Raw genomic sequence first — 72,089 nt, 5'->3', positions numbered from 1 at the left:
AATAAAGCTGCTGTGAACATGGGTGTGCAAATATCTGTTCTGATTCTCCTTTTACACCCTTGAACTTTTCTAAATTTTGCCCATGTAGATTTCAGTCTCATATTCATTTTGGTATTGGATGCCTGTCGCTTTAGTACCTCAGTCAGGAAGAAATTCATCTTAACATTCTGCTAGAGTAAGCCTCTAAGGTAATCGTAAGCTCTGTGCAAAGTCCTGTAACTTTAGACATTATTCCAGACAGGTCTTGTCACTCAGGGAAAAGGAGCCTGAGTGAACAGGGCCTCCAAAGCTCAGAACTCCTTTTTCTAGTGGAGGTTTTCAATCCAGATTGGCCCCCAGTCAGCTCCTCAAGAAATAGAATCCAAATGCTAACGTAGAGTTTACACACGATCCAGCAATTTCACTCTTAGGTGTACACCAAGGAGAAATGAAAACACGTCCACACGAAAACTTGTGGACAAATGTTCGTAGCAGCATAATTTAGAATAGCTGAAAAGCAGAAAAACTCAAATGTCCTTCAACTGACAAATGGACAAAATGTGTTATATCCAGTCAATGAACTACTTACCATTCGGCAATAAAGTCAATGAAGTATTGTTATAACTTATGATATAGATGAGCCTCAAAAACATTATACTAAGTGAAAGAAGCCAAACACAAAAGCCCACATATTGCATGATTCCCTGTATATGAAATGTCCATAAAAAGCAAATCCATGGAGACAGGAAGTTGATTAACAGTTGCATAAGTTTGGTTGGTGAGAGTCGGAAGTGGCTGCAAATGGAAATAGAAAGAAAAGGCACAACTTCCCTGGTGGCGCAGTGGTTAAGAATCTGCCTGCCAATGCAGGGGACATGGGTTCCATCCCTGGTCTGGGAAGATCCCACGTGCCACGGAGCAACTAAGCCCATAACTACTGAAGCCCACAGGAAGCTGCAACAAAGACCAAAAGCAGCTAAAAAATAATAAATAAAGTTCTCTTTAAAAAAAAAAGAAAAAAGAAAGAAAGGGCTTCTTTCTGCGTTAAGAAAATGTTCTAAAATTGGATTGTGGTGATGATTGCACAGCTCTGTGATTTTACTAAAAATCATTTACTTTAAATGAGTGATCTTTATGGTATAACAAATATACCTCAATAAAGCTGCTTTAAAATATAATTCTAATATCCAACAATTACAGCTCATGACATACTCAAAACACAATCTTTAATTATTGCATAGAATTAAAGACTGGAACTTTCTATGGCAAAATGTTCATAGTGACTCTTTGGCAATTAGACTATAAGACTCTTTTCTTTTGGCTTGTATGTATTTTACAAACTTTCTTCATTGAACACATGACTTTCTTAACAATAAAAGGGGTGTGTGTGTGTGTGTGTGTTTTTTAAATAAAAGGCATGGGTGAATTGACTGATCGTAAATAGTAGTAACTAGTTCATTGACTGGATATAATTGATTGATTGATTGATTGATTGATTGATTGACTATGTGGGGAAGGTCTTTCAAAATAAGACAGACAACCCACGAGCATAAAGGCACTCTGCCAACTTTGCCATATAAAATGTTAAAATTTCTCTGTTGCAAAAACCAAAACAAAACAAAACTAATAACTAAACACAAAGTTAAAACACAGAAGGCAAATTGGGGAAAACATTTGCAGAATATGATTATAGACAAAAAGATAAAGCCCAGCTGAATCAGTAAGAAAAATGCAAAGAATATGAACAACCAATTCACAGAAAAAGAAATATTGACTGTTATTTCACATATACAAAGGTGTTCAACCTCATTCACATTTTGGTGAGGGTATAAATTTGTGCAACTTTTTAAGAGGGCAATTGAACAAAATCTATCAATACCCTTTTTCAAGTGTAGTTCTATACTTTATGACTTAGCATTTCCACTCCCAGGAAGATTTCAGTTTTGTTTCCACGGTTTAAGAGGTGCATGTTTGGTAGCATTAAATTAAATTAAATGATTTCATGATGATGTTTTGGTGGCACTTTTGTAAATGAACTGTTTCCAGATCACCAAGAACCACGCCTAAAACTCATCTAGCTGTGAATAACTAGATTTGTAGATTGGCTGCATTCTAGATTTGTGAATTGAATGACAAAGCACTTGAACAAAAATGCGGCATTTAAGAATTTCTTTATATTAGCTAAAATATGGTACTTTACAAACAGAATTCTATGCATCCTTAAAAATTATTAGATTTAGATGTTCAAATGTGGAAATATCGCTAAGAAGTATGAAGGGGGGAGTGGGAGAAGAGCAAAGAATGAACAGTAAAAATCCATAGTGTATAAATATTAAAAGGGTAAGTAAACATATATAAATATGTACATATTTGGGGGGATATAAATATGGTTACCTTTGGAAAGCGGGATTGCTGGGAAGGAGGGCTATTGACTTTTCATTTTGAACCTTTCCATGCTGTTTTGCATGTTTTAAGCCCGTGTCTATCATTCCCTTAAAGTCCAGAAACGTGTTCGCTAGGATTATGAGCCATTTTTGTTCTCTTATTTTTAACTTTCTACATTTAAATATAACTGGATAGGGACTTCCTAGGTGGCTCAGTGGTTAAGAATCCGCCTACCAATGCAGGAGACACGGGTTTGATCCCTGCTCCAGGAAGATCCCACATGCTGCAGAGCAACTATGCCCACGAGCCACAACTATTGAGCCCATGTGCTGCAACTACTGAAGTCCACACACCTAGAGCCCATGCTCGGCAACAAGAGAAGCCACAGCAATCAGAAGCCCGCGCACCACCATGAAGAGTAGCCCCTGTGCACCACAATGAAGAGTAGCCCCTACTCACCACAACTAAAGAAAGCCTGTGCACAGCAAAAAAGACCCAACACAGCCAATTAAATAAACAAATAAATAAATAAATTTATTAAAAAAATAACTGAATGGATTTGTTATTTAAACAGGTTAGTTTCTGCTTAACCTCCGGTCACAGAGCTGCCAGATATGGTGAGGGAGGATTCCCGCTGCAGCCAAGTTGCTGGGGCAAGGCGCACATCCGACCAGCCCCGCGGGGGTGCCCCAGCATCCCGCCTCGGCTGGGGTCGTGGACCACACCCCCGCGCATCTCTGTCCGCGGAGAGCTGGCAGTGCGCATGCGCGGAGGGACCGCCTGCGCGCGCAGAACAGCGACGACCCACCCATCCCCCCACCCCCCACCTCAACCCCCCTCACCTCCACCCCCCCACCCCCTGCAGCTGGGCGCGGTCCGCACTCGTAGGAATTCCCTTTCTCCTAATTTGCCTTCTCGTGCTGGAATTTCTTACGTAAGCTCACTCCCCAATGGCAACCCCTAAGATAAGTAATAATCCGGGTGCGGAGAAGTGATGTCTTTCCGCTTCTCTATACGGTCCAAAATTTCCACAGTGAGCACGCATTATTTTTATTATTGCAGAAAACTGTTTAAAAAGATGAATCATGGATATGTATCTCTATATTAAGGCATCACGTCTGCTGGGTTCTACGGAGACTTTCTATGACCGACCTCCTCTGCGTGGACAGAACCGCAGAGGAAGGGGCGGCCGAGGATGGCTTGGCCTTTCCCGGGAGGAAGGACTGGGCAGCGAGGGGTGGAGACGCGGAGGGAGGCGAAGGCCTGGCCGGGGAAGGAGAAGAGCTGGTGTGTACATGCTTTGGGGTCCGCTTCACTAGATTCTCCCAGTTTCTCTCTCCTCGATCTTTACAGTATTTGCCATGAATCTGCTGTACTCGGCTGCATCCGGCTGATTTTATAATGTTCTCCCACTGAGCCCATGAGCCTGTGTTTACCAAGGAAGCCAGGACACACAGGCGTGCTGACCCCTCCTGCGAGGCGCTGGGTGGCAGGAACGCCCAGGAAATCCCTGCGGTCACAGCCTCAAGTCCCAAAACGTCCACGGAGGGGACCGCTCCCACCCGAGTGTGGCCGCTACCATGTCCCCGAGTCACTCTTCTCTCAAAGTTCTGCCTCATGATGAAAGAAACGGAGAGACGAAAGAAAGAAAGAAAGAAAGAAAGAAAGAAAGAAAGAAAGAAAGAAAGAAAGAGAGAGAGAAAGAAGAAAGAAAGAAAGAAAAAAAGAAAGAGAAAGAAAGAAGAAAGAAAAAAACAGAAATAAGGGAAGAGAGAGGAGGAGGGAGGGAGGGAGGGAAGGAAGGTGGACAAAGAGAAGGAGAGAACCCACGCCTTTGTTTAATTCCGTGTTGGCTTCATGGGGCTACTAGGTTCGTTTCTAGAGCCTCGATTCCCCCAGTGGAGGGATTGGGGGATTCTCACCTCTTGACGCTGGGTATCCTTTCGCTCTGCTCTCCTGGGCGGTATGTGTTACTCCACAGGATGAATGCTGTGCATTTTAGCTCTGAGCACCAGGGTTTATTCAGGATGGAGGGTGTATACAAAGGAGGGGGAACTGGGGCACAAAGAGAGGACACTGGTCCCCATTCTTTAGCTTGCTCCCCGTTCCAGCCTCCGTTTAACACAAAGGCAGGCGTTGCTGGCAGATGTCGGAGGGGATGTGGTGAGGGTCTTCCACTTCCTGGCTTCAGGTTGACTCCGCATCGCTTTGTCAGCACGCCTCCAGCAGCCCTCCAGGCCGTTTGGCCAGACCCTTGTTCTTTTGTGTCAGCCCCCACCTGCAGCGTCCCTAGCCCTGGATGTGCCACCTCCTCCGCCATCTCCAGGAGTCTCTCCTGTGGGCCACTGTGTGCCCACAGTCTCTGTCCTCACAGTATCTTTCAACCTTTCAACTGTCACCTTCTCAGCTAATCCCCTTTAAAATGAGGTGTTGCTTCACTCATACCTTTGGAATGTGATGAACAATCCGGCTTCTTTTGAGTGCCACCACCAGATCTCCACCTCGGGCTGCAGGAAATCAGTCCTATGCTTTCCCACCATCTGTTGTTACTCAGTACACCCCTGAGTTCTTGTGGAGGAGTTCAAAGTGGGACTAGCAAGATTCTTGCTTTCAAAAAGACTAGCACGTACAACAACTAGCAAATAATTCAGAATAACAGTTTAGGACAATAATTTTTAAAGTTGTTTAAAAAATAAAAGTGTAGGGACTTCCCTGGTGGTCCAGTAATTAAGACTTTGCCTTCCAATGCAGGGGGTGTGGGTTCGATCCCTGGTCTGGGAGCTAAGATCCCACATGCCTCGGGGCCAAAAAACCAAAACATAAAACAGAAGCAATATGGTAACAAATTCAATAAAGACTTTAACAAATTCAATAAAGACATAAAAAAAATTAGTAAAATAAAATTAAAAACATTCATCTCAAAAAAATAAAGTTTTTTTTAAAGTATAATGAAACAACCATGTTTTAAAAGAAGGCTACTGTGGTAGAGCTTATCTAAAAACTGCACAGAAATATAGACTATTAAATGACAAGAGATCCAAAGATGCCGTCAACATTTGGATGAAGCTCTAGAATCTGATCGTCAGTACCAACAATGGCTAGGCTTGTGGGTCAACGAAAGGTATTTGAGTTTCATGAGACAAGCAGTTCATGGATCAGTGGTTTACAGGTCCTCACTGTGGCTCTGCCCAGAAGAGTGTCTGTGGAGCTCCAAGCCTGAACCAGATCTCCTGCAGTGGAGGAGAATGACAGGAAACTCTCAGCAGGAGTGCACATGAAGAGGAGACAGGGAAAGATTCCTTCAGGGGGTTCTGAGAGCGCCCTTTGTGTAGGACAAGGCTGCTCTCATCCTGGTGCTTTCCTGCTCAAAATCATTGGTTTCTCATGGCCTAAAGCAGCATTTCCAAAGTGAATTCCACAGAACGACCATGTTCTATTCGGGGAAAAGAGGTTCCATGGGTTAAACCAGTGCTTCTCAAACTTTAATGTGTATATCAGTCACCTTGGGATCTTATTAAATGAAGACTCTGATTCTGGAGTGGAGCCTGAGATTCTGTCAAGCTTCCCGGTGGCACTGATGCTTCTGGTCGGCAGATCACATGCTGAGTGAGCAAAGGATCAAAACTTGTTAAATAGATATCTTTTTTTTTTTAAAGAACTTTAATGCCTTAATGTTCTCATGTGCACTGTACATCTCCAAGAGGCATGAACAGAATCCAGTGTTTCCCAAACGTATCTGCTCTTGGAATCGTCTTTTCTTGGAGCATCTCTGAGATGTAGGTATTGGGGAAATGCTAGTCAAAATGATAGAGCCAAGTTCTGGCGTTCCAGGGATGCATGCTGCTCTCACACTCACCCTGTTCTCCACTCCTACAGACTCCTAGTTCCTAACCGAAGGCTTTGAAAGTTGTAAGTTCACCATCAGTCCCCAAAGTCTCTCCTACATCACTTACTCTTTATCTGCATCTCCCCCCTTCCCTTCCTGCGTCCTGGTTCGATCCCATCCTCCAACTGTTCTTAAGTGCAGTGTCTCCTAAACTTCAGTGTGCATAAGAATCCACCATCCTGGGACTTCCCTGGTGGCACGGTGGTTAAGAATCCTCCTGCCAGTTCAAGGGACACGCGTTTGATCCCTGGTCTGGGAAGATCCCACATGCCTTGGAGCAGCTAAGCCCTTGAGCCACAACTACTGAGCCCACATGCCGCAACTACTGAAGGCTGCATGCTCTAAGGCCCATGCTCTGCAACAAGAGAAGCCACCACAATGAGAAGCCTGCGCACCACAACGAAGAGTAGCCCTGCGTGCCACAACTAGAGAAAGCCCGAGTGTAGCAACGAAGACCCAACACAGCTAAAAATAAATATTTTTTAAAAAAGAAAAAAGAATCCACCACCCCTACCCCACCCCTGCTGATTAAATGCAGATTCCTTGGCCCTACCTCCAGAGATGCTGATTTAGTAACTCCAGAGTGCAGCCTGGGAATCTGCATTTCTAGTAAGCTCCCAGTGACACGGATGCCACCATCCAAGGACCACATTTGGAGAGACTCTCCCTCACCAGAGAGGCCTCCTTTCCCTCTCTGGATCTTTCCCATACTTAGCAGGCACTGTATGGTTGTTTACTTTTTCTTGACTGTGTTTTATTCCCCGTAAATCTGTAAGCCCCTTGAGTGAAGGGACCATGACGTATTCTTTTCTCCACGTTGTCTAGTTCAGTACTTTGAATGAACAGCAAATGAAGGCCGGCCTTCTGTGATTCAGGCACTGGTTGCTGAGGCTGTGGGGGCGGGGCGAGCCCCCCTTCCTTGCACATGCTCCCTCTCCTCCTTCCAAGGGGCCCAGATTGGCGGGACTTCCTTCACAATGATGCAAGCTTTCCGGAAAGAGACAGCGGCCTGGTTCATCATCAGATTCGCTTCTTGCTTCTGACACATGTGCTCACTTGTGTCGCCCAGATCTTTGGGCTGGCAGAGACCCTGGTGCAGATATGTGGCCCCTTTACCGTGCATCCTGGTTACTGGTAATTGCTTTTGTTTCCGTGCTCACTCCATCCCTTCAAACCCTGCAGGATCTCTGTCCCCGGAACACTAGCATTAGGTTTGGGGATGCTCTTGTAAACCTAATTCTTGTATCCACTTCTCCTGTGGCATCTACCCATTCAGTCACTAATGCAGAGTCTTCCCTGGCTTTTTGAAAGTCATATCTGTCTTCTCTTTCTCTCTCTCTCTCTCACTCTCTCTCCTCCCTTCCTCACTCCTGGGCTGATGCCATGACATGGACTATCATAGGCTTGGTTGTCCACCTGACTTTCAAATCCCAGTCACTCTGTCCTGGCTTCAACAAGGGTACACAAATTTAACTGCATGCAGACAGGTACACAGGAAAATCTGTATTGCCTCCATTTTAATAAAACCCTGCCTCTTGCCATTTGGAGGTATAGCCCAACCTGGGGACTAGAGGTGGCCATCGTGAAAAATATGTAAAGCCCCTGACAAACATTTATCCATCCTCTGTGCTTGGCACTTAGGTTACATGAAGATGAACTGGACTTCAAAGATCTTGCAGTTTAGGGCTTCTCTGGTGGCCCAGTGGTTAAGAACCTACCTGCCAATGCAGGGGACACAGGCTCGATCCCTGGTCCAGGAAGATCCCACATGCTGTGGAGCAACTAAGCCCATGTGCCACAACTACTGAACCTGCGCTCTAAAGCCCACAAGCCACAGCAACTGAAGCCCGCACGCCTAGAGCGTGTGCTCCTCAACAAGAGAAGCCACTGCAGCGAGAATCCAGTGCATCACAAAGAAGAGTAACCTCCGTTCTCTGCAACTATAGAAAGCCTGCACACAGCAACAAAGACCCAATGCAGCCAATAAATTTTAAAAATAATTAATTAATTAATTTTTATAAAAAGATCCTGAAGTTTAGAAGGAGAGGCAAGACAGATAACCCCATAGCATGTGATACGTTCCATGAACAAAATATAAGTGACGTAGGGAAAGAATTCAAAAGAAGGAATTTTATGGGTTGAATCATGGTCTCCAGCAAAACCCATATGTTGGAGTTCTCACCCCTCTTACCTCGGAATGTGACCTTATTTAGAAATAGGGCTGTTGCAGGTGTCATTAGTTGAGATGGGGTTGTACTGGAGCAGGGTGGCCTAATCCAGTGTGCCTGGTGTCCTTAATAAAGGGGGGATCTGGAGACAGACGTGCACACAGGGAGAGCGCCATGTGAAGATGCAGGCAGAGACTGGGGGTGATACCTCCACATGCCCAGGAACCACAAAGATGGCCAGCAAACCATCAGACACGAGGGGAGAGGCCTGGAGCAGAACCCCCTCACAGCCTCAGGAAGAACCCATCCTGCTCTCAGAACCGCGAGACCAATTTCAGTCCTTTAAGCCTCTCGGTTTGTGTTACTTTGTTAGAGCTGCCCTAGGAGACGGGGAGAGTTCTTGTTCTCGTCTGTTAAGAAGGATTTCATTGAGAATGGAGGAGGTGGAATCCAAGCCAGCCTTAAAGAGAAGACACTCAAAGAAAAGGAAAGAGCATTAGGAAAAACAGAAGACAGAAAAACACTAAAAGCACTTGGGAAATTGACATCAGCTTTAGCACCTAGAGGGGGTCAGGGGAGCAGGCAGAGGTGATGTCAGAGATGAGTATCATAGGTTTGGAAAATGTAGTTTGAATTATGACATTATTTCTGTAATTCTGTATATAAGGCACCCAGCTATGCATGTCTTATAAATAAAATCTCATTTTTTATCCAGAGCATAACATAACTGCCAAACCCAGCTTTAAACATTTCACTACTGACTTTATATACATATATATTTATTTGGCTACAGCAGGTCTTAGTTGCAGCATGCAGGATCTTTAAGTTGGGACATGCAGCATCTATCTAGTTCCCTGCCCAGGGATCGAACCCAGGCCCCCTGCATTGGGACTGTGGAGTCTCAATCACTGGACCACCAGGGAAGTCCCTCAATACTGACTTCTGAGCTTGAGCATTCATAATTTTACAGCCACTGAGTGGAATTTATGATATCAGAATAAAAATCTAGGCCTTAAATTTAAAAAAATGAGATGGCATTAGAACAGTTTCCCTACTCGCATATCAGCGATGCTAATACCTTTAAATTCTGTTTTAAGGACTTGTTAGTTCCAAGTATTCTAGGAAACACAACAGGAGCAGCTCTGGGATGGATGTCAAAAGGCCTAGGTTCAAGGAAATAGGTCATCTAGACTTTTTTAAGTGGCCAAACCACTTATTCCAGCACCCCCTCACCCCCACCTCCAACATACACACACACAAGACCTCACTTTCATGTGTGAAAATAGAGGAACATCTCCATTTTCTACCTTTCAAAACCGTGGTGAGGGTAAATGAGATGAGATTTTAAAAGATGCTCATGCAGGGAAATATATGTATTTTACCCGACGTCTTCGTTTACTCCAGGAAAAGGCTAGACTACAGGGTCGCTAATATTCCTTGCACTATTAAATCCTAACCAAATAAACTAAATTAACTGAATTCTTACAGCACAGGCTTATAGCAATGGGAATCATGTATGGCTGGTGTTTGGGGCGGTGATGGGGTGGGGGGGTGCTATGTATCTACACAGACACAGTGGTACCTGCATTTGTGCCCTTACACGGAAGCAGGGAGCTAATTCACAACAAAGCTGGCTTCCGCCAGGTTTCTCCCTTTGTCAGACAGTTTTCCCTTGACTTTTTTTTTTAATAAAGTTATTTATTTATTGGCTGCGTTGGGTCTTCATTGCTGCGCGTGGGCTTTCCTTAGTTGCGGTGAGTGGGGGCTACTCTTCATTGTGGTGCGCGGGCTCCTCATTGCTGTGGCTTCTCTTGTTGCAGAGCATGAGCTCTAGGGTGCTGGCTTCAGTAGTTGCAGCACATGGGCTCCATAGTTGTGGCTCACGGGCTCTACAGCACAGGCTTAATAGTTGTGGCGCTAGTTGCTCCGTGGCATGTGGGATCTTCCTGGAGCAGGGATCAAACCCATGTCCCCTGTATTGGCAGGCGGATTCTTAACCACTGCGCCACCAGGGAAGTCCCTCCCTTGACTTTTTCAACTCAGAGATTCAACAGGATTCTCAGTCAGTCTCTCTCAATATCTCTCCTCTCCTCTGTCTTGCCCTAGGTTAAAGAAACCACCTTTTTACTGCATTATGAAAAATGTCAAACACTGACAAAGTAAGAGGAGTGTACTGTAATGGGTCCCTGTAAAGTTTTGCCATATTTGCTTCAATTATCCACCCATTCCTCTCTCCTTCCCTCCCTCCCACGCCATTGAATTTTAAAGCAACCCCCAGACTTCATGTGCTCTGCTATGCACATCTAAGATATATGTGCATATTCTTCTGTGACATAATGACATTATGAAACTTAACGAAATTAATGATAATTTCTTAGAATCAGATCATGTCTCTTTTCAATGTTTTTAAGCAAGAATAACGGCAAGATTTTACATAATCTGCAATGTAACCAAAAGAATACTTGAAAATAAACCAATTCCAATTTGGAGGTTTCTGATATAGCATTCCATTATATAAATGGCTTTAGAGAACAGTATAGATAGATTGTAATTGGAAGACCTGAGGATTCTCTCCTAAATTTTATTTATTTATTTATTTACTTATTTGCTTATTTATTTATTTACTTTTATTTTTTTTTGGCTGCATTGGGTATTCATTGCTGGGCACAGGCTTTCTCTAGCTGTGATGAGTGGGGGCTGCTCTTTGTTGTGGTGCGCGGATTTCTCATTGCAGTGGCTTCTCTTGTTGTGGAGCACGTGCTCTAGGCATACAGGCTTCAGTACTTGCGGCACATGGGCGCTAAAGCACAGGCTCAGTAGTTGTGGTGCACAGGCTTAGTAGTTATGGTGCACAGGCTTAGTTGCTCTGAGGCACATGGGATCTTCCCAGACCAGAGCTCGAACCTGTGTCCCCTGCATTGGCATGCGGATTCTTAACCACTGCGCCACCAGGGGAGTCCCTCTCTCCTCAATTTTAGACCATCTCATCACTTTTCTATCCTTTGCTTCTCGTAGCCTGGGCACAATGCTGTTACCTGACAGTACTCTAATGAAGATTAAGGAAAGAGCATCTGTTAATCTCATTAGGTTAATTGAGGCAGGATGGGGCTGGGTGCTGGTAAATGGAGCAGATAAATGTGAGACATATACACTTTTTTTTCATGTTGAAAAGTAATCATAGAGAACCCTTTCTCCTTCAGCGCACGTACTGATGCTTCAGAGCACGTGTGGCACATGGAATTCCTATTAACTATGACAGGGTGGAGTTCGGTAGCAAAGACATGCCAGACACTACCTCTTAGTAACCTTGGGAGAAAATGTTGTGTTACGCCTACAGCTCTGGGAAGACACGCACATAAATATATGTTCGTATCATTTACATCTTTGATATCTGGAAAACAAGAATTTAGGAAAGGGAGTCTGGCTGATAATTATTCCAGAAGAAAACAACTCAATTTGTAGGTACATGACAAAAACATTCATATTACCCAGCTATTCTGCTTTCAGCAACTTATCCTAAATAAATAAACATAGATGCAGGCAAAGATGCACTTTTAAGGTCATTTGTGTCAGTAGTGTTTATAACCACAAATGTTTTTTAAATGTTCAACAACACAATTGGTTGAATAAATTACATTATAGCATCATGATGGAATACTTCGTAGCCTTAAAAAAGCGCCTGGTGGGAATATATTGATTAACAGGTAAATGTTTTGACATTATCTTTAGAAAAGAAAAAAATCATGTTATAAAATAGTACAATGAGGATAATTCCTCTTTAATTATAATTATATTAGTGTATATACACCTGCACACACACACACAAACACATGCACAGAGAAAATTAACCAGAAAGAATCCAAAGTGATAATAAAAACTGTGAAAAAGAGGCTAAGAGATATGGTGGATCAAATAAAAACTCCAAGATACATACACAAAGGGGAAGGAAGGAATATAGATGATGGGGTAAAAGTAGTATTTTAAGAGAATAGGCTTAGAGGGTTCCGGAATTGATGAAAGGCATGAATCCACATATTCATTAAATTCCAATGAGTACAAAGAAATATAAACTAAAAGAGGGACTTCCCGGGTGGTCCAGTGGTTAAGAGTTCACCTTTCGATGCAGGGGGTGCGGGTTCAATTCCTGGTCAGGAAGCTAAGATCCCACATGCCTCAGGGCCAAAAACCAAAACATAAAACAGAAGCAATATTGTAACAAATTCAATAAAGACTTTTAAAAATGGTCCACATCAAAAAAAAAAAAAGAAAAGAAGAAAAAAAGAAAAGAAAAGAAATTTCCAAACCCATTGTAATGACATTGCAGGATGCCAAGAAAAAAAAATCTTAAAAATAACTGGGGGGGAAAAAAAAGAATTTCTGCAAAGGAAAAACATAAAGAGCACAGTAGAGGCCAGAAGGTAATGGAATATTATTTTTAAAGTGCTTTCAGAAAATTACTATCAAATTAAAATTCTTTCCTCAGGTAAACTGTCTGGTCACCTATGTGTGAACTTAAATGAGCACCGACTGTAACTAAACGACATCTAGGGGACAGTAGGGATGGGAGGGAACAAAATGCAACCAAAAGACTAAACAACAAAACAATATATAAAATGAGGGGTTGCTAGGGGTACAGCATACTAGCAGCTTATATGATTCAGAAGGAGGGTAGAAACACTGATTAATCTTAAACTTTAAGAAGACAGCAAAGAAGAAACAACAGAATGAACAACCAGAAGAGAAGCCTTAGTAGATAGAAAATATAAAGTAAGAAGAGGAAAAAATCCAAATCTAACAGCAAACACAATAAGGTGTTAGAGTTAAATTAATGCCAGACAAAGAAGACTCACAGGCACAACCCCATCCCCCAAAGTATTATAAATAATTATGGAAAAGCTTCCCATGCCACGGACTGTGTCTAGAATAAACTTGATAACAAAACCAGAGAAGGATGGCACAAGAAGAAAAAATTACCAGCCAATCTCATTTGTAAACATGGATGCAAAAATCCTAAATAAGATATTAGCAAAACCAAACCAGAAAGTGTGTATTTTTACAAAGAAAGGAAACATCTTTGCATTATTGCAGGAATACATGAATAGTTTAACATTAGAAAAGCTATTAACTCGAGGATGGAAGATGCCTTTGAGGACTGGGGCGGGGAGGGTGGGGGGGGCTTGGGGGGGGGAGTCAAGGAAGGGAGGGAAGATGGGGATATGTGTATAAAAACGGATGATTGAACCTGGTGTACCCCCCCCCCAAAAAATAAATAAATAAATAAATAAATAAATTAATTAAGTGCCAAAAAAAAAAAAAAAAAGAAAAGCTATTAACATAATCCACCATATAAACAGATTAAAGTACAGAAACTATATGATCTTAGCAGATGCAAGATTTGATTGAATTAGCATAATCATGATTTTAAAAAGTCGGGGCTTCCTAGGTGGCACAGTGGTTAAGAATACGCCTGCCAATGCAGGGGACACGGGTTCGAGGTCTGGTCCAAAGAACCCACATGCTGCAGAGCAACTAAGCCTGTGCGTCACAACTATTGAGCCCCTGTGCTGAAGCCCAAGCCCCTGCTCCACAACAAAAGAAGCCACAGCAATGAGGAGCCTGCGCACCACAATGAAGAGTAGCCCCTGCTCGCTGCAACTAGAAAAAGCCTGTGTGCAGCAACAAAGACCCAACACAGCCAATAAATAAATAAATAAATAAATAAATTTTTTTAAAAAGTCTTGGCAAACTAGGAAGGGACAGTAACTTCTTTAAAAAGTGTATCAAAATCCTACACAAACATCATAGTAAATGTAAAATTTTAGAAGTGTCCCACTTAATCAGAAATAAAATCCTTATGTATTATGCTTCTGTTATGCAGGTTTTATCCTGCACAAGACAAGGAAAATAAAGGAAAGAAGATGTGTAAGTCCTAAATTCACTGTTTTACCTCTGGATAGCAAGGCTCTTTAACTCAGAGGCTGCCAGGAATAGTTAGCAATTGCTAAGAAGGAACTTGGGGAAGGAGCAGGGGAGAGCTGGGAAGTCTGTTCCCAAGCCCTGAATGAGCCCTGACATCTTGTTAGGAAGAAAAAGAAAAGGTTAATAAAAACTCACAGGCCTGTGACTACAAAAGTTAAGTCTATACTTACTCTGTACCTTGACATCATAAAGTCATCATGTTTTCCTGTAATACTCATTTTTATTTACATTGTCCCAGGGACTGTTGATTTGTATCTCTGCTACTGGAATATGCTGGTTATAAGAGCGATACAACTTTTGCTGTAGAAAATGGGTCACTTATTGTCATAACCTTTTTTTGTCACAGGCGGTTGATTTTTCCCTGCCAACTTTGGTAATGAATTAATTCACTATGAATCCACATAGCTTCCTCTGATTAACTCAACCATGTCAATGTAACAGAGCTGAAGATACTTTCCTCCTTCTGAAAAGGTATATTTCAAGGAAAAATAAAGTGACTAGCAGATTCACTTTAAAACAATGCAGAATTCTATCAAATACCGAAAGAAGAAATAATACGAGAACATTAAGAAAATTTGGAAGAAAAATGAGGTGAGAGTAGTTGCCCTCTCATTTATCAAAACTCATTGCAAACTTACAGTAATTGGCAAGCGTGTTATCGGTGCAATGATAGGCAAGAAGACCAGCGGGATAGAAAAGAAGGGGCCTAGAAAGAAACCCGTGTTTCTTATGAGAAATTGACGATTGAAAAAGTTTTCAATCCACGTTGAAAAATAAGACCCCTTCTCCATACTTCACACCATATTCTGGAATACCAAAAAAATTTCCAGATTGATTCCAAACCTAATGAGAAAAAGCAAAACTTTCAAATTTCTAAAAACTTGTTGACCAAAATATAGGATATTTATGACCTCAGGGTATAGTCGAAGTTCTTAAATAAGACAATGAAAACACAAATCATACAAGACTGGTAAATTTGATGGCATTAAAATAACACATTCCTGTATGAGAAAAGAAAATGCACTCCCAACCACAGACCAGGAGAAGGTATTTATATAAAGAAGCACTACAAAATATGGGAGAGGCCATGAGGGGTTTTGAGGAAAAAAATCTAATAGGAAAATGTCAAAATTATATGAATAAGTAATTTACAAAAGAAGAAAAATGAATGGCAAAGAGTTTTAATTGTAGAGGTAGTCACTGTTAGATTAGACCACATTAAATTATTAATATTCAATAGTTTTGGGCTCACAAAAAATGCAATTTCATATAGGTAAAACTAGTAGCAGTAAGGGACAAATCATTTTAAAAGATACCATTTAAAAACCATCAGGTTGGTCATTAGAATTGGCAAAATGATGTGGAAACACAAATTCTTATACAGTTGCAGAAGGAAATATAGATTGGTACTGCATTTTGGCAATATCTAGTAAAATTTAACCAGTCTATATTCTAAGACCAAGCAATTTCACTCTCATATAATCTACCTAGATAAATTCTTACCCATGTTCACAAGGAGATAAACTAAGCGTATGGTATCAGTCAGGGTTTTACAGAGAAACAGAATCAATAGGGTGTGTGTGTGGGCAGGTGTATATGTGTACCTACATCTACCTATCCATAGATAGATATAGATAGATACACACACATATTTTATATAGATATAGATATAGATTTATTATAAGGAATTGGCTCATGTAATTATGGAGACTGACAAGTTCCAAGAACTGCAGTCAGCAAGCTGAAAGCCCAGGAGAGCCAATGTTATAGGTCCCAATTCAAAATCCAGCAGGCTTGCATAACAGACCTTACTGGGAGCAAAGGGGATCCCCAGGGCTCCCCCTCCCCGCTGCACTAGGCGGGCCCCAGTGGCACCAGGTGCTGAGGGGAGCCTCTCTGCTCCCCACCCATCACTTGCTTTCCCCCTCCCCCATTGAGGGATCCCAGGCTGGGCACTGGCCCATTCAGGAATACCTCAAGGCAGAGGGGGAGGGGTGGGGTTTAGCTGTTTTGTTTAACAGGGAACTGGAGGAGGGATTATGTCCTGCTACAAGGCCTTCCCAGGTAGGTGGGGGAACTGGGATCGCACTCCTGTACTGGCCACCGCCGCTGTCAGTCACCACACTGAGTTCACGTCCCTCGAGAGTTTGGATAAATTCAGGTCACAGCTGCAGGTACGCAGCCCTCAGTGTCATAGTAAAGCAGTTCACCGATCTCTCTGTTCACAAGCGTGCAGTCTTAAAGGACAGTGATGAGAAACTGCTATTTTATGATCCTTTCATTGAAAGCTTGATCGAAAAAAAAAAATCCAGCAGGTCAAATTAACCAAGCAAAGCTGATATTTCCGTCTGAGTCCAAAGACCAGACAAGACCAACGTCTCAAGCAGTCAGGCAGGAGAAATTCCCTCCAACTCAGTCTTTTTGTTCTATTCAGGTCCTCAGTTGACTGGATGAGGTCCACCCACACTGGGGAGGGCCATCTGCTCTACCCAGTCTACCAATTCAAATGTTAATTTCATCCAAAAATACCCTCACAGACATACCCAGAGTAATATTTGATTAAATGTCTGGGCATTTCCGTGGCTCGGTCAGCTTGACACATCAAGTTAGTCATCACGGGTACTCACTACAATATTATTTGTAATATCAAAGACTTGAGAACAATCTACTCGCCTGCTCATTCTGCAAGTATTCACTAAGTGCCCATTATGTGACGTGAATTGTTCAACATGTTTGGGTTACACGAGGAGATACAAACATTCCTCTCCCTGGAGAGCTTAAGTATTAGTTACAGGAGAGAAATAGCAAGTATGATAGTTGAGTTGGTTATATATTACTTATGTAAGCAGGGAGTGGTACCGTCCACAGCATCAGGGCTACCGTTCACCATATATTCTCTGTAGATGCTGCCCTCTGAAAGTGCGCTGGGAGTAGTGCGGCAAATGGAGATTTAAATTAGATCCAGATAGGCCTCCCTTGGAAGGCAGCCTATTAGCACAACCTTAAAAGTGATGAGGAAACATGTGCAGATACCCAGAGGAAAAAGAGCCAAAAGGCAGAAGAAACAGACCGTGTAAAAAACATAAAAATAAAAAAGACCCAGAGGCCAGTGAGGCTAGAATGCAGTGAGTCAAAGGGAGAACATTAGATTAAAATAAAGGGGAGCACGCAGGTTGTGTAGAGTCTTGTGGGCCATCGCAAGGGCTTGGGCATTTTAGTTTGCGTGAATTGGTAGCCACTGTAAGGATTTAAATAGAAAGTCACAGTGACCTGGGACTTCCCTGGTGGTCCAGTGGTTAAGACTCCGCATTCCCAATGCAGGGTTTGATCCCGGGTCAGGGAACTAGATCCTGTGTGCCGCAACTAAGACCTAGTGCAGCCAAATAAAAAAATAAGAGCGGCACAGTGACCTGACTGCAGGTTAAAAGATCACTCTGCCTCCTCAGTAGGGAGCAAGGATGGATGCAGGAAGCTAGTGCGGTAACCCAAGTGAGAGGTGGTGAGGGCTTGGACCAGGTAGATAAAAAATGTTGGATTTTGGATATATTTTAAATTATAGAGCCTACAGAATTCCTGACAGACTGGGTGTGGAATGTGAGTCAAAGAGGGGAGCCAAGATTATTTTTTTATTTTATTATTTTTTTTTTTATTTTTTTTGGGGGGGGGGGTACATCAGGTTCAATCATCTGTTTTTATACACATATCCCCGTATTCCCTCCCTTCCTTGACTCCCCCCCCTCAAGTCCCCCCCACCCTCCCTGCCTCAGTCCTCTAAGGCATCTTCCATCCTCGAGTTGGACTCCCTTTGTTATACAACAACTTCCCACTGACTATTTTACAGTTGGTAGTATATATATGTCTGTGCTACTCTCTCGCTTTGTCTGAGCTTCCCCTTCACCCCCCGCCCCCTCCCATACCTCGAGTTCTCCAGTCCATTCTCTGTATCTGCATCCTTATTCTTGTCACTGAGTTCATCAGTACCATTTTTAGATTCCGTATATGTGAGTTAGCATACAATATTTGTCCTTCTCTTTCTGACTTACTTCACTATGTATGACAGATTGTAGTTCTATCCACCTCATTACATATAGCTCCATCTCATCCCTTTTTATAGCGGGAGCCAAGATTATTATTATGCCTGATCAATTGCAAGGATGAAGTTGCCATCAACTGAGAAGAAGCAGATAATGGGTGGAGCAGGTTTGAGGGGAGAAACAAGCTACGTTCTGAACCTGTTAACTTGTATTAGATGCTCAATGTCAAATTGGGAGTTGACATATGCATCTAGAGTTCAGAAGAGATGCTGACATACAGATGGCATATATGAAATTGTCAGCATATAGATAGTACATAAATCCATAAGACTGCATAAAACCACTGAGGGGATGAAGGTAGTTAGGGAAGACAGTCAAGGATTGAGCTTCAGGCACTCCAATGTGAGAAGGTCAAGGTGATAAGAAGGAACCAGCAAAGGAGGCTGAGGAGCAGCTAGAGAAACAGGAGGAAGACCAAGAATGTGGTGTCTGGAAGTAAGTGGAAAACAGGGTACCAAGGAGAAGAGAATGATCGCCTGAGTCAAATGCTGCTGACAGGTTAAGACAGACAATTATCTAGTAAACTAAACAAAATAAAAGACATTTAGAAAAGAGCAGTTCTGGTGAATTTTTAGGGACAAGTGTGAGTGGATCCCAGAGAAAATGGGAGGAGAGGAATTGGATTCAGAAAGTGCATACTTATCTTTCAGAAAGGTCTTGGGGTTTGGGGGGAGGGGTTGTTTGTTTGTTTGTTTTGTGACAACACACAGCAAGAAGAACTTCCCTCACCAGGGATCAAACTCCCCTGCAACCCCCTCCTCCCCAGCAGTGAGAGCGTTGCATCTTAACCACTGGACCACCAGGGAAGTCCTTTTTTTTTTGTAATTTTTTTAAGGAAGTTTTTAAAGATGTGTTTGTAGGCTGATGGAAAACTCCAGTAGAAAGGGGAAAAAAGCAATCATTCAGGAGAGAGGTGAGAATTGCTGGAGTAGCCACTGAATAGATGAGAAGGGACCCAGTATACAAGTGGAGAGGATGGCCTTAGAGAAAACACAGAGAGTAGGAGGCAGGAAGGCAGCGTGTGTGAGGCATGTGTTGGCTGATAAGATTGTGGAAATTCTCCTCTGCTGTCTTCAGTTTTCTTAGCCCTTCGCCAAGTGTGAGGATGAGGAAGTGATATGGGTGGAGACAGTGTGAAATAGTCATCTATGAGAGAGGAAGAATGAATGGACTAAGGAAACACAATATGATTGCTAGGCAGTATTAAGACCCACATGAAATTCGTAAACTTGTAGTGAGACCAGTGTCTACTTTTCCTACATTTTCTTCAGCATCATAGGGCAGGTGTAAAGTAGTTAAAGATACGAATTTAATCTGGGCTTTAGTTTTGCCAATGAGTATGCGGAAATGAGAGAGAACAGGAGAGCTGAAGGTGTATGCAAGAGAAAGGGAATCATTGGCAATGAAACTGAAGCTGGGAAATAAAGGAAAAGAGGCTACTCAGAGGTTTATGAGCAGTGTAAAGGTCACTGATAGATGAATTCAAGGGCCCAGTGGGGTCTAACAACTGTTGAAGTTGGGATACTAGAAAGGAGTAAACTGTTTTAAAAAGGCAGTCAAGGGACTTCCCTGGTGGTCCAGTGGTAAAGAATCAGTCCTGCAATGCAGGGGATGCGGGTTCGATCCCTGGTTGGGGAAATAAGATCCCACATGCCATAGGGCATCTAAGCCCGTGTGCCACAACTACTGAGCCTGTATGCCTCAACTAGAGAGAAGCCCACAGGCCAAAACAAAGATCCCACGTGCTGCGACTAAGACCCAATGCAGCCAAAAAATAAAATAAAAAGGAGGAACAGAAGAGAGCATTTTAAAAATAATGATAGTTTTTTTTAAAAAAGCAGTCAACACATACATCAAAGCAACATCCTTTTTGACCCACCTCCTAGAATCATGGAAATAAAATCAAGAATAAACGAATGGGACCTCATGAAACTTAAAAGCTTTTGCACAGCAAAAGAAACCATAAACAAGACTAAAAGGCAACCCTCAGAATGGGAAAAAATAATTGCCTATGAAACAACGGACAAAGGATTAACCTCCAAAATATACAAGCAGCTCATGCAGCTTCATACCAAAAAAGCAAATAACCCAATCCACAAATGGGCAGAAGACCTAAATAGACACTTCTCCAAAGAAGACATACAGATGGCCAACAAACACATGAAAAGATGCTCAACATCACTCATCATCAGAGAAATGCAAGTCAAAGCCACAATGAGGTATCACCTCACACCAATCAGAATGGCCATCATCACAAAGTCTGGAAACAACAAATGTTGGAGAGGGTGTGGAGAAAAGGGAACTCTCCTGCACTGTTGGTGGGACTGTAAGTTGGTACAGCCACTATGGAAAACAATTTGGAGGTTCCTTAAAAAACTACAAATAGAACTACCATATGATCCAGTCATCCCACTCCTGGGCATATACCCAAAGAAAACCATAATCCCAAAAGAAACTTGTACCATAATGTTTATTGCAGCACTCTTTACAATAGCCAGGACATGGAAGCAACCTAAATGCCCATCAACAAATGAATGGATACAGAAGATGTGGCATATATATACAATGGAATATTACTCAGCTATAAAAAGGGATGAGATGGAGCTATATGTAATGAGGTGGATAGAACTACAATCTGTCATACAGAGTGAAGTAAGTCAGAAAGAGAAAGACAAATATTGTATGCTAACTCACATATACGGAATCTAAAAATGGTACTGATGAACTCAGTGACAAGAACAGGGAAGCAGATACAGGGAATGGACTGGAGAACTCGAGGTATGGGAGGGGGCGGGGGGTGAAGGGGAAACTGAGAAGAAGCGGGAGAGTAGTACAGACATATATATACTACCAACTGTAAAATAGTCAGTGGGAAGTTGTTGTATAACAAAGGGAGTCCAACTCGAGGATGGAAGATGCCTTAGAGGACTGGGGCAGGGAGGGTGGGGGGGAATCGAGGGGGGGGCGTCAAGGAAGGGAGGGAATATGGGGATATGTGTATAAAAACAGTTGATTGAACCTGGTGTACCCCCAAAAAAAATAAAATTAAAAAAAAAAAAAAAAAAAAAAAAAAGCAGTCAACAGAGAATGGGGGGGATTTCCCTGGTGGCACAGTGGTTGAGAACCCATGCAGGGGACATGGGTTCAATCCCTGGTCCGGGAAGACCCACATGCCATGGAACAATTAAGCCCGTGCGCCACAACTGCTGAGCCTGCGCTCTAGAGCCCTCGAGCCACAACTACTGAAGCCCACGCACCTACAGTCCGTGCTCCGCAACGAAGAGTAGCCCCCACTCTCTGCAACTAGAGAAAGCCCGTGAACAGCAACAAAGACCAACACAGCCAATAAATTAAAAAAGAAAAAAAAGAAAGAATGGGAAGCATAAAGTTGAGAATGTAAGTTGATAGTGACAGGTAACAGTAAGGTCTTGGTGTAACCAGGCGAGTGAATGGCAGATATACAATGGAGGAAATACAGCTGGAAGAAAAAAGTTCAAATAAGTGAGAAGCTAGTATGTTAGAAGAATTATCTTCATGTATCTTGAACTTGCCATTGAATTAAAATGGATCTGATGTAGAGAGATGAGGGTAAACCAGAGCTAAACTCATTAAGAAAGGAGGAGGGGTGGTCTGGGGTACAGCAGACTACAGCAGAGGGGGAATGGATAAACTGATTTAGCCCTAAAAGTAGAATACCATGTAGCAACTAAAATGAATTAACTAGAATTTATCAATACATGTATCCATGCAGATACATTTCAAAACCCTAATGTTAAATGAAAAAAAAACTAGTTGCTGCAAAAAGATATGTATACTATGACAGTATTTACATAAATTTTAAAAGCAAACAAAACAGAAGTTGTTTAGGGATTGATACATAAGTAATAAACACACAAAATAAGTATCAGAAGAATATATATTCCAGTCTTCTGGTTGGTAATTGTCTCTGGGAATGGTGCAGATGGAGTGAAACTCTGCAACATTTTAATTCTTTAAAAAAAAGTCTGCAGCAAATGTGGTTTTAAAAAGTTTTAAAGCAACTAGCTGTGGATAGTCAGGAAACAAGGCTTCGTGTGTTTTCTATCAGCTCAGGGTCAAAAAGCAATTCTTGCAGCTTTTCTCACTGTTTACTAAGCATGAAGTTTCTGGCTTCTCTGGTCTACCTGCCACAAACTCACCTCTTTACATTTCAAATCTTCCTTAGAGAAGAAAAAATTAATAAAAATAACAGTAATACCAACATTATCCTTGGTTTTGAGCTCTTTACATCACAGAAAGCCTGCAAATGTGTCACCTATTCTTTTAACCCTTGCTCACTGATGCACGTGTGAAAGGAGGGCACCCAAGCACTCTTTGTCATTTTGTGTGTATTTTTCTAGAAATATTCTGTGCATTAACAAAAACATACAGCCATATTATTTTAACCTTTCCCACACTAGCAGCATATCTACGTTTTGCTATTTTCATTTAAAATAACATGGATGTCTTTCCATAGCAGGACATGCAGAGCTGTCTCATTCTCTTTAATGGCTTTATAGCATCTAATTATATGGTTGTACCAGAATTGATTTAATTTGTCCCTTATGGAATGACACGCATTTCAAACTCTTTAATATTCAAAACATTGCTATAATGAGTATGTTTTGAAAAGGTAATTTTGTAAGTGTGTGAATAAACTTGATAGATTACCAAAATGCCCCGGTAGAGATCAATGTCAATTTCATAGATCAATGTCAATTTCATAGATCAATATCAATTTCCACTTTCCACAGCAGCTGAGTACCTATTTCCCCCACATCAACATATGGTGTTACATATGGTTTCCCCCACATCAACATATTAAGTAAAAAGGGCCAACTTGTAGTTTTAACTTGCATTTTGTTCCCTGGTAAGCACTCGAGGTATCACACAGGAAAGGATTGAACACAGGTGCTTCCAAAACCTTGGAAGGGCTGGGTGAAAGGAAGGTCAGGGAAAGCTGCCAGTGAGTTCAGGAAATCAAGAAGTCACAGGAACTGCAGGAAACCATGGCTGATGATCTCAGCTGCCGGTAGCCCCGAAGCAGGTGATTAGTAGAGTGCAGAAAGCTCCTGCAAAACCTCACGTATGCCATCTGAGCAAGCCTGGCCCTGCCTCTGAGGCTGGAGGAGTAATCATGGCTTCTGTTTCTCTTCTGTTTTCCAAATATTACATGTGCCTCTCAATGGGAGACTGCAAATAAACCCTCTTAGCAAGGGAATCAAGGGAGCGTGGTTTCTAGGTTTCCGGCTCCTACAATACAGAGTGAGAGTGCAGAAGGCAGGTCTAGTACCACGTTATCAGCAGGCAGTGCCCGGCTTGGTCCACTCCTCTGGATACGCGGGACTCACACCCTTCCAGCTAGGTTTAAACCTCCAAATGACTTCGTACTTCCACCTAATGTGATGCAATGATCCTTCACGCAACCATGGCTGTTCACTTTCTTCCTAAGAGGGGAGAGGTAAAGCCCTATCAGTCACTACCCATCTCTGATCTTCATTCCTCTTTTAAGTTCAATACAACTTGCCTTTGCCATCCTGTAACTTGAAGACTAGATTAAAAGTTTACTCAGCAACAACATGCCCTACATGAAATAACGAAGGGAAAGGAACAGAAGGAAAAAGGCACGACTGATTACAATATAAAATACATTACAAAGCGATGAGAAAATATGCATTGTTACTAAAGTCCTTGTTTCTGCAACTGCTCCCAAGGTGAGAGTTGATATTTATACTTTTCTTCTTCTACTACTCACTCTATGTTCCCTTTGCCTTCAGTCAAAACCTCAGTTAAGTGAGATGTTTTACCTGGTAGGTGACTCAAATCGTGATTGCTAAGGGATCACTGCCATTAGGGTTCTGCCTCTTTGATGTTGACAAAGCCTTCTATCCATTCTCCCTCCACACAGGGAAGTACGAAGAGGTGCCCAGACAAACTATTTTGGGTGGGTGTGTGCATGAATGCTCGCGTGTGCACGTGTGGGTTCTGTTAGGTAGACAAGGAGTTTTGGAGGCTTTTATTTGTATTATGAATATGGGAAAAAGTTCTGGACTTTGAGTCCTGTGTTCTCATATTTCCTCGATGCTGTTTTGTCATGTTTCTTAAAAGAAGATGTGGGATTTGGTATATGTAATTGCTTATACTATTCAAAAGATCATTGAGATGGGTTACAAATAGGATTTTTCCCCCAAAAGGTAGACCAGTAAAAAATAAACACTTTTGATGGCAAAAGCATAGTGACAAAAGCAAAAACAAATAAGTGGGACTACATCAAACTAAGAAGCTTCTGCTCAGCAAAAGAAACAATCAACAAAATGAAAAGGCAATCTATTGAATGGGAGAAAATATCTGCAAGTCATATAACTGAAAAGGGGTTAATATTCAAAATATATAAAGAAGAGCAAGAAAACTAACAACCAGATTTAAAAAATGAACTGAGGAACTGCACCATTTTCCAAAGAAGACAAACAAATGGCAAAAGGTACATGAAAGGATGCTCAGTATCACTAATCATCAGGGAAATGCAAATCAAAACCACAATGAGAAATTACCTCATGCCTGTTAGAAATGCTATTAGCAAAAAGACAAGGGGGCTTCCCTGGCCTGCCAATGCAAGGGACGTGGATTCAATCCCTGGTCTGGGAAGATCCTACATGCCGCGGAGCAACTAAGCCCATGCGCCACAACTACTGAGCCTGCACTCTAGAGCCCGCAAGCCACAACTACTGAGCCCGTGTGCCACAACTACTGAAGTTGGCACACCTAGAGCCCATGCTCCACAACAAGAGAAGCCACCGCAACGAAGAGTAGCCCCACCTCACCGCAACTAGAGAAAGCCCGCATGCAGCAATGAAGACCCAATGCAGCCAAAAATAAGTAAAATTAATTAATTGTTTAAAAAGTGTACAGATTAGGGCTAGGTGGTGCAGCGGTTAAGAATCCGCCTGCCAATGCAGAGGACTCAGGTTTGATCCCTGCCCCAGGAAGATCCCACATGCTGCAGAGCAACTAAGCCCATGTGCAAAAAAAAAAAAAAAAAAGTGTACAGATTAAAAAAGAAAAGACAAGAGATAAGTATTGGCGAGGGTATGGAGGAAAGGGAACCCTAGTGCATTATTGGTGGGAGTGTAAATCGGTGCAGCCACTAAACAGTATGAAGTCTCCTCAAAAAATTAAACATAGAACTTTCATATTATTCAGCAATCCCACTTCTGAGTATATATCCAAAGGAAATAAAAACAAGATATCAAAAAAACATCTGCACTCCCATGTGCATGGCAGCATTATTCACAATATCCAAGGTATGGAAACTAAGTGTCCATCAGTGGATAAACGGATACAGATGTGGTATATACAGTCACTCTCAGCATCCAAGGGCAATTGGTTCCAGGATCCCCCTGCAGATACCAAAATCCACAGATACTCAAGTCCCTTATATAAAATAATGTAGTATTTGCACATAACCCATATACATCCTCCCACATACTTTAATCACCTCTAAATTACTTATAATACCTAATACAATACAAATGTTATGTAAATAGTTGTAGATATCATGTAAATAGTTGCCAGTATACAGCAAATTCAAGTTTTGCTTTTTGGAGCTTTCTAGATTTTTTTTTCCCTGACATTTTTGATCTGCAGTTGGTTGAATCCACGGATGCAGAATCTGAAGATACAAAGGGCTGATTGTATACAATGGAATATTATTCAGCCATGAGAAAGAAGGAAATCCTGTCATTTGCAGCAACCTAGAAGGAACTTAATGGCATTGTTCTAAGTAAAATAAAGCAGACAAAGACAAACACTATATGATATTACTTATATGAGGTATCTAAAAAGGACAAACTCAGAGAAACCAAGAACAGAGTGGTGGTTGCCAGGGGTTGGGAGGTAGGGGAAATGGGGGGATAATATTCAGCGAGTACATACTCCCAATGGTAAGATTGTCAAGTGTGGAGAATCTAACCCACAGCATGGTGATTATAACTCATAATACCGTATCACATACTTGAATGTAGCTGAAACAGTAGATCTTAAGTGTTCTCACCACCACCAAGATATGGTTTGTCTCTAAGTACAGTGATGGATGTAAGAAAGAAAGAAAGAGAGAAGGAGAGAAAGGAAATGGTAACTATGTGATGGGATGTGGATCACTGGAGGCTGTAGCTAATAATACCATGGATGGTAATAACTTTGTAATTTATGAATGTATCAAATCAACACATTCTACATCTTAAACTTACACAATGTTCTGTGCCAATTATATCACAATTAAGCAGGAAAAATATTGAAATGGTAAAAAAAGGAGAAAAGAAATAAACACTTCTACCCTAAAATCTGAAGATGGTATGACTGAAAATTAACTATGTATATTTACTTTATTCCACAAAAGCAAAAACCTTTTCTCCCGAAACGCACCAATTATACATGCACAGGGAACAACCACAACAGGTAATCTCTGAGTTAAAATATCAGCGTGCTTCTACAAAATGAGAACTTTTTGTAGTTCTCGAAACAAGGGAAGTGACAACAGTGGAATACTCACTCAACAGAACTTCACTTAATTGTTTAAAAAGCAAACGAACAAAGAAAATCCCACTACTTCATAAATCCTAGAAAATGCTTCATCTAGTTAGGATCCTTGCATTTATAAAGTCTTTTTCTTTATTATCATTGTTTAAATATTTATTTATTTATTTGGCTGTGCCCAGTCTTAGTTGCAGCATGCAGGATCTAGTTCCCTGACCAGGGATCGAACCCAGGCCCCCTGCATTGGAAACATGGAGTCGTAACCACTGTGCCACCAGGGAAGTCCCTTATAAAGTCTTTGATGGTGCATGGGACCTTAAGAAATCATCTAGACCAGTGGTTCTTGGCTTTTTAAAGTCAAAGACTCATTTGAGAATGACATGAAAATCATGGGCATTTCTCATTAGAGAAACTCTGTAACATAATATCAGCATTTCACTCACACAACTCTAGCAAAATTGAGTATCTGCCCCTTTCAGAATATCACCATGGGAACTGCATCCTTATATAGATGTACAATTTGAAAGACAATTTTGGATTCCTCCAATAACAAGGTCTCTTAATCTGGGTCTCAGGAACTTAGTTTTAGAGCATCCACAGATGGCTTTCTGAAGGTCCATGCACCTCCTTAAACTACATGCAAAATTTTGCAGGTATAGTCTGTTCAATAAATTATATTCCTGGGTTCTTCATGCCCTGAAATACATTTTCACACTGATCATACTATTCAATCATAAAAACACCTGGAAAAAGTAAGATGGATATTATTTAACAGATGATAAAACTAAGGTTCAGAAAAGATAAGGTTTAAGGTAAACCTGTTCAAGGTCACATGTAATATTAAGAACCACAAAAAAGTGGTGTGCTATTGCAGACAGGCTGACGTCTAAGTTTTATTACACGTGGTTTCTAATCCCAAATCTTTGTCTAGTGTGGTAGGTAACCTTGAGCATGTTACTTAACCTCTCTAGGTTTTAGTTACATTATTTATATATAAAAGGGGAGGGGGAGTAGGGGATATTACCATTCCCTGCCTACCTCAGAGCTCTAAGAATCAGCTGAATTCACACAAAGGCACTTTTAGACAAAAGATAATAAGTCCTATTGTTAACCTGTGGGTTGGAATTTAATGGATAAATCATCTAAAAACTTTCAAGCTCAACTTAAAAAAAAAAAAGATTATGAGTTGCAAATGTGACACCCATCAACCTGAACAAATTGTTGACCATGAGGTACTTTCTAGACTTCTAGGTGGCTCTAAGTATAGAGGGTCCAAGGACACTGGTCCTGTCCATAACTCCTTTGGGGATCAAGAGAGCCCAAAATGAGAGTGTGCTGTGCAGTGGTACTGGAGACCTCACCAATCCTGATGTAAATCAGGACCTGACCTATTGTTTGGAGAGCCACACTGAATCAGGAACTGCCAGGGCTCATTTAGCAAGATCTTCTGGAAGACCGACGGAAGATTGATGTGGCTGCAATGCTACTGCTCTCGGCTTCAACAGTCACCACCTTCACATTTCTGGATGCAACAAACTGCACTCAAAGAAAGACAGGCGCAAAGTTCTTCTTCAAAAATAAACTGCACGGGACTTCCTAGGTGGCGAAATGGTTAAGAATCCACCTGCCAATGCAGGGGACATGGGTTTGAGCCCTGCTCCAGGAAGATCCCACATGCTGTGGAGCTACTAAGCCCGTGTGCCACAACTATTGAGCCTGGGTGCCACAACTACTGAAGCCCACACGCCTAGAGCCTGTGCTCCAGAACAGGAGAAGCCACCACAATGAGGAGCCCATGCACCACAATGAAGAGTAGCTCCTGTTCACCATAACTAGAGAAAGCCCATGTGCAGTGATGAAGACCCAGTGCAGCCAATAAATAAATAATTTTTAAAATAAATAAATTAATTAATTAAACTAAATAAACTGCAGGACTTCCACAAGAATTCAGTGGTATTTTTTTGAATAGATTTTTGGAAAGTCTGTCAAAAGACAGAAAGGTGACACCAATAGAAACCATGGAATTAACAGCTAAATTGGGGAGGAAAACAATAAAAGTCAGGTAACAGAAGCTAATCAAGTACCTACTAATTCCCAGATTTGGGGGATGGGGGATCCCTTAGTCCCCTAAAAATAAGAGATCAAGGTGGATCAATACAGGATTATATAGAAAGTAGACTAGTCAGCACAATATCCAACTAATAAAAGTACTCCACAAACATTTATTGAAATTATAAAACCAAAGTTCAAGACCCAATGGGAGGGCTTCCTAAGTGGCACAGTGGTTAAGAATCCGCTTGCCAATGCAGGGGAAACGGGTTCGATCCCTGCTCCAGGAAGATCCCACATGCTGCGGAGCAACTAAGCCCGTGCGTCACAACTATGGAGCCTGTGCTTTAGAGTCCGTGAGCCACAACTATCGAGCCCATGTGCTGCAACTACTGAAGCCCACGTGCCTAGAGCCCGTGCTCCACAACAAGAGAAGCCACGGCAATGAGGAGTCCGCCCACCACAACAAAGAGTAGCCGCCACTCACTGCAACTAAAGAAAGCCCGCGCACAGCAAAAAGGAGACCCAACACAGCCAATAAAATAAATTAATTAAAAAAAAAAAACCAATGGGAAAAGTCTAAAAATAAGCAAAAATGTAAAAAATATATGTATTATAAAAATATTAGAACATAAATCCCCAAAAGTACAGGGAAATAATAAGAGTGTAAATCAATCAGATAGAAAACAGACTAGCAAAAAACCAATTAAATTAAATAAAGCCAAATAAAGCAAGAATTAATTCTTTAAAAAGACTAACATAATGGAGACACCTGGCAAAAAATGACTAAAAACATGTATAAGGAGAGAGAACACAAATATATACTACAAATACATACATAGCCAGGATATAAATATAATAAAATAATACTAACAACACTGTATCCAAAAGAAAAAAAAATTTAAAATACAACTAAATGGACTAATCCTGTGAAAAATGTCATTTATCAAAACTTACCATTAAGAAATGATGAAAAACTTGTGTAGCCCTACACAATTAAAGAAACTGAATAGTTTAAAAAAAAAACCTTCCCATAAGCAAAATACCAGGCAATTTCAAGCAAAATTTCAAGGAACCAATAAATCTGCTTTTTAAAAAACATTAAAAAATTATTATAGATACAATTCACATAATGAAGTTCATCGTCTTAAAGTTACAATTCAGTGGGTTTTAGTATATTCACAAGGTTGCACAAACATTCCCACTAATTCCAGAACAGTTCCATCACCTCCTCAAGAAACCGCATGCTGTTGATCACTCCAAATCCCCCAAACTCCCCACCCCCGCCAATATATCATATCAATGCACAATACAATATGTGGCCCTTTGTATCTAGTTTCTTTCACTTAGCATAGTTTTCTAGCCTCATCCATGATGCAAGTACCAGCATTTAATTTTTTATGGCTGAATAATATTTCATTGCAGGGGTAAAACACACTTTGTTTATCTGTTCTTCAGTTGATGGACATTTGTGTTGTTTCCACTTTTTGGCTACTATAAATAAGGCTGTTGGAAACATTCATGCACAAGTCTCCCTCTCTCTCCTATTTTTCTTTTTCTCTCCCTCTCTCCCTCTTCTTCCTTCCTTCATTTTGATTTGCATTTCCCTAATGGCTAATGATGTGTAACATCTTCTTGTGTGCTTACTGGCCATTTGTAAGTCATTTTTACAAAACTGTCTATTCAAATCCTTTGCCTCTGTTAAATCGGGTTGTCTCTTTATTGTTAAGATGTAAGAAGAGTTCCTTATATATTTTAGATACATATATCTATTATCATTATATCATTATAATGTATTACACTATCAGATTATGATCTGCAAATATTTTCTCCCATTCGGTGGTTGCCTTTTCACTTTCTTGATAGTGTCCTTTGACGCACAAAGTTTTTAATTTTGATGGAAGTTTCGACTTATTTTTTTCTTTGGGTGCTTGTGCTCTTGATGTCATACCTAAGAAACCACTGCCTAATCTATGGTCAAGAAAATGTACACCTGTTTCTAAGGATTTTATAGTTTTAGCTCTTATATTTCTCTTTGCTCCATTTTAAATTAATTGTTGTATATGATTTGAAGGATCTAACCATTTTTTTCATGTGGACACTCAGCTGTCCCAACACCATTTGTTCAAGACTATTCTTTCCCCACTGAATGGTCTTGACACCTTTGTCAAAAATCAATTGACCTGTCCAAAGCCACAGAATGTACACCACCAAAAGTGAACTGTAATATAAACTATGGGCTTTGGGTAATTATGACATGTCAATGTAGTTTCATCCATTGTAACAAATGCACCACTCTGGTGGGGGATGTTAATAATAGGAGATGTGCATGGGGGGGGCAGGGAAAATATCTGTACCTTCCTCTTAATTTTACTGTGAAGTTAAAACTCCTCTAGAAAAATAAAATCTTTAATTAAAAAAATCAAGTCACCATAGATATATGGATTTTGTTCTAGAATTTGAATTTTATTGCATTGCTCTATATATCTGTTCTTATGCCAGTACTATACTATCTTGATTACTGTACCTTTGTCATAAGATTTGAAATAAGAAAATGTGAGTCCTTCAACTTTGTTCTTTGTTTCAAAGATTGTGTTATCTATTCTGTGTCCTTTGAATTTTCGAATGAATTTCAGGATCAGAGTCTTCATTTCTGCAAAGTGAAGCTGCAACTTTGATAAGGACTGCAGTAAGCCTACAGATCAATTTGCGGAGTACTGCTACCTTAAATCTACGATTCCATGAACACAGGATGCCTTTATTTTCTGCAACATTCTATAGCTTTCAGTGTACAATTTGCACTTCTTAGGGTAAATTTATTTCCATATATTTCATTCTTCGTAATGCTACTGTAAATGCAATTATTGCCTTGATTTTATTTTGATTTTTAATTGCTAGTGTACAGAAATACAACTGACTTTTATATATTGATCTTGTATCCTGCTTAATTCATTAATTAGTCCTAATAGTTTGGGGGGTTTTGAGGGTTCTCCATAGAAGTTTTCTATATATAAGATCATGTTATCTTCAAATAGAGATAGTTTTACTTTTTTCTTTCCAATCTGGATACCCTTTGTTTCTTTTTCTTGCTTAATTGCCTTAGCCAGAACCTCCAGTACGATGTTGGACATCCTTGTCTTGTTCGTGATCTTAGAGGGGAAGCTTTCAGTTCTTTCACCATTAAGTACAAGGTTGTGTGCTCTTCAGATGACCTTTACCAGGATGAGAAATCTCCCCTTTTCTGAGTTAGCTGAGCGTTATGTCACAAAAGGGTGTTGGATTTTGTCAAATGACTTTTCTGTTTCCATTGAGATAAACCATGCTTTTTCCTCTTCATGCTATTAATATGGTGTATTACATTTATTGATTTTCATGGTGAACCAGCCTTGCATTCCAGAGATGAAATTCTATGCTGTTGGTCATGGTGTACAATCATTTTTTTGTGACTGAATTTGGTTTCCCAGTATATCATTGTGGATTTTTGCATCTGTATTCATGAACGACACTGGTCTGTAGTTCTGTTTCACTTTGGTATGATCATGATACCGGCCTCATAAGATGAGTTAGGAAGTGTTCCCTGCTTTTTTGGGAAGAATTTGAGGACTGGTGTTAATCTTTCAATGTTTGGTAGGACTTCCCTGGTGGCACAGTGGTTCAGAATCTGCCTGCCGATGCAGGAACAGAGGTTCGAGCCCTGGTCCAGGAAGATCCCACATGCTGTGGAGCAACTAAGCCTGCATGCCACAACTACTGAACCATGTGCTTACAGCCCATGCTCTGCAACAAGAGAAGCCACCGCAATGAGAAGCCCACACACAACAAAGAGTAGCCCCCGCTCTCAGCAACCAGAGAAAGTGCGCAGCAACAAAGACCCAATGCAGCCAAAAATAATTTATTTTTTAAAAATGTTTGGTAGAATTCAACAGTGAAGCCATTTGGTCCTGGGCTTTTCTTCACTGGGAGTTTTTTTTAGTAGTAGTAGTAGTTGTAACTTAATCTCTTTGCTATAGATCTATTTAGATTTTCAGTGTCTTCCTAAGTCAGTTTTGTGAGTTCTGAGGAATCTGCCCATTTATCGAGGTTATGTATCAGGGTTATGTAATTTTAGTATTCAATTGTTGTGTTCCCTTATAAACTTTTTGTTTCTGTAAGATTAGTGGTAATGTCTCCTCTTTCACTCCTGATCTTAGTAATTTGAGTCATCTATTCCTTGGTCAGTTTAGCCAAAGGTGTGTTAATTTTGTTCATCTTTTCAAAGAACCAACTTTTGGTCTGACATTCTCTATTGTTTTTCTAGTCTCTACTTATGTCTGCTCTAATTTTTATCCCTTTCTTCTGCTTGCTTTGTGGTTTGGTTTGCTATTCTTTTCCTAGTTTCTTAAGATAAAAGTTTAGGTTATTGATTTGATATCATTCTTTTTAAATGCAGGGATTTAAAGCTATGAAGTTCCCTCTGAGCACCGCTTTCGTTGAATGACATAAGTTATATATTGTGTCTTCTTCATTCTTCTCAAAATATTTTCTAATTTCCCTGTGATTTCATCTTTGACCCACTGGTTATTTTGGAGTATGCTGCTTCATTTCCACCTATTTGTGAATCTTCCCAATTTACTTCTAGTATTAATTTTTAATTTCATGCCATTGTGGCCAGAGAACATACTTTGTATAATTTCAATCTTTTTCATTGTATTGAGACTTGTTCTGTGGCCTGACATTTTGTGGATAGTGTTCCACGTGCACTTGAAAAAATATCTTCTCTTGTTGGGATGAGTGTTCTGTATATGTGTGTTAGGTCTGATTGGTTTATAGTGTTGTTCAAGTCCTCTATTTCCTTACTGATCTGTCTTGTTCTTCCATCCACTATAGGAAGTCTGGTATTAAATTACCCAACTATTACTACTGAATTGTCTATTTCTCCCTTCAATTATCTCCGATTTTGCTTCATGTATTTTGGCACTCTGTTTTTTTATCTATCTATCTATCTATCTATCTATCTATCTATCTATCTATCTATATATATTTGTAATTGTTACATATTCTCAATGGATTGAGCCTTTTACCGTTTCATGTTGTTCTTTGTCTCTAGCCAAAAAAAAAAAAAAGTCTTGAAGTCTATTTGTTTAGCTCTCTTGGTTACTGTTTGCATGGAATGTCTTTTCTCATGCTTTTAATCTATTTGTGTCTCTGAATCTAAAGTGAATCTTCTGTAGACAACAAAGAGTTTACATTAAGTTTTTAAAGCCATTCCACCAATCTTTTAAATAACACCTTTCTTTGAGGCACCTTCAAAAAGCATTAGGGCTCTGCAGTGTGTATTGTGGAAAAAACAATGGTTTAATACCTGCAGCAATTACTGACAAAGGAAACAACACAGTTTTACTTTAGAATTTTTCAGGAACTTGGCATATTACCTAGAACCAGTTTCTTTTTATAATAAACATGAAAAACGTCACCACAGAATAACCACTTCAAAACTGACAGACATTCAGGATATATTTAGAGATCCTCTACCATTCTGGTCTAACCCACTGTATCAGTGTAACATGCAATGTAGAAATGTATCAGTAGCCATGGCATCAATCCACCTGTAGCAGATACTGCTGACTGTGGACCCAAAGGCCATTTCCTCTTCTCCTATGACAGCAACACCTTAATTCAGTTTCTTGTGTTTGCTCTTCTCCACTCAGATAAAGGGCACCTTGTACTTCGATCTATCAAGGTGATCTCAACCTCCTTTTCACTAGTCAGTTTGAGAGGCAGGGATATTACCCAGTTTGGGTCAATGAGATGTGAAGAGATGTCTTTCCTGAAATTCTGCCTACCTCTGGACCCCTTTTAAGAAATCATAAATCTCCATATTAAGTGAGTCTATATAGGGTTTCCTGTTTAGGCCAAAAGTTCTGTTAACAGTTTAAGTATTTCTCCATTGATCAAAAAATAAGCTTAACTTTTGTATTTTAATATTTTATTCAAAGAGTTCAGTTTTAAACATCTGTAAGACTTTCATTAATCCATTATTACTTTACTTTTAACATTATAAATTTAACTTCAAGTGGCAGAGGAAACAAAAATATGTAATAAAACTATATTTCAGCTGCATATCTTTGAGTAGGGAAACCAAAAAAACTTACTACCACCAAAACAAACAAACAAACAAACAAACCTAATCTATTAGGCATGTATATATTTTATTTTCCTTTAGGTATCATTTTTGGAAAATTACACTTTCAAAGAATAAGCTCTTGCAAACAGAGCTGCTAATCTTTCCAAAAATAAAATCCAGTATCTAGATTCTCAAAACTCACAAAACCAAATGGAAATGTTTAGTTGTCAGCCAACAGTGCCATGCTCAAGTCAGTTTCACACCACAGGGAATAATCTATAATTTCAGTGGGCAAATTCCAATTCTAAATATTACTAGTGAGACTACTTCTATTACTAGTGATACTACTTGTTATTTCCAACTCCATTTACAATTGTCTTATTGCTGAATTGTACGTGATAAATCTTCTTTGGCAACTTTTTATACTATCAACACAACTAGACAACTATAAAGATTTGGATTAACTTAATACTTCAGAATTCAAAACTTCATTATAATTATTTAGATGTAATTTCTTATAGGTGTTAGAATAGGAAAGCCTCCAAACATGCCTAATGAAACATAATGACAACAATAAAAATTGCTAAATAATCACTAGCTTTTCAGTTGTATGTGCAAGTATATAATTCTACTCAAACATCAGTGAAAATATTACAATGTCAGTGCCAATTCTCTATCAGAGCTTCTGTGATAAAGGACAAAGATTAAGTGTGGAAACTAACAGCTGGGTACCTGTCAATTTTTTCTGGAAGGCTGTTGCATATGGATTCGAAATGACCTAAAGTTAGCCAGAATATAATATGAATTCTCACTACAATACCTCAAAAAATTAAAGTATACGGATAACTTCATAATTTTTAATTCTTGTTCTATGGAATAAACCTATTTTGGAGGCTTGGCACAATATTACCAAGAAATTTAAACAGGAAGCTCAAGTCCAGATGTATAACTAAGAAATCTTTTCTATATATAAAAGAAATCACCAACTTAAACTATAAATGTCTTCCACTAAATATTACCACTCCGAAATTCACACAAAGTCAATGCAAACAGGTACGGCAGAAAGTGCACTCTGAAGCATGTTCACATTTACAAAGATAAATGATGAAGTTTAGCCAGCGAAAATTCAAATAGGCATATATGCAAACATTTGTATGCAAATTTTCACGAGTAAGATATAAGAAATGGTTCTTTTTTGGTAATTTTATGTACAGCCTGTACACAATTTAAAACAAGTACAACTGAAAACATTTCCAAAGCCACAATAAAGTCAAATGATATACTAAATAACAGTCTTACAAACTGGTCTTTCTTAGGAGTTCTTAAGAGAAAAACAACTGAGTAATGTTATTCTAAGAAATGCCCTCTTCTTGATCAATCATTTCTGTTTTAACTGAAAAGACATCTGCCAGCATATGTTTTGGAATTTCTGAACCTCTGACTTTCAAGGCATAACAAGCATTCTCCACTTTGGCCAGACTTTGTTTCAAGGTATACAGCTTCTTAGAAACCTCATAAGGTCCAGTATTGCCAATGAATGAAAACCCATCATAAACCTGACGTAAAAACTGGCTCACTTCAAAGGGGGTGTCAATGTCCCCATTCCCGACACTGTTAATACACATTCGCATCAACTCTCCAGTTAAATCAGCCACTCCCAGAAGGTAATCAACAGGCGTGATTTTCAGTCTCCAAGTGCCACACTGCTTATCCTGTGCATCAGAGGAGGGCTGGTGAAAAAAAAGAAAAAGAAAAAAGAAACACACACACACACAAAGAAAACACACTGTGAAAAAAGAGTGACTATGCATGTATCACATACAAGGTACAAAATCAAGAGCAGGTCAATCATACTAATCTAAATAAAATGATCCATTCTGTTAAATGACCATTCGAGATGTTACAAGAGGAATTCATACCCTCAGTAGGAAGCTGAACTTAGGACTTTAAGATAATTTTGATATCTAATATTGTATCATCATTTAATCAACCATTTCCAACTTCACTTGACGTACAAAATAAAGTCACAACATTCTTAAACAAGGCCTAATGACTTCATCGCATGACAATGACTCACTTCTTTAAATGACAAATCATAAAGCCCTCCAGGTTTCTGATCCAGTCACGTTTTCTGCAGTCACTGAGTCCCTTTCTGGCCTCTCTTCCATCCCCACTCAGCACTGACCATCAGATTATCGCTCTCGCTACACCCTCCTCAGCTCCTTCAGGCTCCTATTTTTCTACTGCACTTGCCCAGCAAAAACACAACCCTGAATCGGTATTAAAATCTACACTTGTTAGCGCTGTATTCAAGTGGCTGAGTACCACTGGGCTAAAAAATAGTAATACTCACAACTGCATAGTTTGTACCACTACAAATTACTCACCGGTCCTGCTTATTTCTTAGATGGTTCTCTCCAGTCTCTTCAAACACTATTCCAAACCTTCACCACTCTCCTCCTCAGCCCCCTACTCAATCCCAAGCCTTTTTACTCTCAAACAATCTGGCCTACTTTCACTGGCCTGGGTATTTGCCTGGCACAAGCCCTCTCAATCACCTTATCCCTAAAAAAAAACAAAAAAACTTATTTATGTCCACATCCATCTTTACCTTCTATCCTCCAGTCTCAGATGATGAGTTGTCCCTCCTCTTGTTTGAGGTTAACTCTTCCAAATGACCTTGACCCATCTCCTCCCACCTCTTCCAGGACCTTGCTTCATAAGGTGTATGCCCTTGGGCAAGTTATTTCATCTCTCTAAACCTCAGTTTCCTCATCTGTAAAATGGGATAACAGTACCTACCTCAGAGGTTTATTTTAAGGATGAGATAACATTTACCAAGTTCTTGGCATAATGCCCAACACAAAGTAAATACTCAATAAATGTTAGCTGCTATCATCATTACCATCACCACGTCAGTCTCCTCTCTCCACATCAACTTCTCTCTCTATTGGATTCTTTCTAAAAGAGGCGATGTCTAAATTGTTATTAAGAGTCTGTATGAGACTTAGCTAGGTGGGGTGCAATTATACTAGAGGACATTTTAGGCAGAGGGAACTGTAAAGGCGTGCAGGTGAGAACCGTGTTGTGTATTTGAGGAACTAGCGAGGTATTTCTTTTGAGTAAAATTTAAAGTAAGAAGCAGTACAGGAGAAGTCTAGAAAGACAGAACAAGGGATAGACCAAGGGGAGAAAGTCACACTAAGAAATGAGAACTGTACCTACAGGTAACAGAGTCATTGCGAATTAAGCAAGGAAATGACAGAGTCAAATTTAGGTGTTATTAAGATGACTCTGGTTGCTTTGTATCCAGTACATGAATCCTAACACTGCTGGACTCTTCAGAGACCATCTGTTCCAATCTTCTCAATGCAGAGAATAAGAAATGAGGTTCAAGAAACACTGCAGGTAATGTAACTAGTAGAACTGGGTAAGTATCCAAACTCAGCCTCCCAATTATCCTGACATAATTCCCAATTATCCTGACCTGCTATGTTTTGTTTCCATTAACTGTTAAGAGAATTGGCATCTTCTTGGAAAGGACAGATTGTGGGGGGTGGGAGTGAGGGTGGCCGGCATTTTCATAAGTCATTTATAAAAATAACTTTTGCTTAAGAAAACATTAATTTTGTTTCTATCATTTGACAGGAGTTCCCTGATTATAACTAAGAAGTTGATTTTGAAGAAACAAGTATGTTAACAAATTAACAAATTTCAACTAATTGTCAAGGAAATAAATTCTGTTTTACTGATAATAGATATTAGAAACTAGGGAAGAGAAAATTACTTACAATGCAGTTTTTTAACATGGACCTGAAGTATTTACAGGTAAAATATCGTGACATCTATAACTTAAAGTAGTTTAGCAAAAAACATATAGAGAAAGCAAATACGGCAAAATGTTAACAATTACTGAATCCAGGTAGTGGGTATGTGGGTGTTCATGTGCTACTATTCTCTCCACTTTTTTGTGTATTTGAAATTCTTCATAATTAAAAAGCAAAAGAAAATTAAATGGTTTTGACACTACTCTCAATAGGCAAGTCAGAGCAAAATACCTTCCCTTATTGATTCCCAGAATGTTCAGCACCAAAAAGAATCTTTAGCACCAAAAGGAAATATTATTTACAAATGTGGTCTTAACATTTTGAGACGTGTATGTACACGAATATTATAAATAATTTACCGTAATCTTAGAATAATTTACTACCTAAATCCTCAGAACAGTGCTTTTACTCTCGGTTTCTCTTTACCTTTTTGCCTTGATATTTCCATTCTGAATAGAACCTGAAAGGAAGGTATGGTAATTTGCCTAATATATTTAAGAAGCAGGGTCAAATAGGCTTACCCTACTTCTATAATTCGATCTTTACTAAATGAATCAAAAATATGAAGGAATTTTACTTATCAAGATGAACCTCCTCCTTAATAAACTTCACAGTTTTTAAAATTGAGAAAATACATGGTTTCCTTGAAGTAAGTTATACCTGTCATGCCAAATTAAGTCTCACTTTTCAATATAAACATTTTATTAACATTCAAGAACATATGATTTCCATAGCTTCTTCCACTTTCTGCCTACCTATCCTGACTCTGAGTGATTTTTAAAAATAATAATGAAAGAAAAACTGATGAAAAATAAAGAAAGGAAAAAACCTGTTTAATTGTATCTTTATGTGTTCTGGTATCTCAGGAAGTTACCAAATATTCAAAATTGTACCTCATGGCCTGAACACTGTATCTTGAAACTCAGGGGAAAAAACAGCATTTATTTAAAAGTTGAACTGTGAAAGTTTCTCTTTTCTTCATTTAGAGGAGCTACACAATATTTCTGATACAAGCATTATGAATTCAGTGATGAACACCTCTCACTATATGACAACTTGATGTTGACTTTTATAATGACAACTAACTACTGAGCACTTATACAGCATGTGCTGTATGTATACTACCTAATTTAAAACCTTTACATCAGATCCTTTAAAACACTCCTTTGAGGTAGATAACTGGCACAGGGGTCCCTGTGGCACATGGTGAGAAACACTGGCAGCGTGGGCAAGGACACTCCTGGCTTTGGATTCAAGACACCGGGTTTCAAAGTTAGCTGTCACACTTACTAGTTGACTAGGCTTTGATAAGTCACTTAAACTCTCTAAAAGCCACTCTAATTCTTACCTTATATGGTTAGTAGAAGGATTAAATGAGATAGTGCTTATAAAGGGCACATAGTAAATACACAGTAAAACCAAGAGTGGACTTAACGTAATCACTCAATAATGCTTTATGTAGAGAGTATTCTTTCCCCCCAACACACCCACAGTCGTTTGAGCCACTAACTAAAATATTTTAAAAGGCCATTGCCCTAGTTGGGAATCTGTGAAATCACACTTTAGAAAGAACATTCCCATCTCAATATTCTTAGCATTATAAGCCAATAAATCCCCTACAATCATTATACTGTTATATAAATTATGCAATAAATTGAAATACGATTTAAATTCTTACAGTCATATTTTCTTTCCCATTGTCTTCTGTTGAAAAAATCAATTGTTTATTAATTTCATCCATACTGATAAGTGATCGTGTTTTGATGAAATGTTGAAAAGAGACAGCCTCCACATATTCCTGCAGTCCTGAAAAACCAACCAAGAAAATTACTAAGGAACAACCACTAAATTAATAACAACATCATAATAAAGAACTTCAAACTAATCATCACCTAGCTCAGCAAACGCTTCACGGGTGCCTACTATGCAATCAGCCATAGATTCGATTCTTAGAACACAAAGAACCACACGGGGATAGACAGTGGGGACCAGCACTGAACACAGCAAGCATTTCTGTGACTGAACTTTAGATGGCTCAAATATAAATCTATTCAATTTCTTCTTCGCACTTCATGAGACCATTAGTCTTAAAAATCTACTCTTTCCTACAGAGAAATGGCAGATTTTTCAGAAATATATTTTCTAAAGAATTTAAGAAAGGGCTATTACAAAAATTTTGATAGGCTTTATTAGAAACTATAGAGATTATTTTTTGCTCCCTTAAGCAGCAAAATAGACAATGATTCAATCAGATGAGATATAAAATTAAAGATCATCTGGCTCTTTCTTAAATTTTTAATAGGTAAAAAAACACTGTAAATAATGCCAATTAAAGTGTCAAAATTCAAATAATGTTTTCCTCATACTTCAAAATTCATCCTTTCTGCTTCAGTAGTTTAAGTCTTAAAAAAAAGCTAATGAGTAATACTAGATGTACCAGATGTAAATTCTACAGAATCCACACTGAATTAAAAATTCATCTCGGTAAAGGTCAAAAATACTTTTCAAATGTTTTAAAACAACCAAATTCTACAGCCACAATTTTCAGCACTACTTTATTATGTCTAAATCTATAAGGCAATACTCACAGGGAAAAAGTATTTCTTAAAATGATTATCATTCCTGCCATGTTAGTCTTCTTTTTGAAGGCTTCTTTGTAAAAACAGGAAGAGGCGAATAAATTCAACAAGAGAACTCAGAACTCAGTAAGGACATCGGTATTTAAGTTCCCTCTCTAACACTTCTCCTGACAGAGTCCTGCACTCACACAACCTCCCAGGATCTGACACTAAAAATTAGGCCTGGCGGCAATAGTGTTGAGAAGGCTGACCACCGTGGTATCGTCACATCAAATGCCACACGAGGGTCAGACACAAAAGGAAATGGATGATCCAGTTTTCATAGCAATAAGAGGAAACAACTAAATGAAAATATCCTGACTCATTTTGAGCAGCAACTGATGCTAAAGTAAGGTCAGAAAATAGGTGCCTCCAGCTGACAGAATAAGACATGATAGGACGCTTTGTTTAATAAATCATAACACACTGAGAAATGAAACAATAAAGTTGAGTTTAACAGAACAGATAACATCTTTTAACATTTACAATAAAAATAGTTTTACATAATTTTAGTTTTATGAATAGGTTCATAAAACCCAGTTCACTTCCCTAATGACAATCTATATTTCTCATTTCCTTCCAGAAATACTCCAGGCATACAAAAGCAAACAGCAACATTTAAGAACCACTCATTCACATCTCTACATATGCTCTAACGTGCTTAGCTCTTATGAATGAGAGCTAAAGAAGATGACGCACACAAAGATTTGTGTACAAGGACATTCATCAGTACAATCATTACAACAATAATTGAAAAAACTTAAAAGATCAATTACAGAAGTGCCACTTGTCAACTTACTGTCTCTCAGCTCCATTACTGCAGATAATGGAGGTGCACCCTGAAACGTTTCTCTTTTGCCAACTGACACGTTATTAAGCTTTGTTGGTGGAGGGCCCTGGAAGGACAGCAAAGGAGGGAAAAGCTCTCTTCCTGGTTCTGGTGTGCCAGTCTTTGGCAGCCTTTTAAGCGTCGGGAACCAGTAGCTCCAGGTGGGCAACAGCACGAGGCCTCTCTCTGGGGGCAGATTTCCTTTGTGACCCAGAGAGTGGCTCCCTGGGAGCCCCCACCCCGGGCAAGGAGTCTCATGGCCCAGCACCTCCCAGCAGACAGCTTCCCAGAGATGCCATCAACACATCTCAGCCATCCAATGGTCCATGACTTTGGGGGAGGTAGGGCTCCTCCCAGATGTGTTCCTTCCTTGGATGCTCGGCCTCTGCCCTGGGGTAGTGGATGCCTCCTCTATCTGATAGTCCGATGCTCTTAAGAGTGCATGTTTCCTCTTATAAAGTAGTCCCCTATACAGTTAATTCTTTATTTAAACTTTCCCTGTTCAAATTACTATGCAGTTTCTGCTTCCTGTTTGGACACTGATGAACACAAGAGGGACTCAGGAAAATAAATAATGGTACTATATCTCCTTCACCCCTATTACCGTAGACGAGGTGTTCCATCTTTTGAAGCCACCCACCCACCATGCCTAACCTCAGAATCAAGATGCAATTCCAGCAGGAACCTGAACATGGATTCTTGCTTCCACATATGAGGCTTTCCACCTGATGTGCTCTACTGGATGCTGTCACCATTTACACTTGCTCAGATCCCTTCCAGCCACTGGCCCTATCTTTCCTCACAATGACTGCCCATCTCTCTCCTTCCCTTCACAGTTAAATTTCAATAAGCTCATCTCACACTCCTCAGCCTACTTCATTCTAGCTTGAGCATATCTCTACACCAAAACAGCTCTCGCTTAAAATTATCATAGTTAATGAGCCTAATGGACATTCTTTTCAGCCTTAATCGTAGCAGCATTCAGCATTTTGACCCCTTCTTCCCTTCTTTAAGCAAACTTCTCTTTGGTTCCTCTAATGGCATCATCTCCTAGTTCCCCTTTTTTCTACCTCTCTGGTCATGTCTTCTGAGTCTCTACCTCAATTAATCCTAGGCTCTCAAATTTACCTATACTTGACTTCAATTAACGCCACCATCTCTTAACTTTACATCTCTGGCTTCGAGTCACATATATCCAAATGCGTATTTGACAATTCCATCAGAAGGACCTCAAAATCAACATGTCCAACCATGAATTCACAATCTTCCTTCCAAACCTAGTCCTCTTTGTTTTGCTAATTCTAAGAGCCTCCTGGCCTTCCCTCCATTCATTTTTTTTCCCTCTTCTTATCCATTTTCACACCACAGACTGCCTTTTTTAACAACTATGACCACATCACTCCCCTGCTTAAAGCCTAAATAGCTTTCCATGGCTCTTAGAATACAAAGCAAAATCATTTACATGGTTTATAAGCACCTGCTTAATTTCACCCCCCACCTACACCATCAGCCTCAACTCATGCTGTGGTCAAGTCATAACATACATAGTTACACGATTCAAAGATGGGTAGGGACTTCCCTGGTGATCCAGTGGGTAAGAGTCCACGCTCCCAATGCAGGGGGCCTGGGTTCGATCCCTGGTTGAGGAACTAGATCCTGCATGCTGCAACTAAGAAGTCCACATGCTGCAACTAAAGAGTCAGCGTGCTGCAACTAAGACCCAGCATGGCAAAAATAAATACATAAATATATAAATAAAAAAATACAAAGATGGGTATGTAAACTCATAAATCCTTTAAATTAACAAAAGTAGAAGGCCGGTATGTACTCTATGATATGAATTTTCTTACAGTTTATATAAAGACACTACTTCGTCAGTATTTCTAGGCATAATCCTGCCCCCAAATTCCTACAGTTGGCTTACATTTCAGGGCCACGTGGAGCAAAAATAGTAGTGTTTTAAATACTGGAATCAAATACAAGTATCAAGGTTCTTGTCAGACATGTGGTAACTGATGGGGGGGGGGGAGAGCATGAAAACTAAGATTTTATCAGTTGAAGGTGGTGCACACAAGCTTTCCCAGAGCTTCATGGTAAGGCTTGATGAGTTCATCAAGCAAACATTAATTATCTCAGTTTAATGGGTATGAGCCAGTGCAAGCCTATAGGAGGAGGATGACCATATCTACACACCTATAATCTCAAGCTGATTTGATAGACAAGGTGCCAATTCCAGTGTGTAGCTCAAGGTAGAGCAAATCAGTCAGAAGTGAGGTTACCACTTAAACTGAACCTGCCTCTTCTCTCTTCTCTCATGGCAACACCACGTGTGATGGTTCGTTTGGCTAGCTACGGTGCCCAGTTGTTTGGTCAAACACCTGTCTAAATGTGGCTCTGAAAGTAATTTCTAGATGTGATTAACATTTAAGTCAATAGACATGTAAAGCAGATGACCCTCCATAATGGGGTGGGGTACGGGGACACTCATCCAATCAGCTGAAGGCCTGAAGAACAAGGAATGAGGATTCCCAACGAAACAATTCTGCCCCAAAACTGCCAGGGAAGTCCTGCCTGAGTCTCCAGCCTGCGGATTCCAGACTCAAGACTGCAATGTCAACTCTTCAATGAAATTCCAGCCTGCTGGCCTGCTCTACAAATTTCATACTTCCCAGCCCCCAAATCATGTGAGCTGATTCCTCAAAATAAATTACTACCTACCTATCCCACGCCCACCCTCCCTCCCCCCTTCTCTCTATGACTCCCATAGGTTCTGTTTCTCTGGAGAATTCTGAGGTCAGATGGTGGAATGGCATGTCTGGTGAGGCAGAACACTCACATAACCTTCAGTTACAATGCACACACTTCTGTCTCCTCCCCTTCACTCTGTGCTCTACCTTTTTCTGTTCCTCACCCATACCGTGCCCTCTCTGATTTCAAGGGGTTTTGTATGCTGCTCCCTCAGCTTTCACTCCATGCTCTCCTCCTTCTTTTGCCTGATTGATTACTACTAATCCTTTTACGTTCCATCAAATAATACCTTTGAAGAAACTGTCGGACACCACCCCATTCTAAGTCAAGCCCTTGTTATATGTTTTCCTAGTACCATGTGCCTTTCCTTTGCGGTGCTAATCAAAGTTGTATGTAAATAATGTAAAATTCCAGGACTTCCCTGGTGGTCCAGTGATTAAGACTACGTGCTCCCAATGCAGGGGGCCCAGGTCCAGGGATGCCCCAACGAAGATCCCTCCCACACCCAACAACGAAGATCTCACATGCCGCAACTAAGACCAGCGCAGTCTAAACAAACAAATAAATAAATAAATAAATTTTTTAAGTTTTAAAAAAATAATGTAGAATCCCTTATCTACTGTCCTCTTCTATCCCTTGCTAGGAGGGCAATACCATGACTACTTTGGTCACTGCTTACCCCTTGTGCCTAATGTAACAGGCACAAAAACAGAATTAAATGAGGTACATCAGTTTTTGAAAAGCTATTTAGTAATTTAAAGTTACGTTTTACAGGGACATTTAATAAACAGGAAAATGCCCATTTTGGAAAAAACCCAAAATACAATAAGGAAATAAAAATTAAAACACAACACATACACTATGATTATAAATAAAGGCAGTAGGAAACTGGAAAAACTTGCTACTCAAAACAACATCAAAAGGATTCTTACCACCTCTAAACAAGGTGGTTTAAACCAATCTAGGGGGAATACTGTTATACTGTGCTATTCTGCTTACAGAGATCACTGGGGAAAAATTATGTCCAAGAATTTGATTCTGTTCAAGGAAATACCAGGACCTATCCCACGATGCTTAAGAAAAGCATCCCAGAGTAGATGTCCCTTTGCTTAACAGAGTCCTTTAAGGAGTGTTCAATGTGCAAGGGGAGAAATGGAGCTCGGTTTAGGGCAGGGACCACAGAGTTGAAATGCCCTGCATAATTAAAGAGAAATAATTTCAAGTTTCAAGGTTCAGCAATGGGAGAGGAGAAAGAATTTTTAAAAAGAAAAGGAAGCAAGCAGTGAAAAAGCAAGCTAGTATTTTTTAATACGATTCCCAATTCTGAATGAACTTTATTTAACAAAGATGCTAACTACAGGAGAACATATTGGTAAAACATCACTTCTTTGTGAATGGGAAAAGATATCTGGCTGACTTCATTAGCTGTAGAATTGTTTTACCCACATGAGCCAATTCAAAACATGGAAAATTATTTTAATAAGTATATTTATAAAAATGATTTGTAGTTAATAAAATCAACTAAGTACAACCAACTTCCAGGACTGTGCCTCAATTATAAAACAAAAGTACTAGACAACATGATCTCTGTGGTACTTTTCAAATTTAGATTGGTATGAACTATTCTTCCTATTGAAATGTCAAAAAAAATCCATCTTAGTGAAACTAAATTATATGGCAACCAAATAGGAATGCCGTTTGCTTCTGCAACAAAGCACTCCGATGTTGCTAAAATGTTTGCAGTCTTATGAATAAACACACATGAAAAAATATTAAATTCACCAAATACGGTAAAGAACATAAAATTTACCATTTCAACCATTTTTAAGTGTAAAGGTGCGTCGCATTAAGTTCACTGACATTGTTGTGCTACTTTTTATCTTACAAAACCGAATCTCAGGAATTCCCTGGCGGTCCAGTGGTTAGGATTCCATGCTTTCACTGCTAAGGGTGCAGGTTCGATCCCTGGTCAGGGAACTAAGATCCCACAAGCCACACAGTGCAGCCAAAACAACCACAAACAAAAATAAAAAACCTGAATCTGTATACCCATTAAATAACTTCTCATCCTCTCCCTCAGCCTCTACCAACCAGCACTCTACTTTGTCTCTAAGAATTCAACTCCTCTGGGTACCTCATATGAATAGAATCATACAGTACCTGTCCCTTTGTGACTGGCTTATTTCACTGAGCATTTACCCATGCTGTGGCATGTGTCAGAATTCCCTCCCTTCATAAGGCTGAATAATACTCCACTGCATGAAGAGCCCACATTTTGTTTACCTATCGACCCATCAGTGGACACCTGGGTTGCTTCCACCTTTAGGGTATGGTGAATAACGCTGCTGTGAACATGAGTGTACCAACATCTGCTCGAGTGCCTGCTTTCAATTCTTTGGGGTATATACTCAGAAGCCTCCAACAAGATTTTTAAAAATATATAAATAAAATATTGGTAGTTCCTAAATCTTGAGTGTCACTTACAAGATAATGTATCTGATACTTTACATCTGCCTTTTTAAAGCTCATTATAACCTTACATGGCTGTATTACTATCCTTCCTTTACAGATGAACAAATTGAGGCTCTAGGAAATTAAGAAATTCACCCAGGTCACATAAGTAGTGAAAAAATATTTCTATAATTCAAAAGCTCAAGCCCTTCCCACCTTACCTGCTTCTTTACATTCAACTCCATATAAAACATATTCACTTATTTTCACTTTTTTTCTCACTAAATCCCTAGGTCAGCTTTTCTCCATGCTTCGTTTACAGTATTCTCTAGTCTCTGATACTATATTCTTTCATGATTCTGTGCTGCTCTGGGCCTATGTTGCCCTCTCTCAAATCTTTCTCTACCTGCAAAAAAAGTTTAAATGTTTTGATACACTCCAATCAAGGCAGCACTCATCTCTTCAAACCCACTCCATAAAGCTTACACTTCAATTAAATGTTTCAGTAGGCTTTGTGTTATAAAAGCTGTATGATCACCCATTTTGCACCCTAGAACTGTGAAGGCAGGAAGCAGCCCCTTGTCACAACTTTGCCCCTTTCTCCTTTCCCAAAGACAGCACTTCATATGCAGAAGAGACTCAAATGCTTGGTAGATTTCCTGTAATAATCTCTCCCTGTTCTTCCTCTTTAGCTTTATGAAACTCTAAACTTTGTCAATTTTTGCTTTGACAAAAATATTTTAAAATTTGGTACTCCAATGTTCAGAACTATCTAATTGTCCTTTATGTATAGTACTTTGGATTTACATCCACTAAGAAAGATATCCTTACAAGATCAGAGTTCAAACTGATAAAATTCAGAAGTAGTGGTCTTACGGTTATCTGATTTATTTTTTACAGGGGGAAAAAAAAGAGGATACAGAACAAGAGCCCTCAAAATTCACCTGTTTGTATCAATCTCTATTAAAGTGGGTGGCTGTCAAATATTACATTTTCAAGTATATCTGAAGTCATTATTTAAGTTGTCCTTGGGATGTGTATAAATTACCTTAGAGATGAGGGGACCATTTCTACTCCACAGAAATTAGGTTTCAATATATACCATAGAGAAAGTTCAAGGACATTTGGCCCCAAACACGGAAAGCATTTTTGGTCACATCTAGGTAAAAGGATGTTTAAACAACTTATGTTTCAACTTGATGAAAAGGACATCCGCTGTTTTCAGCAAATAATCCCCAAGGTGAAAATTTTCAATCTACTGCCATATTCCATCAAACAATGCCTTCCCCTTTTGCTTCTGCCTTGGATGAAATCCAATTAGAATTATTTACAAAATCAGTTGCCAGTAAAAGAGAAGTTTGTAGGTTGCTTTATGTAATTTGTTATTTTTCTCCTTCTCCTATTAGAACATATACAAGGAAACCCAATTAAAGGCTTCTGATCATTTTCTTGTAATATTTAAGCAATATACATCCAGTCCAAATCTCCATCAGAAACCACACAGAGGTTTCACCATAAGTTCAAAATGCAAGTCTCAACATTCTTCCCAGGCTTCTAGTGTTTTAGAATACTGTCTGGCATTTGACCCAGCAATTCCACACCTAGGTATATTTCCAAGAGAAATGAAAGCATATGTTCACACAAAAACTTGTACAAACGTTCATAGCAGTATTACTAACAATAGCCAAGAAGCAGAAATAACCCAAATGTCCATCAACTGATGAATGGATAAACAAAATGTGGTGTATATGTACAATGAAATATTATTCAGCCATAAAAAAGAATAAAGTGCTAATAGATGCTATGACATAAGATTAACCTTGAAACATTATGCTAAGTGAAAGAATCCAGTCACAGAAGGTCACACACTGCATGACTCTATTTCTATGAGGTGTCTAGAATAGGCAAATCCATGGAGACAGATAGCAGATTAGTAGTTGCCTTGGGATAGGGAAAGGGAGATGGGGAATGACTGCTAATGGGTAAGGGGTTTCTTTTTGGTGTGACGCAAATATTCTGGAATTAGCTAGTGGTGATACCTGCACAACCCTGCGGTTATACCAGAAACCACTGAATTGTACAATTTAAAAGGGTTAATTTCATGATATGTAAATTATATCTCAATTTTTTAAACTGCATTTATAACTATTTGTAAGAATACCATGTGAATTTTTTCAAAAGTTAGCTTTACCAGATCACTGAAATGTTAAAATTAGATCTAGGTTTGATTCACAGGCCACTCTGCTAAAAAATGTATCCTCAAACACATAACTTGTACATAGAAAATAAATATGTGCAATTATACTACCAATAGTAAGACAAATGCAATTCCACTAATTTGGATTTTGTCTAATTTGGATTTTGCCTGACTATATTTGTGGAGATAGGGCCTCTAAAGGTGATTAAGTTAAGTCAAGGACATTAGGGTGGGCCCTAATCCAACCTGACTGGTGTCTGGATAAGAAGAGATTAGGACACTCCAGCACCAGGGATGCACTGAGGAAAGACCATGTGAGGACATCCCAGGGAGGCCATCTTTAAGCCAAAGAGAGAGGTCTCAGAAAAAACCAACCCTGATGACACCTGATCTTGGACTTCACACCTCCAGAACTATGAGAAAATAAACTTCTGTTGTTTAAGCCACCCAACCTGCAGCAGTTCTAGAAAACTAATATAGCATCTTGAAAATCACAGCGTATGTTTGGCTTCTGAGATAAATCAGATATGCTGAAATTTGTATTAATTAGACTACTCATCACAGTTAATAACATACTACTAACCAATAGACACAAAAGTATGTTTTTATTTTAACAACCAAAATGGTCATAGTAGTGTATCAGGCTGAATACCTTGCCCTACTTCTCCCATGGTCATCATGCTACAACTAACTAGCAAAATCCTAACCAGGAATGAGTCTAACTTTCTACCTCATTCACTCCTACTGCTCTACAGAAAAGATCACATTTATCGACCAGGTAAACTTTCAAAAATGATTAACAATAACTATTAAATTTCCTGGTTAAGTTCCCACCCCCATTCCCTTGGAGTCATTCTTGTATCTCCAGGCTGCCACCAATTTCCAACCACTGTTCCACCTTCCGCCCTCTCTCAGCACATGCCTGGAAAAGAGAGATTCCTGAGCAAGAACGTCCTCCACTGCTGGCCTCTACATCCCTCCTTAAATGCCCATGTCAAAAGAGGCAGCCTTGCTCCCACACAAGGCTCGTCAATTACCTATGCTATAGAACCCGCCCCCTCTGGATTCCTAAGGGATCCTATTCCATCAAATACTCCATTCTGTCTCCTTCAGTTAAGGTTCCAGAGGACCGAGGATTTGCCTTTCTTCTTACTTTACTCTGTTTGGACAATTTTATCCATGTCTATAAATTAAACTACAGCTTATAAGCTGATGCCTTCAAGGCTATGACTGTACCCTGAGTTCTCTAAACCAATATTTTTTCTAAACCTATTAGGAAGCTGCTTGGATGCCACATTAATCACATCCAAAACCCATTCCATCTTCCATTTCTTCTCTTAACAAATAACAACCGCATTCAACCAGTTAGCCAAACCAGAAACCTAAAGGTTTTCCTAGATTATTCCCCTTTCCCTGCACTTAAAAAAAACAAAAACAAAACCACATCCTAAAAACATGCCCTTTCCTCTTCGTCCCCACTAACACAAACTGGAGGCCTATTCATGCCACACCAAGAGTGACCACCACAGCCTCCTGACTCACCTACCTGCCTCTAGTCTTTCGCTCCATAAAATATGATAAAACCATAAGGGAAAGCACAGACTTGAAATGAGCATGTCCTAGGTTCAAAAGCCAAATCAAAATGAATTGGGAGATTGGTATTGCCATATACACATTACTAATAAGAAAAAAAAAATCAAATTGTACACTTTAAACATATGCAGTTTATTGTATGTCAATTATATCTCAATAAAAGTTCTTAAAAAAAATAAATAGGGACTTCCTAGGTGGCCTAGTGGTTGGGAATCCACCTGCCCATGCAGGGGACACGGGTTTGATCCCTGTCCCGGGAAGATTACCACATGCCAAGGAGCAACTAAGCCTGTGTGCCACAACTATTGAGCCTGCGCTCTAGAGCCCGTGAGCCACAACTATTGAGCCCTCGTGCCACAACTACTGAAGCCCACGTGCCTAGAGCCCGTGCTCCACAACGAGAGGCCACCACAATGAGGAGCCCACGCACCACAATGAAGAGTAGCCCCCATTCTCCACAACTAGAGAAAGCCCATGTGCAGCAATGAAGACCCAACACAGCCAATAAAATAAATAAATTTATAAGAAATAAAATAAAAAATAAATACATTTAAGTTTTCAAAATCAAAACAAAAAAGCCAAATCAGTCTCTTACTAGCTGTGTGAACTAAGCTAAGTTTATTAAGTTACTGCCCTTCAATTTCCTCATTTGTAAAGTACAAACATCTACCTATACTGTAGGATTTATACAAAATAATATATCAGTGTCTGGTACAAGGGTCCTCTGTAACTACTGAATTAAACTGAGGTGGGAATTAATAAGAATGACAGGCATTAATTTTCGTTAGACAATAATTAAAACTTCTTTAAAGAAAACAATCTTTTTTTGGTTCTTTTTTTGTCTTCTTTCCAATGTATTAGATCACAATTAAAAGAGGCCATTATTCTCCCAAAATGTTACCCTAGCTGAACATGTACTATGATGCTAAGAAGTGATAGTAAATTATTTTAAGGGACAGCACTGTTGGAATAAGGACCGCTCTGACTCGGCACACATGTCCAAACTGAGTAAAAAGCTGTCTCATCCATGACCCCTGCTTAGCAGCCCCGCCATCCTTATTAACCGACAGACCTCAGCTCAAGAGTGACTTTCTGAAACAGGATTTCAGAAAAGCAGTAAGAATGTTCAGAGGTGGAAAAGAGACATTGGGTTAAAAGACCTTCACACACTTGGACAGTCTAAGTAGTGTGTACCCAACATTTCTCTAAAAAGAATATTCACAAACTGAGTCTTTGTGACCCAGAAAATGCCTTTGAAAGATTTCCTTGTGGTCAACAGGATTCACCACAGAAGTTTGTAGTATGATCAAAACACTTAACAAATTGTGATTAAAACAGTCATGAGAAATGTTTATTGAGTGCAAACTATATCGATTTTAATTAATATTTTTAAAATATTTTATTAAATAAATTTAATAAAATTTATTAAGGTTTTATTAACATATGTTATCTCACCTATGTAAAACAAAAGGAAGTGAGAATTTTTAACCAGATATAGGATCTGAGATCTTCAAATAAAAGCCTCTGGCTTTGTAGAGAACAATTACAGTATAAAGTACCAAATACTAGCTAGCAGAGAGGAGATGGTCTAGCAGAAAGTTCATCAGAGTAGAGAAAACAAGTCAGATTCCAATTCAAATACCATCTCTAAATTCATTTACAAAATGAGGTGCTGGGATAAGATGTCCTTCAACCACTCTTTCAGTTTTAAAATTATTTTCAAATTAGGCAAATGAATGTTTTCAAGCCAAATTAAAATACATTCAGAAAAATATTTAAATCCATCAACATGCATATGCCTGGATTTCCCACTAAACCAAATGGACACCAAATCACTGTATTGGACAGAGAAAAATTAACTATTTATCAAACATATTCCATTGTCTTTGGCACAGAGACCATATTTCCCATTTCCCCTTGAAGTCAGGTATGGCCGTGTGACTGGCCAATAAAATGTGGGCAGAAGTGATCAATGCCATTTGGAGGGCCGGCCCATAAAAACCTCAGGCATGACCCTGCACTCCTCTTTCCCACAACCTGCCAGTTGTATGCCGATGTCCTGGCTCATCTTGGAAACCACATTCTGATAATATCAGAGCCCCAAGATCCTAGGGCTCTGAATGACTAAGTGGGCAGAGCACACTCAAACCACCACCATAAAGCCTGAACTTTTAATGAGAAAGAAACGATTCCTATTTTCTTAAACCACCAAAACATCACAGGTTTGTTCATTTGTTTCAGTACTTAGCTTTACCTGCTTACAACTTAACTCACAAACAGAAAAATTCAATATTTAGCTATATCTCTCCCTTCATTAAATTCTTCCATTATTTATTCCAAAGGCTTACAGATCTTCATGTCCTAGTTCATTTTTTCAGTGAGCCTTCTCAAGTTTGCTAATATGCTGAAATAATATCAAAGTTCTCTGTACTAATATAATGAGCTTTAGAACATTCCTAAATATTAATATTAATCCTATTTCTGCTATTATGTCTAAGTAACAGCCCCTGGAAACATGTTTCCTTTTGAAAGGAACAATAAACAGTCAAAACAAAAATTTGCAAAAGCAAATCACCAAATAAAAGATTTGGCTGAACAACAAAAAAAGCCCCTTTAAAATACTTTTGCTCTTCACTCTTTACAATAGCCAGGACATGGAAGCAACCTAAATGCCCATCAACAAATGAATGGATACAGAAGATGTGGCATATATATACAATGGAATATTACTCAGCTATAAAAAGGTATGAGATGGAGCTATGTGTAATGAGGTGGATAGAACTACAATCTGTCATACAGAGTGAAGTAAGTCAGAAAGAGAAGGACAAATATTGTATGCTAACTCACATATACGGAATCTAAAAATGGTACTGATGAACTCAGTGACAAGAATAAGGATGCAGATACAGAGAATGGACTGGAGAACTCGAGGTATGGGAGGGGGCGGGGGGTGAAGGGGAAACTGAGAAGAAGTGAGAGAGTAGCACAGACATATATACACTACCAACTGTAAAATAGTCAGTGGGAAGTTGTTGTATAGCAAAGGGAGTCCAACTCGAGGATGGAAGATGCCTTAGAGGACTGAGGCAGGGAGGGTGGGGGGACTCGAGGGGGGGGCGTCAAGGAAGGGAGGGAATATGGGGATATGTGTATAAAAACAGTTGATTGAACCTGGTGTACCCCCCAAAAATAAAAAAATAAAAATAAAAAAAAAAAAAAATACTTTTGCTCTTCATTCTGTCAACATTTATCAAACCGCTATTAAGTGTCTGGGATACATCAGTTAATAGTAATTGATGCTATTAATAGCAACAAAAAACATCTGTAGAGACATGCAGAGTCCACATTCTAGTAGAGGAGCAAAGAAACAATAAAGAAACACAATAAATAAGGAGATTACAGAGTATGTTAAGAGATGTTAAGTGCTATGAAAAAAAAAAAAGCAAAACGAGCTATAATGTGTGCTGGGCTTTTAAGAGAAACCTTCATATCTGGGTGAAGAGGAATTTAAGCAAGATAAAGCCTTTACTTGAGGTTAGGCTCTAAAGTCAACAGGTAAATTAAATCCACGTGATAAGAAAGCAGTGGTACCACTTACTAGCTTGTGACCTTGGACAAGTTGCTTAACTCCTGCGAGTCTCAATTTCCCCATTTATGAAGTGGTAAAAATAATGTTTATGACTTAGGGATACTGCAAAAGTCATTTAAATATAAATATAAATATTTAATATATAAAGAACAATGGCTTAAAAAAATATCTGTAACTGGCTGAGAATACTCACTTAACCCATCACTCACATTCTCGGATAAGAGGATTAAAATATTAGTTAGGGTCTGAACTCAGTTTTGTGCACCAGAATGTCTCAAAATTAAATGACAATTTTTAGTATTATCACAGTGGTATCAACTAAACGGAAAAAAAAATATATTTTTTTCCTTTGAGATGGAGGACGTTTCCCCCAACTGTTAATTTTTCAACAAGAGAAAAAACAAAAGACAAAAACGTGATAGGGCACCAAAAAAAAAGTTTTAAGTGACTTATTTCAAGTAATTAATTATTTGTCATTTATTTAACCATCCCTTGGGACAATCTGTAATCTACTCTGATAAGAAATGTGTAGAAAACAGACCTAACTTTTGTTGTTATTCAGTTATTAGTAGGATACTCGCTGCCTGAGCTCACACAAGTATCCCTTAGGGAAATGCTCTGCGTGCCATTAGCACTATTCTTAATGAGGAAAAGCACAGAACTCCTTTAGTTCAATGCCAGAATTGTTTTATCTTCAAGTCAAAAGAACAACTATTTGGAGTAACACCAAAACAAGCATTTAACAATTACAAGCAGCAAGCTATTCATAAGCATCACATTGTTAATGTTACTTTAATTATAAATAACCTTATTTTATCAAATAAAATATCTGTCAGCAAATTTTTAAGTCCCAGACACCTCTTTATTTTACTGCTTTATTCCTTAATTTCAAGAAAAAAATTCTTTATTGCTTCAATTTAAAGGATCTCATTTTACTTTAAAGACTTCCTACAGAAAAGTGAGATACAGAGAATCCTTAAATTTTTAATTTGTGAGTAGGTAATCTTAAAGAAAACTTAAAAATCATAAACAAAGGTCTTAAACAGAATGTGGTGCTCATAAGAATTCTCTATAACAGTGAAGTGGAAATCCCTGAAGAAAGATTGCTCCCATTTCACTAACACCCTATCTAAACATTTTCCAAGAGTGTGGTGCTTCCTTCCTGATTTAAGAAACACTCTATTGACTCAGTGAAATGTCCCCTCTGCCTTTTCTCCTCCATTTCTCTGTTTTGTATGTATGACTTACAAAAGTTAAGTATGACTTCCTAGGTTTCTGTTTGTGTCATTATCCATAAGGTCCTTGCTCTTATTTAAAGCCTTTCCTTATACTTCACTTGTTGATCGATGAAGGACCTTACAAAATAAATTACTGTGCCCAATAAAGCACATCTACAATGTCCCTGGATTAGCTCTGCCTCTTTTTGAACTTCATATAAATGGAATTATAGTTAGATACTCTTTTGTGTCTGCTTATTTTGCCCAAAAGGATGTGAAATTCATATTCGCTGCTACATACATTCGTCATTTTTTACTGCTGTGTAATACCACATTGTACAACTACACCATGGTGTACCCATCTTCCTGTCGATGGACATCTGGGTTGTCTTTAACGTTTAGGATATTGTGATTACAGTGGTTACGAGGTTTCTTGCACATGTCTTTTGGTGACATAAGCCTCACTTCTCTTGGGTACATACGCAGAAGTCATCATATAATAGACACATGTTTTAGCTAGATACTGCCAAAGTTTTTTTTAAATGGTATGGTCGGTATTTATGATGTAGGCATGCTGGTGAGTGAATGGTATCTCACTGCGGTTTCCCTTTATATTATTCTAGTGTGCAATGATGCTGAGACTTTTTAGCGCATATTCACAGTCATCTGAATAGTCACATTTTTGAGGCCCCTGTTCAACTTTTTTGGTCCATTTTAAAAAATTGCGTATCTTCCTGTTGATTTGTAGGCGTTCTCCATATATTCTGTACATGAGTTCTTTATCCAATGTATGTATTTAAATGTCTCCTCTCAGACTTCAATTTGCTTTTTTGCTTCCTTGATGATCTTTCGATAAAGAGAATTTCTTAATTTTAATGAAATTCAATTGATCCGATTTTCCTTTAGTAGTTAATGCTTTTTGTGTCATTAGAAAAAAATCTTTTCTACGACAAGGTCACGAAGATATTCTTGTATGTTTTCTTCCAGAGGCCTGTTTTAGATTTCACGTCACCCTTCTTTCTACCATCACCTCTGGTCTTCTCTCCCAGCCCCGTCAAATTTGTTACATGCAAGCTTGTGCCGCCTGACAACATACACTCAATTCATCAAACCTTTTTTATTCTGTGTGCTGTCATTTTAAAAATCAAATAAATCCCTGATAGTAAACAACAAATGATGAGGATGGGAATGTATCTCCCTTGAAAATATACTATAATGATTTCCTCACAGAACTGTTTTATCACTTTAGTTTAAAATAATACACCTCTAGCTTTAACTGATGTATGCAGGCACTTTCTCTTACTAATATTAAGACATTTCAACAACGACAGGTTGACATTTCTGAAAAACAAGTGCTGAAACGATAAACATATAGACTAAAGCTGAACATATATTGAGCAGATACCAAATGAACTTGTTTCCTACTACTCAACTGACCTGCACTCAGTGGAATCAGCTATTTGATAGAAAGGAATGCAGAACTTTTATTTACCTCTATAGATATGAATCAACCTTTCACTTTTTCTTTCTGCAAATTTCAGGGTATGTCTGAAGTATACAATTATCTCTCCTATCAGTGAACTCACAATAAGAAAAGGATGAAGAGGTTCAGAGCGAGTCTTTAAATATTTGTGCCAACTCATTTGCAAATGTTTGTAATTACCAAGATCCAGTACTCCACGCAATTTAAATGAATATATAAAACCCAGTACTACTCTAGAATTCCCAGGATGGAGTCACACTACGAGATGTGCTGGTCCACCTGGTGAGGTGATACATTCTCTTTTATGAACCTACTACAACTGAAACTTAGAGCCACAAGTGAGATATACCCACAGTGGGAAATGAGATATGCCCTGTCTGAATACACCCTACTAACTCAAGAATAATGTTCATATATTAAGTCTGTTTCCTCAATTACTTTATTAAAATCTATCAATGACTATCACTACACAGAAAACTAGAACCAATTAAGCATTTGCAGATTACCTTTACATTACTATTTAGAAGTCCCAATTTTTTTTTATTAATTAATTTATTTATTGGCTGTGTTGGTCTTTGTTGCTGCATGCGGGCTTTCTTTAGTTGCAGCGAGCAGGGGCTACTCTTCGTTGTGGTGCACGGGCTCCTCATTGCTGAGGCTTCTCTTGTTGCGGGCTCTAGGCGCATGCGCTTCAGTGGTTGCGGCACATGGGCTCAAAAGTTGTGGCTCACGGGCTCTAGAACGCAGGCTCAATAGTTGTGGCGCACAGGCTTAGTTGCTCCGTGGCATGTGGGATCTTCCTGGAGCGGGGATCAAACCCGTGTCTCCTGCATGGGCAGGCAGCTTCTAAACCACTGCGCCACCAGAGAAGCCCCAGAAGTCCCAATTTTTTAAAGACAATAATATTTCACCAAGAGTCAATTAAAATTCATGCAATGCACATAACTCATGTAACATACTATTTTTTTTTAAACGTTGCCACTAAAGTGAATCTAGACTCACCTGTAGTAATGGCTCTGTGGAACTGATGCATGTCTTCTCCTGAGAGCTCTTGGGCTACCTGTAATATCTTTTGTCTGACACCATCCAATTTAATTTCTGATTCAGTCAATATTTCTTCCAAATCAGGAGCACTACAATCAAGATATTGGGAACTTTTAAAACATCAGTCAGATGTGTTGATAGTGACAAACTGAAATAATCTACATATCAATTAACACAGGGCTCAATAAATACCCTATGCATCTGGAAACTTCTAACTCCAAACTACAACTATAGTTTATTAAAAATAGGTAAAAACATGGAAAATGCTATAATAAGTGAAAAGAGAGTATAACGAGCTATATTTATAATATGGCCATACTCCAAGAAAAATTGTGTTCATAAAAATATGGCATCTGAAGATGTCTACTTTCAGTCAGGATGGAGTAACATGGACAGGATTTATCGTTCCACCATAAACAACTAAAAAAAATAAATATATACAAAAAAATGGTTTTTAGACATTGGGCAACAGGCAGCACGGGACAGTGATCCCTGAGGGACAGGCGAAAAAAAGGACATGTGCTCTATAACTGTACCATCTGACTGCCTGCAGAGCTTACACATGACACGACAGGGATGAGAAACTTAGGTGGACCCTGGGAGTCTCCCTGAGTAGAGGAGGAGGAGGTGGGAGTTCAGGATAGTCAAGATGGCTAAAACTTGCAGGGCAGAGTAACAGAGGAGGAAACTACACACAGAGTTTTAGAGATTTACGACCCACTCAAGTCTTCAGCTGAATTCTCATCAGTGCAGACGTGTGAGGAAACTAGCCAAGGCTGAAAAAAGAACCATCCTAAGTGAGCACACAAAACAATCTCCAGAGCTCACGCAAGACCAGAAATAGCTGATTCATCACTGGCAGATTGACACTACGAAAAGTATTAAAGAAAGTTCTTTAGGCAAAAGGAAAACGATACCAGATAAAAACCTGAATCTATACATAAAGGAATAAAGGACACCAGAAGTGGTAAATCTATGCAAAAATATAACTTTTTAACTTTTAAAAAAATTATATTAAGTAAAAATAATAATGTATTATGGGAATTATAAATAACATAGAAGTAGCATACATTTCAAAAGTAGCACAAAGGCCAAGCTTGTAGAGGTGAAGTGGAAAAGGAAGTATACTATTATAAGGTTCATATACTATAGGCAAAGTGATATGCAAACGGTCCTTACTTTGCACAGTATCATGTTAACTGAAATCTGTTTATATTTGTGACCTCAATTTGCAAAGTAACTATTACCACAGAACCATGCAAAGGAAAGACATGATTCTGAGATGCACAAGTTTCAGTTAACAAAGTATTGTGCAAAGTAAGGATGGCCAACTATGACAAGTAATATATTATAAACCATAAAACAACCACTATAAAAACAAAACAAAAATAGCTAATAAGCCAACAAATAAGATAAAATGGAATTATAAAAAATACTCAATCTTCACAACATTGTAAAGCAACTATACCCCAATTAAAAACTCAATCCAGAATAAGGCAAAAAAATGGAAAATGGATCACAGATTTAATTCCAACCATATCAATAATCACATTAAATATAAATGATCTAAACACCTCCATAAAAGGCAGAGACTGGATAAAATGGATAAATGGATAAGAAAGGCAAGAAATCCTCTTTAAATACAGACACAAATAGATTAAAAATAAAAGGATGAATAAAGATACACCCTGTTAACACTAATCAAAAGAAAACTAGAGTAGCTATATCAACAAAGTAGACTTCAAAACAAAGAATATTTCCAGGGATATTATCATAACAATAAATGGTTAATTCATCTAGTGAACAGAACAACCCTAAACGTTAATGTATCAAATAAAAGAGCTTAAATACATCAAGCAAAAACTGACAGAACTGCAAAAAGAAACAGACAAATACACAATTATAGTTAAGAGATTTCAACCTCTCTCAATACTTGATAGAACAAGTATACAGAAAATCAGTAATGACATAGATGACTGAATATCATCATCAGTCAACTTGACTTAATTGACATTTATAGGACACTACACCCAACAACAGCAGAATACATACACTTTTCAAGCGTACTAGGTTCAGATCGACCATGTTCTGGGCCAAAACCAAGTTTCAGTAAATTTAAAAGAATTCTGATCATAAAAAGTATGCTTGCAAAATTCCTAAATATTTGGAAACAAAATAACATCTAAACCACCAATGTGTCAAAGATGAAATCAAAATGAAAATCAGAAAGTATTTTGAACTGAATGAAAATGAAAAACATACCAAAATTTGTGGAATGCAGCTAAAATGTACTTGGAGACATAAAAGAGAAATTTATAGCACTAAACATCTATATTAGAAAAGAAGAAATAATCTCAGTTTCTTCTTTGATTTCAGCTTCCACCTTAAGAAACTCTTTAGAAAAGGAGTAAATGAATCCAAAGTAAGCAGAAAGAAGGAAATAATAGAAATCAATGTGTCAGAAAACCAAAACATACAGAATATCAATGAAATCAACATTATTCCTTTAAGATCAATAAAACCGATAAACCTCTAGCCAGACTGATCAGGAAAAAGAGGATACAAATTACCAAGTGCAGGAATGAGAGAGAGAACATTACAACAGTTTTTACAGAAATAAAAGAATAATAAAAGAACATTATGAGATGAAATGGAAAAATTCTTTAAAAGATCCAATTACCAAAGCTCACTGGTAAAGAGCTATCTACCTATATCTATTAAAGAAAATGGAAGTATAGTTAAAATATGCAATCTGCTCATTAACAGTGGTTTATCTTTATGTACTCTGGCTGATTTCTTTCATAAAGTATTTTTACTTTCTGTAGTTTATAATTTTTCTGAAGTTTACTATTTTCTCACTTTACTAATCAAAAAATGTAGGTACAATATGGACACAATTATGATAAAAAAACTGTATAAAATATGAAATCTGCTCATTGATAGTGGCTATATTAGTGTATTGTCATTGATTGACTTCTTTCATCAAGTATCTTTACTTTTCTGCTCTTCTTTATTTTTCTAAAGATTACTATTTTCTAAGTTTATTATAATGAACATTTATTATTTTTTGGTGGACAAATACAAGATGACTGTAGACAACAATATGGCTTTTTCTAAAATATTAAGTTCTGTTACAGTTACACTATTTCTTTAAACTGCAATTGTTTTAGAACTGCAATTTCTATTGAAAAAAAGTGTTCATAATTAACCAGATCAGTGTTGCTTCTCTCCATATTACAAGCTCAAGGGTGTACAAGCTATGAAAACGGGATCAAAAAACAAGCAAAAACTAATTTCTGAGTCAAATATGAAAAAGAAAAGGTTAACAGTGCCACATTCTAATAAATCTATACATGGCAAATTTGCTTCCACTTAAAGGAATAAAAATTGAAGCATTTCAGAGTTACCTTAAAAGCTGTGAGTGAACAGAATATGTCAATCATACTTTAATAATAAAAAGCTCATAAACTATATTTGGTCTTTCTTAAATACTTTATAAGATGCATAGTGGGAAGCCAATCATTGCTACCCTTTTAGAGGCATTTGGAATTGGTACTGTAACAAGAATCTCTCTCTGGGAGTTGCAGCGTGGGTGATTTCTAGCCCCATGTAGGACAGAGAAGCAAAGAAAGCTGGTCAAATGGAATATGAAGCAAACAAAGATGAGAGATGGAGATACCCAGCTGCATTCATAAAATGTTCCTGAATCTTTTATAATTCACTTCCCTCCTCTTAATTTAGGCTAATTTAAGCTGGCTTTTTTTTACTTGAAACAAAGAATTCTATTAAATATAGAGAGCCTACCTAGAAAAATACTAAAGTCCTAGAGAAAGAATGTCACAGAGCTGAAGGTAGACGAACTTTCAAAGAATTAAGCAGTCAACACCATTATATTCTGCAAATATGTAAATAGGAAAATAGTAGAAGTGTGTGTACTAGATTCAGCAATATGAAAGTAACAAGAGCAATTTTAATTCGGTGAGGCAGAAAGCCAAACTGCAATGGACTGAAAAATGAATGGGAAGATGAGTTAAGCAGAATATAACATTTATCTAATATTAAAATTTTTGCACATAACATCCAAAGAAAGCTTTAATGCTCTAATAAACCATTAAAAATTTCATATTTTCACAATCAATAGCTCTATCTTCGTAAATGATCTTAACAGAACACAAATCCCTAGCTGTTCTAAAAATAAGAATTTTTCCCTATTTTTATTAAAATGTTTATTCTTAAAATCTACCTGCTACTAACATCCTCTGATCCCAGTGTTCAAAAAGTCAGCTAGTACTGTCCACTGACTTAATGGTATGCACAAAATACAATACATATAAAACACATATAAAGCTGTATCCAACTATAACAAATTTTAAAGATATTTACTCACCTTGTAATCCGATGGAGGAGAAAAATTGTCCTTTTACTTTCAACAGTTATATCCCGACTAAGTTTCACAAGTCTCTCATATTTGTCATGCCTTGCATCAAGTTCCTGTTGAAATGCTAAGCACACATTATTATGAGCATAAGCAAGCTTATTCTACACTTGAAGCCTATCAAACAACACTGTCATTACACAGAAGAAATCATCTTATTTATTTTTCAAGTACCTGGAAATCAAAGACTCTGCTACCAACCAAGATATTCTTTCTTTAAATACAGGTATGCCTTAGCTGGATTTTACCATTCAGAGCCTCACAGTGAGATGTCTATATTGTAACAAATATCTGTTCTAATAAGCCTGAGATTGTTATCACAAAATTATCACATATAACTACCTACAGAAACCACTTTCAACTACCTCACTAAGCTACGTAAAGTTATTTTTAATTACTTTACCATATACAATATAAATATCTACAAAAAATAAACTGGAATTTTTAAATTAAGTTTATAACCCTTAATAACATCAACTTTCTGAATTCTCAAGCCTTAGTTGTTGAAATACCTATAAACCACTTACTTATCTTAATAACTACTTTATTTTAGAAGCACTGTCACTCCAAAGACCTAGTGAGTTGCTTGTCCTATTGGGAGCAAGCCACAGACATATTCTGAATACAAAATTTATTCAGAACCTGAATTAACTATTAACCAAATTAGTAGTTGACAAAGACCTAAATACATCTGGTCTTTTATGACTGAGATACTAATTAGGCTAGGATTTTTGCCTAATATTTCAAGACAATCAAATGTATTCACTATTTATTTTGACTACATTAATGACCACTGTGAGTTAGATACTACAAATACAAAATTAAATAAGACAGTTTCTATCCTCAAGCAGCTCAGTCCAGTATGAAACACAGATGTAAACAAAGAATTAAATGTGACCATGCTATAATAAATATATAGAAAAGGTTCAGTAAAGCAAGAACTACATTTTTCTTGTTAACTATCAACACATGCCAGAACACAGATGCTCAATAAATATCTCCTGACTGAATGGATGGATGTTCAATGAATGCAATGTTTGTCACCAAATTTGCTTGGGAGGAAAATTCAGAAAGCCTTCAAAGGGAAGAAGCTACTTGAGCTGAGTTTTGAAGAAAACTACAGTACACCAGGTGGGCAATGGGGGCACCAAGTTAGAAGCAATTCCGAGCTTAAAGATCCACGTGCACAAGGGCAGGTAGAAACATAAAACAGCAAAGTATGCTTGGAAACAACGAGCTCAGTACCGGGTGTGTGAGAACATAACAGTGGGTAATAATGGGTTGGCCAGAAAGTTTGTTCGGTTAATGGATACATTGTTAAGTTCTTGGTGAAAATGAAAAACGTCCTTTAATTTTACCTAAAACCGGATGAACTTTTTGGCCAAGCCAATACTTGCCCCCAATGTATCGAGAGTTTCTCCACTGAGCATACAGCTCTATCAATATGCTCTCAAGTCAATTACACTAGTTGTCTTACACCCCTGAAGATCACTGTATGTGCTGTAGTGGTTTTAAAATACGTCCACAAATTACTTGCTATTCCTCCCTTCAAAAAGTGGAACCTAATTCCCTTCCTCTTAAATATGAGGTAGAGTTTTAAAACCACCTCATTTCTAACAAATAAACCGTAGCAAAAGTGACAATGTATGATGTCCAAGATTAGGACATAAGAGAACTGTGGTCTCCTCCTCTCCTGAGATCTGGGGGAAGCCAGATACCACAATACAGGGATACTCAAGCAGTACCATGGAGGGGTCCACGTGGAAAGGAACCCAGATCTGGCTGTTGGGCAGAAGGCCTAACTTGCCAATAGCTGTGAATCCTTCGACCCAAGTCAAGCCTTCAGAGGATTGCAAGTTAGAACCAAGAGCTAACTAAGCCCCTCTTGAATTCCTGAACTACAGAAACTAAAAAGAACAGGATGCTGGGGGAATTCCCTGGCGGTCCAATGGTTAGGACTCCGTGCTTCCCCTGCAGGGGGCTTGGGTTCAATCCCTGGTCGGGGAACTAAGATCCTGCATGCCATGTGGTATGGCCAAAAAAAATAATAATAATAGGATGCTGGACAGAAAAGTTAGGTGAACTTTGTTTTCTGTTTTGTTGTGCAATGAGGAACAACTAGCTCAAGTTAATATCCTGAGAAAAGGGGATCTGTGATACATGTACGTGTATGATTCACATGTACACGAATTTCCACGCTCTGCAAAGTGCTACAGTCTAAACAAAAATACAGTCCCTGTCTTCAAAAGTCTAGCTGAGGAAACAAAACCAATACACGTTAAAAATTAAATACATATACACAGTTGATATATATATCCACACATACATATACACTTGAAATATACACCTAACGTAAGTATAAACATATACCTGATATACGCGCGCGGGCGGGCGGGGGGGGGAGGGTGTGCGCGCGCATATTTATTCATCAGGTCCACAATAAGTTTTAGTTATGTGGCATGTCTGACGTTAATTAACTACGGTTTACCTGTGAAACTGTAATAGGGAAAAAAAAGTCAAGACTTCTGTAATCTCAATTTTCATGGCAGACCTAGCACCATCACAAAGCCTCCAGAGAAATTCTCAGACACTGTTTTTCACGTGTATAACACGGCTACGTGATCCTTACAACCTCTTTAGTTCTCTTCCCTTCGCCAGCTTACACGACAGAGAACTTACATTTGAAGGCCAACATCACAGGTGAAGAGGAATTAACATCCTTCCCTTCTCTCCTCTGGTTATGTGGGAAATTGTCATGCTTCCTTTTCCTGAACCCTCCTGATCCTTACGTAGAGAAGGAGAAAAAGGTTGGACAGGGCTCTTCCATCACCAGGAGTTGACAAAACATAACACGGGCAAACCCCTTCCTTCCTTTAAAACCAGACATCCCCAGGGCCCTCGCCGCAGAGGTTTTCTCAGCAAGACGGACAGAAAAGCAGCCCTGCCTTCTTCCCCCTCGAAACCTGACGCTCCTCCAGGCCTACCCCAACGGGTTCCTTGATCTGGCACAAGGTGGGGCAATGACCGAACTAAGATTAAAAAAAAAAAAAACGCCTCGAGGATTAAGAAAGAGAGAGACGTAAATAGGGCCAACGTGGCCGAGAACATCACCAGGGCCGCCGCCTCCCCGGAGCCCGCGCGGGGAGAGGGCATCTTTAAAGAGTGGGAAGTGGAAAAGGCGACAAAAGGGCTGGATCAGATACAGAAACAACGCCCGAAGCTGTTGAGGACGCCACCTTCTTTGCTGCTCATGTCGTCACGGCCTACGGCGAGAAGAGAGGAGACTAAGCGCCTCGGGGCGAGCAAGGTGCGTACGCCGGCGGCCGAACAGCCCGCAGCGGTACCCTACGCAGCCCGCCGACGTCGACACACCGGCCGGAAGCTTCTCCCGTCGCCCTCACACACTTCCGGCCGCGTCCCAGCCCCGCCTCCGCTGGCTCCGCCCACGCGCGCGCCCAGGGGGACCTCGCGCCCGCGCGCTGTTGTCGCGCCTGCCCTGTGCTGTGCCTGAAGCCAGAAGCGACTTTACATGCTTGTCTCCATAAGCGCTCCATAAAGAAAAGACGATGCATCCCCCTGAGGGTGAGAGCAGTGTGAAGCGGGAAAGCGACAAAAGGTGTACGTGATTTTTTTTTTTTTTTCCCTCAAGGCACCTTTGGAACACCCCCGTGTCCCCTCAGCGTGGCCCCCGCCTCCCACGCGGTGCATAGTGGGGGTTGTAGTTCGCCGCTGGAGCTGGCCCTGCGGCGCCCGGGACCTGCCAGTGAGGAAGGGACCAGCGCCGCGTCTGATGTGGGATGTTCTTCTCAGGATCTTGGCGGAATCTTACAGAGTTAGGAGTCTTTCATTTTTCCATTCCTGGCGGTGACGCCAGCAGCTGCAGCTGGCGTGATGGAAATGTGCAAATCAATCAGTGGAGGGCGTGGCTGGTACTTTCTCCCGGGTCCCTCCCTCCTCCCTCCTCCCTCCTCCCTCCTCCCTCCTCCCTCCTCCCTCCTCCCTCCTCCCTCCTCCCTCCTCCCTCCTCCTCTGCCTTCTGCTGTGCTCTGCTCCCGGCTCCCCGGAGCCAGACTGCTTGCCTGCAGGGTGGTCTCGGCGGCGGAGACCACCGCCGAGTGGTTGTGTGACCTTGAGAAAGTAATTCCCCTCTAGCTCAATTTCTTCATCTGTAAAGTAGAGGTAAAGTAGGAGCCGCCTCCTAGGGTTATTTGACCATCAAATGATTTCCCACTAAGGCGCACAGAAGAAAGAGTTTTTCACACAGTAAAAGTTCAATTAAATGTTAGCTATCATACCTTTCTCCCACCGTCGCTCTCCAAAAAGAACATCCTCAAGACGGGCTACTAGCACTCCAGCATCCTCTAGATAAAACTCACGCTGAGGCTTGGTTAGTTGGGTGGCCTAGGGCTGGTTGGGAAAACAAAAATACTATATTTTATTACGTTTTCCCTAAATAGCCTCCATGTTGTAAGCACTTGTACACAATCTTTCCTCCTTGTTAATTCAGGAACAAAGGAACAAATGAAACAACTTGGCTAGAACATGGCAGTGAGTTAAAGTCCCTGACAGGCCTGTGTCATAGGAAGGTTTTTTGCTCTGGGTAAGCTGTAGGGTCTCTTCTAACTCTGGAGAAAGATGGCTTGTGAAGGACCACCCATTATATCTATGCGGCTCTTTGAATGCATGTGTTGATCAGCCAGAGTCCTCGTGGGTAAAATAGGCTCCTGAAGACCTGGGCTGAATTCTTGCTTTGCTGATGTTGGGCATGAAATTTTGAATTTGTGTGAGGTCTGACCCTGCTCACCCTTTATCCACCAGTGGTCTTCTACTCTTTTTTAATTTATGTATTATTTATTTATTTATTGGCTGTGTTGGGTCTTCGTTGCTGCACACAGGCTTTCTGTAGTTGCTGCGAGCAGGGGCTACTCTTCGTTGTGGTGCACAGGCTCCTCATTGCTGTGGCTTCTCTTGTTGCAGAGCACAGGCTCTAGGCACATGGGCTTCAGTAGTTGCGGCACATGGGCTCAATAGTTGTGGCTCACGGGCTCTAAAGCACAGGCTCAATAGATGTGGCACACGGGCTCAGTTGCTCCGGGACATGTGGGAATCTTCCTGGCCCAGGGATTGAACCCGTGTCCCCTGCATTGGCAGGCAGATTCTTAACCACTGCACCACCTAAGAAGCCCTCTTCTACTCTTTGATTAGAGGTGACCATGAAAAAAACCCACAACTTTCATATAATTGTAATCATTTTAATGTGACTCCTACATCCCAAGGAAGCCAGTAAATTAGGAATATTTTTAGAGTCAGTGCTCACTTTAACTATAGTCTGGGAAAAGGGTATTTTTCCTCACTCTACTGGTATAGCAGCTCCCCAAACCTCAAATGTCCAAAAACTGGATCTGTCATTATTTCTTTTCTTTCTCCACCCCACCACTCCTGTTCAGTTGTTCAACTTAGGCGGTGTTGCTTGAACGGCTTTTCACTGCTTTCCCGTGAGTATAAGGACTAGAACACTAAGTTTCATAACCTGTAATGACTCCTCAAAGTATCAGTACTTAATGGAGGTAAATCCCACGAACACTTTCCCAGCACTCATTTGCGTATGCACTTACCCCAGGCGTCCCAACTGTAACTAACTACGCCTTTGTGAGGAAATGCCTGTCAACCTGTGTGGCAACCTGCAGAAGGCATCTCCACCCTGACCAGCTCCTTGTTTTACTGCTTCAAATGCATACACATAGTTTTGGTATTTAGTGGAACATATTTTCTTTTGTTTTTAAGGGAAAGCTACCACCCTAAGGTGGGAGGGGAAAGTAAAGATTTTCAGTAAGATTCCACAATGCAATGGTGTTCTTTCCTCCTCAAGTTGCACTCTAATTGCCCACATTTGACTGTCCATAAAGCTCTATGCCTCTCAAGCACACCTGTTTTTATCCAGTCTATAAATTCTCACATTTGTCACTTTTACAGAAGTCAGGTACTATAATTAGTTTTGGTTATTTAAAAAAGCATATAATCAAGTAAGAGAAGAAATATAGGTCCTCAAGAGATTTTATGCTTTAGCATTTACCTTATTATGTACTTATTAAACTGGGGGCGGGGAGTTGGGGGAGACAGGGAATCATGAGAAATTGCCAGAACCTCGAGTGACCATTTCTAAAATGATAACTGTAATATGTAACCACTACCTGTAGGGTCTGAAGTGGTATTGTGAACTACACACATACCATTTCACAACTTTCTGTTTTAAGCACTGCTAGGATACAGTAGGAGAAAACCGATGTTCAAGGTCTTTATCAGAGAAGGAAGCTGGTATTTGAGAGAGTAAAAGGGGTTGGACAAAACCACAGTGAGATACCACTTCACATCCCACTAGGATGGCTAAAATAAAACATAACAAAATAACAAGTGTTAGTGGGGATAAGGAGAAATTGAAACTCTCATATGTTGCTGGTAGGAATGTAAGGTGGTACCGTCACTGTAGAAGACAGTTTGGCAGTCTCAAAAAGTTAAACATGGAATTTTCATGTGACCCAATAATTCTACGTCTAGGTGTCTGCTGTGTACACAAATGTTCATAGCACTATTCACAATAACCGAAAGGTGGAAACCACCCAGATGTCCATCAGCAGATGACTGGATAAACAAAATATGGTATATCCATACAATGGAATATTATTTGGCAACAAAGAGAAAAGAAATACTATCCATGATACAATATGGATGCATTATACTAAGTGAAAGAAGTCGGTCACAAAAGACCACATATATGATTCCATTTATTTGTAATGTTTAGAATAGACAAATCCATAGAGACAAAAAGATTCATTACTTAGGCTCAGAGCAATGGGGCACAGAGGATAGAAGGGTGATGGCTAAAGGGTATTGGGTTTCTTTTTGAGGTGATGAAGATGTTCTAAAATTGACTGATGATGGTTGCACAGATCTGTGAATATAGTAAAAACTACTGAATTGGATGAACTGTAAATAGGTGAATTATATCTCAATAAAGCTGTTAAAATTTTTTTTAAAGAGTGAAGGGAAACAATCTTTTCAAATCTTGTAAATATATACATGTAGGTATGTAGACATACTTCAATGTTATTAGGGAAAGGCATGAAGCAAAATAGCTTAATTTTTAATGATCTATAATAAAATATATATGAAGCATTTTTCCTTTACAGATTAGATAATCTTCAACAAGTATTTCCGTGCATAGCTTATGCCTGGCAATTTGATTTGTGCCATTAAGGACACAACTATTTTCTTATTTATTCAACAAATATTTATTGAGCACCTGCCATGTTCTAGGTGATCCCTGATCTTATAAAAGTTTATTTTATAGTGAGAGGAGACAGATGAAGAACAAAATAAATAAGTAAAGTATTTGGCATTAGAAAGTGATCATTGCTATAAAGAAAAATAGGACTTCCCTGGTGGCGCGGTGGTTAAATATCCACCTGCCAATGAAGGGGACGAGGGTTCAATGTCCAGTCTAGGAAGATCCCACATGCCACAGAGCAACTAAGCCCGTGCGCCACAACTATTAAGCCTGTGCTCTAGAGCCCACATGCCGCAACTACTGAGCCTGTGTGCTGCAAGTACTGAAGCCCGCATGCCTCAAGCCCATGCTCTGAAACAAGAGAAGCCACCGCAGTGAGAAGCCCGGGCGCCATTACAAAGAGTAGCCCCCACTTGCCGCAACTAGAGAAAGTCCACGCACAGCAACAAAGACCCAACACAGCCAAAAAAAAAATTAATTAGTAAAGAAAGTGAAGGAAAGAAAAAGAGGTGAAGGGTGGGGTTTCCTGAGGTGATGGTAAGAGTTGTAGTTGAGAGAGGATGGTCAGAAAAGGCCTTCCTGGGAAATGGACATGTGGCCATAGATCTGAAGGAGGAACAACTGGTCCATGCAAATATCTGCAAATATCTGTATTTGCCCTGCCCTGTGTGCCAGTAATTCCCCCCTTTCCCTCCTATGTATACTTTTTCATTTGTTTGTTTTCTTCTGCATCATTCCTATCACCATACACACTTGCTGTCATATAGCATGTAACACATCATACACGTTCAATATTTGTTGAATGAATGAGCAAGTGCTATGCAACTACATTATCTCCACCTGTAGATCATCTTTTAATTTTGTTATAGTAACTGGTTGAATGGAAGTTTAAAAATTTTTTAAAGGTTATTTTTCATCTTTTTAAAAAAAATTTATTCATTCATTCGTTTGTTCATTTATTTAGGCTGCTCCCAGTGTTAGTTGTGGCACGCAGGCTCTTAGTTGCGGCATGAGGACTCCTAGTTGCGGCATGCAGACTTCTTAGTTGCGGGATGCATGTGGGATCTAGTTCCCTGTCCAGGGATCAGACCCAGGCCCCCTGCATTGGGAGCCTGGAGTCTTACCCACTGGACCACTAGGGAAGCTCCCTAAATTTTTTTTTTAATAAATTTATTTATTTATTTATTTAATTTATTTATTGGCTGCGTTGGGTCTTCGTTGCTGCACACGGGCTTTCTCTAGTTGCTGCAAACAGGGGCTACTCTTCATTGTGGTACGCAGGCTCCTCATTGTAGTGGCTTCTCTTGTTGTGGAGCACAGGCCCTAAGTACATGGGCTTCAATAATTGCGGCACATGGGCTCAAAAGTTGTGGCTCACGGGCTCTAGAGCACATGTTCAATAGTTGTGGCACATGGGCTTAGTTGCTCCATGGCATGTGGAATCTTCCCAGAGCAGGGCTCGAACCCGTGTCCCCTGCATTGGCAGGTGGATTCTTTACCACTGCTCCACCTAGGAAGTCCCCCTAAATTTTTAATATAGTCAAATGTATCAATTTTTTCTTTCAGATTTGTATATTGGA

General features: G+C 39.4%; 1 protein-coding gene across 2 annotated transcripts; it reads right to left on the bottom strand.

Moving 5' to 3' along the window:
- Nucleotides 1-35,088: 35,088 nt before the first annotated feature.
- On the bottom strand, nt 35,089-67,020 carry TSNAX (translin associated factor X). Of its 2 annotated transcripts, none has more exons than XM_057735978.1 (6): nt 66,878-67,020; nt 65,904-66,008; nt 63,177-63,291; nt 58,748-58,878; nt 40,699-40,826; nt 35,089-36,923 (listed from the first exon to the last, which is right to left on the bottom strand). In XM_057735978.1, the coding sequence occupies exons 1-6, from the start codon at nt 66,930-66,932 to the stop codon at nt 36,546-36,548; spliced, it is 912 nt and encodes a 303-aa protein (XP_057591961.1). In that variant the 5' UTR covers nt 66,933-67,020; the 3' UTR covers nt 35,089-36,545. The 2 variants fall into 2 exon arrangements, with proteins under 2 accessions (XP_057591961.1, XP_057591962.1); XM_057735979.1 differs by lacking the exon at nt 66,878-67,020 and adding an exon at nt 66,461-66,628.
- Between the last annotated feature and the right edge of the window lie 5,069 nt (nt 67,021-72,089).

This window comes from Hippopotamus amphibius, chromosome 5 (genome assembly GCF_030028045.1).
Source record: "Hippopotamus amphibius kiboko isolate mHipAmp2 chromosome 5, mHipAmp2.hap2, whole genome shotgun sequence".
NCBI classification, from domain to species: domain Eukaryota; kingdom Metazoa; phylum Chordata; class Mammalia; order Artiodactyla; family Hippopotamidae; genus Hippopotamus; species Hippopotamus amphibius.
This window is presented reverse-complemented; position numbering and strand designations above follow the sequence as displayed.

What these genes read in the sequence shown, in the direction of transcription:
- TSNAX (XM_057735978.1), bottom strand. Translation starts at nt 66,932, where the DNA reads ATGCACCGCGTGGGAGGCGGGGGCCACGCTGAGGGGACACGGGGGTGT. An exon ending in CCACAGAGCCATTACTACAG is followed by an intron (nt 40,827 to 58,747) that starts GTGAGTCTAGAT and finishes TTGGTTTTTCAG; the next exon opens with GACTGCAGGAATATGTGGAG. An exon ending in ATGGGAAAGAAAATATGACT is followed by an intron (nt 36,924 to 40,698) that starts GTAAGAATTTAA and finishes TTTTTTCACCAG; the next exon opens with CCCTCCTCTGATGCACAGGA.